Source organism: Musca autumnalis, unplaced genomic scaffold (genome assembly GCF_047663935.1).
Source record: "Musca autumnalis isolate F117 unplaced genomic scaffold, ASM4766393v1 scaffold_4, whole genome shotgun sequence".
NCBI classification, from domain to species: domain Eukaryota; kingdom Metazoa; phylum Arthropoda; class Insecta; order Diptera; family Muscidae; genus Musca; species Musca autumnalis.
The window spans coordinates 19,288,038-19,353,463 of record NW_027411977.1 but is presented as its reverse complement, the minus strand read 5'-3'; the positions used below and the strand labels follow the sequence as shown (position 1 = coordinate 19,353,463).

The window sequence follows — 65,426 nt, the reverse complement described above, 5'->3', positions numbered from 1 at the left end:
TATTTCAAGAAACGCTAGATGGAGGAAATATTGGAATAAAAATAAATGGATATATTGTGAATAATATAAGATATGCAGACGACAACACACTACTGGCTGAGAGCATATCAGGTCTACAGAAACTTATAGAAAAATTGGCACTCACAAGTGAAAAGTATGGGTTAAAAATTAATATGAAAAAAAACTAAATACATGATAGTAAGCAGAAAAAACGACCATCGCAACGTGAAGCTTACCATAAAGGAAACGGAAATCGAGAGGGTACACACATTTAAATATCTGGGAGTACTAATAAATGACCGTTGGGACTACTCAAAAGAAATTAACAGCCGGATAGAAATAGCGAGAGATGTTGTCACGACATAAATGTGACAACAAAAATAAGATTTATCAAGTGCTATGTTTGGTCAGTCCTCTTATATGCTTCCGAAGTCTGGACACTTAAAATGTCCGATCAAAGAAAATTGGCAGCTTTTGAAATGTGGACATTCCGACGAGTACTGAAAATACCCTGGACTTCAAAAATATCAAATGACGAAGTACTTAGACGGATGAATGTGAACCGACAGCTAATCTCAACAATAAAAAAGCGTAAAGTCTCATACCTTGGACACATACTTAGAAATAACAAATACAAGATTCTACAGACAATCCTTAAGGCAAAAATCGACAGAAAGCGCGGAAGAGGTAGAAAAGAAACAACCTGGCTCAAAAATATCCAGACATGGACCGGCTATAATGATGAATACACACTTTTACAAGCCGCTAAGAACAGGGAGCTGAACATCATTGTGTAACAACAAATAATTATAAATATATACTTAATATCATATATGTATCATTGAAATATTATTGTACGATCACCAATATCCGAATAACGGATGAGTAAATAAAGAAGAAGAAGAAGAAGTTTTGAGCCAAATTTTGTTAGCTTACGTCAAGTGGCTCGGCAAATAAAGAGTTTTTACCCAATATTTGGGTAAATACTCGAAATCGGGGTACCCTTATATGGAGGCTATAAGAAAACGTGGACCTACGTTGAGAAATGTTTGCGAGGATATTTAATACTCATTGAGGACTCATTCTGCCAAATTACAGCCAATTTAGTTGTAAAATGTGGCTAATAGGTGAAAAATACCTCAAATCGGGAGGTACGACTATATGGGGGCTATATCAAAACATGGACCCAGGGACTCCATTTTCAATACCTGTAATACTATTGATATAAGAAAGTTTGGAGCCAAATTTCGTCAACCTACGTCAAGTGGTTCGACAGTTAAAGAGTTTTTACCCAACACTTGGGTAAATACTCGGGTATTTACCCAAGTATTTACCCACTGGTTTAAAGTATTGTAAAACTATCCATTTTGAAACGATTTCATAACCTAAACCCAGAAATAGGGTCTAAGATGTTGGCGATTCAATATAGTAAATACCCAAATAAATACCCACAAATGGGTATTTACCCGGTATTTACCCAATTTACCGGGTATTTACCCATTGGGTATTTACCCACTGTCCATCTCTAGTTCCACCTGACATTCAAACTCGAGTACTAAGATCTGGAAGAACTACTATAACTATGTGAAAAATGTAAACAAAAATATTTTCATAAAATAAAATTTAGTTTTGTATTTGAAATTAAAAAGAACACTCATATCCATAATACATACATTTTTGTCGCCAAGTTCACGTCCGAACAGTGTCACAAAATGTGAAAACGCCTAAATTATGGCGGTAAAGGATTTTGGTTGCGTAAATTCTATATTGTCCATAGATGAAAGTTTAAACTCACACAGGTTGAGGTTATACCTCTGTCGGCAAAGCCGGCTGGCACTTTATTACTTGTTATTATACAAACCCATTATTTTAACAAGGGCATGTTGACTGAATTACTTGTTATGCTGTGGCCACTAGAAGTTAAAAATAAGCAAAAAATATATTTTTAGAACAGTTGAGTTGGAATTTGTTATCAATTTCAACACACTTCATATAGGATATATTAATTTTGTTTTTCCGTTTGTACCGCATTGAAATAATCATTTATAAAGTATATATGTATATTCTTGATCAGGGTAAAATTCTGACTCGATCTATGTATGTCCGTCCGTCTGTTGTAAGCACTCTAGCATCCACAAAAATGGAGATAGGACGCTGAAATTTTGGAAAGATGCGAATTTTGTGTGCATGTTGATGATGGGCTATATCGGTCCACGTTTTGGTATAGCCCCAATATAACGGTACCGGCCGTTTTCAGTAACATTTTCAAAAAGAATTAGCTATAATTCGACATTTAAGAGTTCTTAGCGATCAACAAACTTATACTCCAAAAATTATGGGCAAATATCCATGTTTTGGTATAGCCCTCAATAACGTTACCTCCCGATTTTCGGTACATTGAGGATTTTAGCTGCAATTTTTAACCGAACTAGCTCTAATTTGACATTTGAGGTTTTCAGTGGTCACGAAACGTCCCCACCAAAAATCGAACTAGCTGTAATGTGACATTTCAAGTTTTCAGTGGTCACGAAACTTCTTCACTAAAAATCGTCAACATAGGTCCATGTTTTGGTATTGCTTCCATATAGCATTACCTCCCTGTTTTCGGTATTTTAAGGGTCTTAGCTACACTGTTTAACGGAACTAACCGTAATTTTAGTTTTGAGGTCCCCAGCATTATAAAAATTTTCCACCAAAAATTCTAAAGGTAGGTCCACACTTTGATATAGCCCCGTAGTACCTTTCATCTGGCAGAACACATTTTTAGATGAAATTGGTTAATTTAGACATTTGGGGTATCCGTGGTCGAAAAATTTGTCAAGCTAAAATTGTGAAAGGAAACTAATTATTCCATTTTAATTAAGGCTATTTTATGGTGGGTACAACGATTTTTTACTTGTTTTTAAAACGTTGTAAGATCGGTCAAATAGGAGTTCAGCAGTTCACAAATCACATCAGGAAGTGAACCTGACACCAAGATCGTAAGGTGGAATACAGGAAAGGTAAATAGTTCCAGAAATATCACCCCAACATAATGAATTACTTCTTTTACTCTAGGGTCTTGGACTTCTTGTTCATGAATATAATAACATATACTCGTAATTGATTATCTAACGTTTTAAACCTGTCCGAATGATAGTCTGCTCAATGTCTTCAAACAGCGTCGAGTGTTTGATACTATCCAAGACTTTTGGTAAGTCAGGCGGCAGCATCACTGTTCTATCGCACTGTTTGCCGTGGTTGAGTCCTCGATTAATATTTGTGGAGATGGCACCATTTGGTGAGGAATCTCAACGTACAAAATTTGAACTTTTTCAAGTAAAATGTACAAAAAATGTTTAAAAATGTAGTTGGACACACACCATTGTGCCGTCGTTACCCACTAATTAATAATGAGTAATGTAAATTGTTTTGTCTTGTAAAATTTTAAAGATTTATTTGTTTGCTGGGTTGTGTGAATAAACACGGTTCATAATAACCAGCCATTAAGAGAAAATGAGAAAACATTTTCGTCACGAAAATAAATAAAGTAAGATTTTTTTTTGTGAAAAGCGCTGCAAAAACGTCAACACTTCTGATTTTCAAGTTCAAGGCTACAATAATAAAAAATAACACCAACAAGGAGACTAACGAACCAACTTAAATCTGGTTAAAGCAATAAGACAAAGTCACAAAAACAGATAACAAATATTGTAGGTGGTAGGCAGCATCGCTCATACACACTACACCGTTACAACTGAAATTGCTACTTCAAGTAATGCAACAATGGAATTGTCGTCGTGTTTAGTTCTACCTTTTGATATAGCCCCCACATTCGTAAGGGGATCACCAATTTTACTTATTTCAACGATTTTAATTGATTTGTATTTGACATTTTGACATCTTAGTTGAAAATATTCAGAGTGTCGTCCGGGCCCGTGGCCCATGTTAAGCGAATGTTTTGCACGGTGTCATAGATTCATGCTCTATAGGAATTTAGGCGGCTTCCAAAACTACTACTACGCTGACGCTCCTCAGCTGCGATAGATGGGGGATGTTCTCCGACGATCTCATTTGCACGATAGTTGTTTATGGCATCTGCGACTGCATCTGTGTGGATGCTGTTTAAATCTGCTTGATAGGCTTGTTGACCTTGAGGTTATCTCTTGTAACGTTGTAACGTTGAACCTCAAAAGTTTTTGATAATTAGAGGGCCACCAAGTCTGTCCTATCGCCAGTCTTGTTCTGGTTGAGCCCTCGATTAATATGTGTGGATGCAGCGCTATTGTCGTGCTGTCCTTATTTTTGAACCCATGCTGATTATCGGCAACTGTATGACACTGAAGCCAAGTGCGAAAAACGCCGACATCCTTGGCTGGCTTCAGTAGCGAAACCAACCTGCCCATTTTCCAGACTTCCGGCTCGATGTGGGTGACTAGCGACAGTTTGAGAACTTTGGTGGGATACTAAATTCTCTCCGTTTCAGCATTACTATGGCTATACTATCAGGCCCCAACGCTTTGGATGATTTATATATTCCTGCTCCAAAGTTGCAACTTTGAAGATGATTTAGTCACTAGTTTCGCACAGGCCCACCGGCCAACCTGTTATCTTCGAGTGTCAGCTCACTGACTCTAGGGATTGACGGGGAAGCTATTCACGCTCATTTGCTAATTTGGTCTCACTTCGGATTGTCGACCAACAGGTATATGGGGAGCGGTTGTAGCAGTGATGATGTCTCGGGAAGTCATTTCTGCTACCCGAAAATCAAAAGGGTTGGGTTGATCTCCGAAGCGGTGATTAGTGAACTCTCTGAAATAAGTCCAATTAGCCTCCCCATTTTAAGCGATAAAATCGGGCGGTCTGTTGATTGAGACACTTGGGTCCTTCAAAAAGCGAACTAATTTTAAGCATAAAACTTGGAGTACAGACATTTCTCGGCGGCATGTATACGTTTAGCAAGTCTACCTCGGCAATCCCAATCCTGACGGCTAACCCCATATTAGAACCAGGCTCAGTGTAATAGGTATGTATAAGTAATAAGTAGAAACTTTCTGAAATATAAGGTTCTTCTATAGACGATTTCTGAAGGAAAGGGTGTTTTACATAAACCTTTTCTGAAAAAAGAGTGCTTCAATAGACTCTTCCTGAAATAAAGGGTGCTTCTATAGACCCTTCCAGAAATAAATGGTACTTCTATAGACCCGTCTAGAAATAAAGGGCGCTTCTATAGACCCTTACAGAAATAAAGGGCGCTTCTATTGACCCTTGCTGAAAGACCGTTCCAGAAATAAATGGTGCTTCTATTGACCCTTTCCGAAAGATCCTTTTGAAAGAAAGGGTGCTTCTATAGACCCGTCCTTAAAGAAAGGGCGTTTCTATAGACCCTCTCTGAAAGAATTGGATCTTCTATAGACCCTTTCTGATAGAAAGGGCGCTTCTATTGACCCTTCCTGAAATAAGGGGTGCTTCTATAGACCCTTCCTCAAATAAAGGGTGCTTCTATAGACCCTTCCTGAAATAAAGGGTGCTTCTATATACCCTTCCTCAAATAAAGGGTGATTCTATAGACCCATCCTGAAATATAGGGTGCTTCTATAGACCCTTCCTGAAATAAAGGGTGCTTCTATAGACCCTTCCTGAAATAAAGGGTGCTTCTATGGACCCTTCCTAAAATAAAGGGTGCTTCTATAGACCCTTTCTGAAATAAAGGGTGCTTCTATAGACCCTTTCTGAAATAAAGGGTGCTTCTATAGACCCTTCTTGAAATAAAGGGTGCTTCAATAGACCCTTCCTCAAATAGACCCTTCCTCTCTGAAAGACAGGGTGCTTCTATAGAACTTTTCTTAAAGAAAGGGTGCTTCTGAAAGAAAGGATGCTTCTATAAAACTTTTCTTAAAGAAACTGTGTTTCTATAGATTCTATCTGAAAGAAAGGGTGCTTCTATAGAACTTTTCTTAAGGAAAGCGTGCTTCTATAGATCCTCTCTCAAAGAAATGGTGCTTCTATAGATCCTCTCTCAAAGAAAGGGTGCTTCTTTTCTTAAGGAAAGGGTACTTCTTTTCTTAAAGAAAGGGTACTTCTATAGACCCTTTCTGAAAGAAAGAATGCTTTTATAGACCCTTTCGGAAAGAAAGGATGCTTCTATAGAATTTTTCTTAAAGAAAGGATGCTTCTATAGAACTTTTCTTAAAGTAAGGGTGCTTCTATAAATTCTATTTAAAAAAAAAGGCTTCTACAGATCCTCTCTGAAAGAAAGGGTGCTTCTATAGAACTTTTCTCAAAGAAAGGGTGCTTCTATAGACCCTTTCTTAAAGAAAGGGTGCTTTTATAGACCCTTTCTGAATGAAAGGATGCTTCTATAGACCCATTCCGAAAGAAAGGGTGCTTCTATAGACCCTTTCCGAAAGAAAGGGTGCTTCTATAGACCCATTCCGAAAGAAAGGGTGCTTCTATAGACCCATTCCGAAAGAAAGGGTGCTTCTATAGACCCTTTCCGAAAGAAAGGGTGCTTCTATAGACCCTTTCCGAAAGAAAGGGTGCTTCTATAGACCCTTTCCGAAAGAAAGGGTGCTTCTATAGACCCTTTCCGAAAGAAAGGGTGCTTCTATAGACCCTTTCCGAAAGAAATGGCGCTTCTATAGATCCTCTCTGAAAGAGAGGGTGCTTCTGAAAGAAAGGATGCTTCTATAAAACTTTTCTTAAAGAAACTGTGTTTCTATAGATTCTATCTGAAAGAAAGGGTGCTTCTATAGATCCTCTCTCAAAGAAAGGGTGCTTCTATAGACCCTTACCGAAAGAAAGGGTGCTTTTATAGACCCTTACCGAAAGAAAGGGTGCTTTTATAGACCCTTTCCGAAAGAAAGGGTGTTTCTGCAGACCTTTTCTGAATGAAAGGGTGCTTCTATAGAAATTTTCTTATAGAAAGGGTGCTTCTATAGAAATTTTCTTATAGAAAGGGTGCTTCTAAAGATCCTATCGTAAAAAGAAAGGGTGCTTCTAAAGATCCTATCGTAAAAAGAAAGGGTGCTTCTAAAGATCCTATCTTAAAGAAAGGGCGCTTATAAAGATCCTATCTTAAAGAAAGGGAGCTTATAAAGATCCTATCTTAAAGAAAGTGCGCTTCTATAGATCTTATCTTAAAGAAAGGGCGCTTCTATAGATCCTATCTTAAAGAAAGGGCACATCTGTAGATCCTTTCTGAAAGAAAGGGTTGTTTCTTTAGAATTTTTCTTAAAGAAAGGGTGATTCTATAGATTCTTTCTGAAAGAAATGGGGCTTCTACAGATCCTCTCTGAAAGAAAGGGTGATTCTATAGAACTTTTATTAAAGAAAAGGTGCTTCGATAGACCCCTTCTTAAAGAAATGGTGATTCTATAGACCCTTTCTGAATAAAAGGGTGCTTCTATAGACCCTTTCTTAAAGAAACGGTGCTTCTATAGATCCTTTCTGAATGAAAGGGTGATTCTATAGACCCTTTCCGAAAGAAAGGGTGCTTCTATAGACCCTTTCTTAAAGAAACGGTGCTTCTATAGATCCTTTCTGAATGAAAGGGTGCTTCTATAGATCCTTTCTGAATGAAAGGGTGCTTCTATAGATCCTTTCTGAATGAAAGGGTGCTTCTATAGACCCTTTCAGAAGAAAGGGTGCTTTTTTAGACCTTTTCCGAAAGAAAGGGTGCTTCTATAGACCCTTTCCGAAAGAAAGGGTGCTTCTATAGACCCTTTCCAAAAGAAAGGGTGCTTATGCAGACCTTTTCTGAATGAAATGGTGCTTATGCAGACCTTTTCTGAATGAAATGGTGCTTCTATTGACATTTGCTTAAAGGAAGGGTGCTTCTATAGACCCTTCCTCAAATACCCTTCTGAAAGAAAGAGGGTGCTTCTATAGACCCTTTCTCAAAGACCCTTCTGAAAGAAAGAGGGTGCTTCTATAGACCCTTCCTGAAAAAATGGTGCTTCTATAGACCTTTCCTGATAAAAAGAGTGCTTCTGTAGACCCTTCCTGGACGAAGGACGCTTCTATTGAACTTTTTGAAAGAAGGGGTACTTCTTTAGACCTTTTCTGTAGTGGGATTCTGTAAATCATTTTTGCTGATATCGATTATTGTCGGTAAAATTTAAATGCTTATAATTTCGATAATTAACGAAAATTTTCGGTTAACGATGAATAAAAAGTAGTCGCTAGCCTCTACCGACACAAACAGTGATGCCAACTTGTCTTTATGTTTTTAGTCATAATTTCGCGATTTAATTTTACCGATTTTTGTCGGTAATAGCAAAAATGAGTTACAGAATCCCACTACTGAAAGCAAGACTGGTGCATAAGAAGGCTAATCCCCCACATCCACTTCTGGTCCGATCCTTCCAGATTTCGTTGTTGTAAAAATGTTTTTCCTGCACTACCACTATCATAAAATCCACTATTTCCTCGGTCCTGCATTTTCTTCTATCATAGCACGGACCAAAAGATTCCGAAGCAGGCATTTCCAGAATATGTTGCTCCCAACACAAAATATCAATACAAATACGACATATGTACTGATTTTAAAATGTAACTAAGTTTTAGTGAAAGGTTTCCATAGCACAATATTAACACTACATCTGCGTGGTGATTGTGACAAAAGTTCGAAACGTTTACATTTTTAAAATAGACTACCCACATTGCCCGAGTATAGGGTATTAACACACAAAAAAATACATTAAGTGATTCGTGCACGTGAGCATTAAACTGATGATGAAGAAATTTTTTGTTTGCCTCTTTGGTGTCACTTTAATTTGGTGTCCTTATTAAACGCCGTTGAGCAGACACGCAAAAAGAAAAACTGACCTGGCTTATAAATGGCTAAGATCTGCAAAAAGAAGTTGGCAAAAAAACCACATTAAGAACCATTAAAGTTTTAGGTTGCAGCCGTTGTTTCATTGAAAACAAAAAAGATTAACAGGACTTGTAAATGAGTGAGCGTTAGTGTGAGTGAGTGTGTTCAGGGTTGCTTTTTAAATTTCCATTTGTTTGTTTTTTCCTAATAGCATTTTTGAACAGCAACAAAAACAAATTTATAACACTTTATACTTTGCTTTAGTTTGCTTAAATCTACTACCTGGTGAACAGTCATAAAACACTTCCGTTTGGGTTAAGACATAGTCAACATAGTCTGCAATCTAAATAAACGTCACAACCAGCACCATCATTACATCACCGTTAATTTTGTAAATATTTTTGGAAAACTGTTATGAAAAGTGTGTCCTTTAATAATTAAAACCCATAATCGTTAAATCAACACAAACACGACATCGGAGAAGAGAGCAAGGATGGGGACGACGACGACAATGTCATCAGCCAAGTCACGTCATAATTTTGGTTTCATTAAAAAGTTAAAAGGTTTTAGTAAACTTTCACGCTTCGTTGAAAAACGTAATGTGAAAGTCGCTATTCATGTTAACAGGTAAGTAAACGGGGGAAGGGTCTGTTTAGTGGCTCCTGAGATTGACAAAATGTTCGCTTGTTTTCGTGGCACATTTCCTTGTTTGTTTTAATGCTTTCGTGGTTATGTTGACGAACTTTTTAATTAAAACAAATTATCGATAATTGTAATTTTGTATAAACAAACGCTAATGGACAGATGGTAACATCTGTTTTAATTCCAAGGACATCAAAAAAGGGTTATAATTTTAAATCGTGGAATGTTGGCAGGTGTGGGGAAAAGTAAATGGGAAATTAGTCTAAAAAAGTACAAACGATTCGGACAGCTTTGCCGTCCGCTTAGTATGGCATAGCTGTAAAAGAAAGGACAAGAGTGGTGGACATAAATGTATAAGGAACAGCTCCCAAATTAAAAAAAAAAATAGAATCTTTATATGTTCTAGAAAGTGGTTTATTGAAATCTGAGGTACATTTTTGTAGTTGACTGTATCCTTTATTTTTGGGCGGTTCGGTATCTGTGGACCAGAACAAAAGAAACAAGTAAAAAGTCGTTAAGTTCGGCCGGGCCGAACTTTTTATACCCTCCACCATAAAATAGTCTTAATTAAAATGGAATAATTAGGGTCCTTTCACAATTTTAGGTTGAAAAACTTTTCGACAATGGATAGACGCCTACTGCCTCCCACTATTGCTTAAATTACACTGTGAAAACAAATGTTGGGGCAGAGATATTTCCTTTTGGAGATGAAAGCCATTGGTGTGTGTATATTAAAAACCCCGAAGGAAAGATGCGCCGTGAGTCGAACTTCCGTGTTATGGCGTGATGAAGTTTTTGCAAGAGACCCTGTAAGCCATCATGAATTAGCATTATATCTTTGTTTGTCGTTTTTGTAGAGCTCTTAAGCAACAGTTAACAATGATATAACGCTAATTCCTGATGGCCCACAGGGTCTCTAACAAAAATTTCATCACGCCTTAACGCGGAAGTTCGACTCACGGCGGATCTGTCCTTCGGGGTTCATAATATACTCACCAAGGCCTTTCTTCCCGAAGATGAATTTTCCCTGCCCCTGACTTTCACCTCCATTTTGTTGCACAGTGTTATCTAATCTAATCTAAAAAAATGTGTTCAGCTAGGTGAAAGGTACCACCTACGGGGCTATATCAAAGAGTCAACCTATCTTTAAATTTATTGGCGGAAAAGTTTTATAGCTGCAGGGAACTTCAAGAGTCAAAAATGGGCCCATGTTGACGAATTTTAGTGAAGAAATTTCGTGACCACTGAAAATTCCCGAAAATCGGAAGGTACAGTTATATGGGGGGATATACTAAAACATGGACCTATATTGACGATTATTTTTGAATAGACAAAATTGTAGCTAAAATTTTCAAAATACCGATCATTACAGCTAGTACGGTTAAAAATTGCAGCTAAAATTCTCAAAATACCGAAAATCGGGAGGTACCGATATATGGGGGCTATACCAACACATGGACCTATGTTGACGATGTTTGGTGGAGATGTTTAATGACCACTGAGAACCTCAAATGTCAAATTGCAGATAGTTCGGTTACAAATTGTGGCTAAAATTCTCAAAATACCGAAAATCGGGAGGTACCGTTATATGGGGGCTATACCAAAACATTTACCTATGTTGACGATTTTTCGTGGAGATGTTTTATGACCACTGAGAACCTCAAATATCAAATTGCAGCTAGTTCGGTTAAAAATTTTAAATAAAATGCTCAAAATACCGAAAATCGGGAGGTACGGTTATAAGGGGGCCATACCAAAACATGGCCCTATGTTGACGATGTTTGGTGGAGATTTTTCATGACCACTGAGAACCTCAAATCTCAAATTGCAGATAGTTCGGTTACAAATTGTGGCTAAAATTCTCAAAATACCGAAAATCGGGAGGAACCGTTATATGGGGGCTATACCATAACATGGACCTATGTTGACGATGTTTGGTGGAGATGTTTAGTGACCACTGAGAACCTCAAATGTCAAATTGCAGATAGTTCGGTTACAAATTGTGGCTAAAATTCTCAAAATACAGAAAATCGGGAGGTACCGTTATATGGGGGCTATACCAAAACATTGACCTATGTTGACGATGTTTGGTGGAGATATTTCATGACCACTGAGAACCTCAAGTGGCAAATTGCAGCTAGTTCGGTTAAAAATTGTAGCTAAAATTCTCAAAATACCGAAAATCGGGAGGTACCGATATATGGGGGCTATACCAAAACATGAACCTATGTTGACGATGTTTGGTGGAGATGTTTAATGACCACTGAGAACCTCAAATGTCAAATTGCAGATAGTTCGGTTACAAATTGTGGCTAAAATTCTCAAAATACCGAAAATCGGGAGGTACCGTTATATGAGGACTATACCAAAACATGGACCTATACCCATATCCTTCGGGATATAAGTTTATTGATCATTAGGAACCCTAAGTGCCAAATTATAGCTAATTCGGTCTGCAAATGTGGCGAAGAACGTCAAAATACCTCAAATCCGGAGGTACCGTTATATGGGGGCTATACCAAAGAGTGGACCAATATAGCCCATCTTCGAACTTGACCTGCCTATGGAAAAAAGACCCACGGGTGCAAAATTTCAGCACTCTATCTCAATTATTGCGGACGCTAGAGTGATTACAACAGACGGACAGACGGACATGGCTAGATCGTCTTAGAATTTTATCCTGATCAAGAATATATATACTTTATAGGGTCGCAAATGATTAGTTCGATGTGTTACAAACGGAATGACAAACTTAATATACCCTCCATACTATGGTGGAGGGTATAAGAAGGATAAAAATCTAATATTTTCAAAATTTTTTTTGGCAATTTTCGCATTTAAGAACCGTTCATAGACATTTCGAATATTCCAGAAAGTTGTTTGCTGATATGTGTGCTACATTATTGTTGTTAATTGTTTTTTTTAAATTTTGGACGGTTTAGTATCTATGGAGCGGATACCGAGAAAAGATGATAAAAATAGCATTTGTTTAGCTATTTTGGCAATTAAGAACCGTTTCTACAGAGTTCATATTAGAAAGTTGTTTATTGAGATCTAAGGAACATTTTTTAGTAGGTTGTTTGCTTCAATTTTGATCGGTTTGATATCTGCAGACCAAAATACGACAAAAAATATAATGGAAATTTGACCTTGACCTTGATGATGAAGGTAAATGGATTTTATGTGTTCACAATTATTATTCTTTAGGACAAAAGCCACAACCTTGCCTCCAAGAGTAATCCAAAATTCCAAGCGGTTTAGAAGATATGTGCCTGGCAATATGATCGCTTTTGACATCAAAGCTTTAGGTATTTGGGGGCAATAACCGCGAAAGTTGAAATGATAGGGAAAAACGCCGGGACACGTGTCTTCTTATTTTTGGTCTTCTATCACGCTGCGGTGTCAAAATATGGTTAATAATTTTCGTGTCGCATAGTGAAATTGTAGCTAAAATCTTCAAAAATACAGAAAATCTGAAGGTACCGTTATATGAGAGCTATACCAAAACATGGACCTATATTGACGATTTTTGATGGAGAAGTTTCGTGGCCACTAATAACCTCAAATGTCAAATTATAAGTATTTCTGTTAAAAATTGTAACTAAAACCCTCAAAACACCGAAAATCGGGAGGTACCGTTATATGGGAGCTATACCAAAATATGGACCTATATTGACGATTTTTGGTGAATATGTTTCGTGGCCATAATGAACCACATATGACAATTTACAGGTTGTTCGGTTAAAAATTGTAGCTAAACCCCTCAAGATACCGAAAATCGGGATGTACCGTTATATGGGAGCTATACCAAACCATGGTCCTATGTTGACGATTTGTAGTGAAGAAGTTTCGTAACCACTGAGAACCACAAATGTCACGTTGCAGCTAGTTCGGTTTAAAATTATAGCTAAGACCCTCAAAATACCGAAAATCCGGAGATACTGTTATGTGGAAGCTAGTTCGATTTTTGGTGGAGAATTTTCATGACCACAGAGAACCTCAAGTGTCAAGATACAGCTAGTTCGGTTAAAAATTGTATATGGGAGCTATACCAAAACATGGGTGACGTAGGGGATAGAAGATACCCAGGAACAGTCCTGACCGGCTTGAACATGGCAAAGCCCAGGATTTATCTTGGTCCTCTTTCATTTCAAGTGGACACTAACCTCCCCGTTGAACGGGCGTTTGGGCGTCGGGTTCGCAACCCTCCTCCAGAAAATACAGCCTACTATGAAAAAACGAAAGAAAAGAAAGAAACAAAACCCTCTAAAGTTGACGAACACCGCCAACGTTTTAAGTCCATGATCTGCGAATCTGCACCTGGAATGTTCGAACTCTTTATAGAGAAGGTGCAGTTTACTCATTGGCAGATGTACTTGAAAAATACAATGTCGACGGGAAATACAATGGAACGGGAAAGGCGTCACAACAACACCTAAAGGTGACGCACTGTATTATAGCTGCCATGACACAAAGCATGAGTTTGGTTGCGGATTTGTAGTTGGTCGGAGGTTAAAACATCTGGTATTCAGCTTCATCCCAGGGAAAAAGACTCGCTGCAATTCGATTAAGAGCAAAATTCTTCAACATCAGTTTTATTTGCGCTCATGCTCTCACTGAAGACAAGGACGAAGAGATATATTTTACGAGCGCTTAGAAGAAACTTATGAAAGTTGCCCTGCCCGTGACATTAAAATTATACTAGGCGATTTTAATGCCAAAATTGGAAAGGACAATATCTTTGGCCCAACAGTCAAGAATTTCAGTCTCCACAGTGAAACATCTGACAATGGTATGGGGCTGATAGACTTTGCAGCTGCAAGAAACATGGTAGTTAGCAGTACCAGATTTAAGCATCTCGATATTCATAAGGGCACCTAGCTGTCTACAGATCAATGAACAAGATATCAAATTGATCACGTTGTGATAGATGGAAGACATGCATCAAGCGTGTTGGATGTACGATCGTTCCGAGGTGCAAACATAGACTCGGACCACTACCTTGTTGCAGCAAAGGTACGTACCAGATTAAACGTTGCAAACAACGTGCGAAAAGACACAACACGGAAGTTGGACATCGGCAAACTGCAATCACAACAGATACACACAGCATATTCCACTCAACTGACCCACCTGCTTAATCAAAGCACTTCTCGTCCCGATAACATATCAGGACAATGGTAAAACATTGCCCACACCATGCAAACAGCCGCAAAATCAGTACTTGGATACCAGAGACCTCCACCAAGGAATCATGGTATGACCTGGAGTGTCGTGATGCTACCGAAGAGAAAAATGCAGCATATAGGGCTACTTTACAATCTGTAGCAACGCGTAGCGCACGAGAGAGGTATCGGGAGAAAAGGAGAGAGGAGAAACGTCTTTTCCGCAGGAAAAAGAGAGAGATGGAAAAGCGGGAGTGTGAACAAATCGAGATGTACAGGAGACAGAATGAAGTCCGAAAATTCTACCAAAGAGTGAAACACTGGCACATCCTCCTGTAGAGCAAGGTAATATGGTAACTGATACAGATAGTGTGCTAAGGATATGGAAAGAGCATTTTTCAAAACTGTTGGTATCCAGCGAAGACGACGAAGATACCACAGATCCAATCCCATAAGATGGTATTGAATGTATACCGCCCAGCCAAGATGAGGTTGAAACAGCAATAAAACTGCTCAAGAATAATAAGGCAGCAGGAGCCGATGGCTTAGCAGCCGAGCTGTTCAAATTCCCGCAAAGCTCATTCGGCTTTGTAGAATGAATTTAACTGACATGAGATCCTCAGTTAAAATAGGAAAGAACCTCTCCGAAGAATTTTGTATCAAAAGAGGTTTCAGGCAAGGAGACAGCCTCTCGTGTGATCTCTTCAACATCCTGCTGGAGAAGGTTATTCGAGAGGCAAACGTCAAAAGAAGTGGCACAATCTACACCAATAGCCACATGTTACTTGCTTATGCTGATGATATAGATATCATGGGACGATCAGTAAAAGAAGTAACATATACCTTTATGAAGGTTTAAGGAGAATCTGCTAAAGTGGGTCTGTCGGTAAACGGTGGGAAGACTAAGTTGATGGTGTCGACGCGTAATGCGTCCATAGAGATCGGGCCAACTGTTGACGTTGGTTCCTATAATTTTGAGGTAGTAAAATACTTCGTCTACCTCGGCACCGCCGTAAACGCAACAAACGACATCAGTTGTGAAATAAAAAGAAGAATTGTATTGGCTAACATATGCTACTTTGGCTTAAGTAAGCAGTCTAAAAACAAAGCCACATCTCATCAAACAAAAATAACGCTTTACAAAACACTGATACTACCAGTGTAGATAAGGCGGTGCTTGGAGTGTTTGAGAGAAAAATTCTTCGAAAGATCTACAGACCTATCTGCGTTGACGGTGAATATCGACTTCGTATGAACCACGAGCTGTATCTGTTATACAACGACATCAATATTGTTGAACGTATCGAGATGCAGCGATTGCGTTGCCTAGGCCAAATAATAAGAATGAGCGATGATGAACCCGCTAAAAAGGCGTATAAATTCTGACCACATGGCGGTGCACGCAGAATTGGCAGGCCAAAGAATAGATGGCGCAAAGAAGTGGATGAAGAGATGACAAGGCGCGGTATTCCAGAAAGAGAAGCAATAAACAGAGAGAAATGGAGATCTTTTCTTAGTTCGGCCTATAGAACATATTTCTATAATGGGCCAGCTAAGTAAGTAAGTATACGAAAATTACTAAATGGTACTCAATTTGGTATGTTCCTGAAAGTTGTTTACTGATATCCTTGCTACATTATTGTAGATGATTGTTTTCTTGAATATTGAACGGTGGACCAGAACCAGAGGAAACTGAATAAAAATCCAAATTTTTTTGCTATTATGAGCTTTAAGAACCGTTTGTACAGAGTTCGTATGTATTAAAAAGATGTTTATTTAGATCAAAGGTACATTTTGGTTGGTTATTTGCTTCAAATTTGATCGAGAAAAAAGATGTAAAAAGAAATTACATCTTGACGATTCTGGCCTAGAAGATGAAGTTTACGTGTTCACAACTTTTTTCTTTTTGAGAAGTGATACAACTTTGCCTCTGAGATTAGTTCAAATTTCCTAATAGTGTGGAATATATAATCCTGACAAAATGACCCCTTTTGGCATCAAAAAGCCTCAAAAGTTGGTATTTTTTTGGTCTTCTATCACGCTGCGGTGTCAGAATATGGTTAATAATTTTCGTGTTACATTGTGTTATACCCAAATATACGAAAAGTACTATTTTTTTAACAAATACAAAAAACGTACAAATTCTGACATTTTGTACGGGGGTCACTAATGGCTGAATCGGTATTGGAAATACCTACTATATAGCTACAAAAAGTAGTAAAAGGTACATAAATTGCACTTCGGTTTATTTACTTACAAGAACAGAAAGCCCTTAATTTAAATGCCTCCAAAAATGGGGCTCGCTGTTGATGTGTAATGGTGAGACATGTCTGATTTTTTTTATTTTTTTTTTTTTTTGAAAATCGAACTAAAGTTGTACGAATAGTACTTAAATAAAATTAAATATTGATTAAAATTGATATTAATACAACAATTTCAAATTCAAATTCATATTTATTGAGTCTTTTTTTTAACAAGTAACAAATTATAGAATTATAATAAAACGTAAGCTTAAAACTATTTTGTATTGTTTTAATTAATACAACAACATTTTCAGTGTTCGGCATTTCTATATTAAAATATGTTTATATGTTTTTTACATCCTCACCGCATACGAACTAGCGGGCACTTTTCTAGTAAATAAATATTTATGTTTGTTAAAATTGCCTTCAAAATATAACGATATAATTGAAAACAAACAAAAGGTGTAACCACAAAGCTCAAACGATTACAAATTATAGTTTCTTGGTGTTCGAACAACTTGTAACGTATGAACTAGTAAAAACATTGAAGTACAACAAGTATCTCAAATGCATACATCGACCATTCGCTTCAATGACCGTTTGTATAAAAATTTAAGAGCTCCAAAATCATAGGAAGAAGATTTTTCATTGTATATATTATTTGATATATCATTTGTTTGTCAATAACTCATATTTGTTATACCAACTGCAATTTATAATAACTTTATTTTATTCTGTTTATTTCGTTTCTTTATTATTAGACCGGAACCCGAATATAACAAGGACATACGAAAATGTTTGGAAGACTGTACTGAATTCAAACAAATACACCGTAAGTGTTAAAAAATCTTAACTATCAAGTTATAAATTAATACAATTCAACAAAAACAAGTGAGCAAATGCTATAGTCGGAACGGGGCCGCATTGGAAATAAAATTTCCAAAATTAGAAATAGGAATATCTGAACGTCTTTGTCCATATTTCAAGTATTTGACCACCTTGGTAGCACAATTCATTCACAGGCTTCGCTTTTGGAATACCCCTACTGGAAGATCGGAGATATTTTTATATTTGAACATTCCGACGCCTGAATATTATTTAACCATCACCAAAATCAATAGGTTTTTTCCTCTCTGGAACCATCATCAGCCTTTAAAATTTCTGACGATCCAAAGCTCTACTCTTGAAGCTACTTTAAATGGAAGGTGCTTACACCTGGGAAGTTTTGCGGATTCTGAAACTACAATGTTCCTAGATGAGAAAAACCAAAAAAAAAAAAAACAAAAAAATCGCCGGAGCGCTTTTAAAATAAATCGCGATTCAAGTTATGGTTTTTTTTTAAGTTATTACGATTTTGCTTTGAAACCGCAAGTCCTATCCGAAGAAGACTAAATACAATGTTGTAGCTATGAAAATTCTCTCCAAGACTGACCTTCAAGGTATTTTCGTTGGTTTCAATGTTTTTTAAAATATAGAAGTTCAAATTGGGACAATGCACTGACTGTATCGTCTCCTTATAAAATAGTGTCATGACTACAATTTCCCAACTTAAACTTATATATCTCAAAAATGATACAACCTAGGAAAAAGATACGAAAGCCAATCTTGTGGAGAATTTTCGCAGCTACAACATTTTTTTAGTCCCCTGCGCATAGGACTTGCGGTTTTCAAGCAAAATCCTGAAGACTTGAGAAAAAAATCTGAATGATTGATCTGAACTTCTATATCTTAAAAACGGTAAAATCTACAAAAATATTATGCACGTCAATCTTGTACAGAATTTTCACTGCTACAACATTTTATTTAGTCCCATTTCGATAGGACTGGTTTCCAAGCAAAATCGCGAAAACCTAAAAAAAACCTAAATATGTGAACTTTGACGGCGATTTATTTAAAAATTCCTCCAGCGATTTTTTCTTGTTTTTGGTATTTTTATCACCTATGAACATTGCTGTTTCAAAATCCGCAAAAACTTCCCAGGTGTGAGCGGTTTTCACTTAAAGTTAGTTAATGCACACCATTTATGACATTGCTTTATAAGGTAGCGATAAAGTCAATGCATTGCCACAATTTGAACTTGTATATCTCGATAACGGTAAAACCCACGAAATTATCATAAATGACAATCTTGTAGAGCAACAACGTAGCAACAACATTTTCTTAAGTCCCATTTCGACAGGACTTGCGGTTTCCAATCAAAATCGAAAACCCTAAAAATGTCAACTTGAATCGCGATTTATTTAAAAAGCGCACCGACGATTTTTTTGTATTTTGATTTTTCTCATCTATGAACATCGTAGTTTCAGAATCCGCAAAAACTCCCCAGGTGCAAGCACCTGCCATTTAAAGTTGTTTCAAGAGCACCGTCTTTTCCTTCCATTGACAGGCTTTGATTTTGTAATAACCCACTAGAAGCGGAAATTTCTGCTACAAATCCTAGGGTTGTGTGTTCAACGTTCACAGTCGGTACGCGAGCTTTTTGTTGGCAACATGAGCTTTGTTCTTTTACTTTTTAATGGTAAAAGTGGTAAAAGAGAAAACTGCCAAAATTGCTCTCTCATGACCTGTTTTACCAGGAAAGTAAAGGGACGGAAAATGGTAGATCAGGTAACAAAGTCAAAATAAAACAGAAAAATTTAATTTTATTTTGCATTTCAATGTTTTTAATTTTGTTTTGTCATGTAGCAAAATTAGTTCTACCATTTTTTACCCGAAGAAATTTGTATAATAGCCTGTGGTACAAGATAACGCCATTCTCTCTCTGTCTTAAAAATTCCTTCCAGTTTTACGACTTTTTGGGGTTAAAGAACGCTTTGCAAGTTAAAAGTGGTAACCTCAGGCAGGTAAAGAACAAATAGTGGTGCATTTTAATGCTTGTACGTGTGACCGAGTGTGTAGTGCATTCGGCTACAAATCAGAAGTTCGCATGATCAAATCCAGCAGAGAGCGAAATGAAATAACATGAAAAGACGAATTGTGTTGAAATTGAAAACAAAGTCCACCTCAACTGTTCTAAAAATATTATTTTTTAGCTCATTTTTTCAACTTTTAGTAGCCACAGAATAACTATTTATTCTAGTGGTCATAGAATAACTCGTAAATCAATGCAACATGCCCTTGTTAAAGTAAGGGTTATTAGGGGGATTTGTATATATTTAGACTACCAGAAAGTACTATAAAACCCCATTATTTAGTAAGGATTTTTTTTTTGCTTGGATAGTCGTTAAAAATCGACTTCGTCTCCGGACAATGGCAGTAGGTTCTTATACCCTACACCACACTGTGGTAAGGTGTATTATGTCTTTGTGCATTTGTATGTAACATGCAAAAAAAACGAGATGGACCCATAGTTCCTTCTAGGCACATACATATGTACATAAATTCACCTTCTGAGTCGATTTAGATTTTGATATAGCTCCATATATATTTCTCATATTTGCTGCACCAAACCCGCTATATATGTTTGATTTCGATGAAATATGGAATGTGTGACTGAGTTCGGTCTAAAAATAATCGTACCAAATTATATCGAAATCGGTTCAGATTTGGATAAAGCTCTCATATATATTTAAGGTCGATTTGACGTATTTGCTGTAGCAAACAGGCTATATATGTCCGATTTTGATGAAATTAGGAATGTGTGACTGAATTTGGTCTAGAAATTAATGTGCCAATTCATATTGAGATCGGTTCAGATTTGGATATAGGTCCCATATATATTTTTGGCCGATTTCTTATATTTGCAGCACCTAACACGCTATATATGTTTGATTTAGATGAAATATAGAATGTGTGACTGAATTCGGTCTAAAAATAAATGTGTCAAATTATATCGAAACCGGTTCAGATTTTGATGTAGCTCCAATATATATTTTCTGCCGATTTGACGTATTTGCTGCACCAAACATTTCTGATGAAATTAAGAATGTGTGACTGAATTCGATCTAGAAATAAATGTACCAAATCATATTGAAATCTGTTCAGATTTGGATATAGGTCCCATATATATTTTTGACCGACATCACATATTTGCTGCACCAAACACGCTATATATATATCCGATTTTTATAAAATTTGGTCTAGAAATAAATGTGCCAAATTATATCGAATTCGGTTCAGATTTACATATAGCTCCCATTTATTATCGGCCGATTTCACTTATTCCTGCACCAAATACGCTATATATATGTGACTGAATTTGGCCTAGAAATAAATGTGTCAAATTATATTGAAATCGGTTCAAATTTGGATATATGTCCCATATATATTTTCGGCCGATTTCACGTACATATTTGCTGCACCAAAAACGCTATACATATATGTTTGATTTCGATGAAATATGGAATTCGGTATAAAAGTAAATGTGCCAAATTATATCTAATTCGGTTGAGATTTGGATGTAGCTCTCATATATATTATCAGCCGATTTCACTATTTGCTACACTAAACACGCTATATCTGTCCAATTTTGATGGAATTTGGAAGGTGTGATGGAATTTGGTCCAGTAATAAGTGTACCATATTATATCGAAATCAGTTCAGATTTATTTATGTATATCTCCCTTATATTTTCTACATATTCACAGTGGTGTAGGGTATCTTATAGTCGACCCGCCCGACTTTGATCCTGTCCTTACTGTTTTTTATTGTTTCAATGACATGGGCTAAGATTTTATATATCTCTGTCGGCAATTCTTGTTTACTTGTTTTAATTTAAACATATTTAATATAAAATCCATACTATGGTGGAGGGTTAAAAACCATGAATTCCCAGCAAAATTAATTGGAAGTAGTGCAATGTAAACTAGTTTTTTCACAGCATGTTTAGATGCTGTTCTAACGGAGTGGTGAAAAAATGCACTCCATTCCCCAAATTTTATGCGCATTCGGATGCGATCCAACAAATGACATCCATTTCTCACATTTTAAATGCATCCGGATGCAGTTCAAACGGAGTCGTGTAAAAGGCAACCCAACGTCTTACATTTTAACCGTATTCGAATGAAATCCAAAGATTGACATACATTTCTCACATTTTAATTTTTGTACATTCCTACAAGCGCACGGGAGTGCTGTTGGAGAACATGTCGTAATCTTAACTGGCGATGGGAAGACAATATAGAAAAATATAAAAACGCCTTTAACATCCCAGCAAAATGTTCGCTGCCAAAGATGCCATTCAATCATGGTGCAAGTGATCTGGGATGTCATCTTTTTAGCATCTTCATCGATGAATTTTATATGAGCGTGGACACCAAAAGATGCTACTCATTTTAGGATCCAAAGCATGACATTTACACCATCATTTCTACTAATGCTTTGGCATGTAATTTCCAGCAATGCTTTGGCATGTAATTTTCACCAACCCTTTGGAATGACATTATCATTACGACGAGAGTTTTAACAACGTTGGTTGTGATTTCGAGTCTCCGACAACATCAAGCCTATTGTAAATAATTAATCTTATATATTTAGAAAAATGTGTATAAATAAAAATACAAAATTTATCTCTATTGGATCGAAGGAATGGGTTCAAATGCTGATAAAAAAATCGGATCTTGCACGACTACCTTTGCATGGGTTCAAATGCTGATGAAAAGATCAGATCTTTCACAGCTTCGTTTGAACCAATGCAAAAGATACCATGAAGTCACGTCATCGCATGGAACCCTTTCCTTCAAATTTTGCTGGGATATGAAGGAGAATCTTCATGATCTAGAAGAAGAGGTCCAGGATTACAAAAGAGAACCTCTAGATCAACAAGCATAAACAGCTAAAGTTTGAATGGGGTCCTCGGAGCCCATCCCCATCAATCACATCTGAAGAGCCTCTGCTGCCAAACCAAACAAACCAGAATAGTTTTGGATCAACTACGCTCGGGATGGTGCAGCCGTATAAACTTATATTGGGCAAGGATCGACGGCACTGTGCAAAACACCACCAAACCTACTCAACTTACTCTAGTGGATCTGGGGATGACTCAGAGCCATAGGTATATGTATGCACACACATATAACGCGATAGGTCGGTCTGTGGTAAGTTATGCGGCTCCAGTTTGGTCCCCGAGATTATGGGATACGAATTGAGGAGGCAAAGATTCTTCGAGTAAATCATCTTAATGAGATGCTTTCGTTGCAGTACTTGCTTGGGTGTTACCGTGAGAGCCATCCCAATCACCATCTACTGGCTAGGCCCGACACATTCAGGCATATTAGGAAGGATATTCATGCTCTAGAGAGGGAGGTCCAACAATATAGGAGAGAACCTCTAGATCAACAGGTAATCAAGCTGGTTTAAATAGTATTCACACGGATGCAGTTGCTAAGGCCATAAGCAAATATAGTGTGAATAAATTTCTCGGAGTAAATCCCCCATCTATGGTAACTGAGGAGCGTCAGCTGCCACGACAAACAAGAATAGTTTTGGCTCAACTACGCTCAGGATATTGCAGTCGCCTAAATTCTCATTGTGCGGAAATCGATCGCGCCGTGCAAGACATCTGCCCAGTATGCGGCATGGGCCCATACGACACAAAGCACCTTTTCAACTGCCCCGCCAAACCTACTCATATAACTCCAGTGGATCTGTGGCTACATCCCAACCAAGCAGCAATTTTCCTGGAATTGGATATAGACCCAGAGCCAGATTGAACAGAAGAACGAACATACAAACATAATAGTAAACACTGTTACAACAACAACAAACATATAATACAAAACACTATTACAACAACAACAGTTGCGACTGAATTTAATGAAGAAATGTCATAATTTGTGTTAATGTAATAAAGTTCGTAATATTTTTGTTTTACTCAAATAATAAATTCTTTTTATTAATTTCGGGGATATTTTGCAATGGCTTGCATTTTTATTGCATCTTTGAACTGAATACAAACACATTTCGAAGAGTGTCTTTAAACTCCATCCAAAGCACTGCATCAAAACACGTGCTTTGGATGCAAATTGGGCTGCATCCTATTCTACCCTAAAGGATTAGTTAAAATGCAATTCAAAAGTGATAGTTAAAATGCAGTGCCGAAAAGTTAGATACAATGCAGTGTCAAATGATTAGTTAAATGCAGTGATAATTGAGTGCATCTTTCAGTAGTCACGCTCTTGTAAAAATCATGAGTGAAAATTCACAATTTGATGCACTTCTAAATCACTTGTACAGTTGACTTAACTGCATCTTTGGAAGCAGACTTTTTGCTGGGTTGTCATAACAATGTCCATGTTAAACGTGTTCAATAACGTATGTAATTTAGATAAATAGGCGTCAGTAATAATTATGAACTTGCACACATAAGGTCGTGGGTTCGATTCCCCGTCCAGGCAACATCAAAACACTTTTCAACGGTGGCAAAATACCCCTCAGTAATGTTGGCGACATTTCCTGAGTATTTCAGCCATGTAAAACTTCTCTACAAAAGTGGTGTCTTAGACACGCCGTTCGGACTCGGCAATAAACTGTAGGTCCCATATCATTGAGCTAAAATGAATCGGGGTGCACTCATTGATATGAGAGAAGTCTCCCTTGTCCCTTATGGGATGTTTGTGGAACAATTATTATTATAAAAGAAAATATTAAAATTGTATATACATCATCTTATTATAAACTAATAAATTTATATTACTTTACAGATGGCATTCGTTATGCAACTAAATCGGATTTACTACACAATGGAAGTTTTCACGAAGCTATTGGTCCGGGTAAGGTTTCAATAAAATTTATTACATTCAATTTTGAAAGTAAGTAAAATATCAGTACATAAGAACAATTTTAAAGACTTATGATGAGGTATATTTATATTTAAAATAGCACTAAGCATTCAAAATATTTAAAACATTATCACAAATTAATTTCTAAATTGTTTTCCTAAGTTTATTTAATTTCGTTAGTTATGGCAAATTCTTTATTGTAATTATTTTCCTATGAATCTGAATTCATATCCTCCTTAACTAATTAGGTACATGTGGAAGCAGCATTTCGTTAATTAAGAGTTACAAAATGTGATTTTATGACATTTAAGGATGTTGTAATAATTTTGATTTACATAATCTTGAATAATTATGACACATTTAACCACAACATTCGTGTGCGTGTGGGCGTTGTTACACAGATGTTCACAAAGCAAGGCATTGAGTTTCCTGCAAATGTATGTACATATGTACATTAAGGTTTCGACTTTTTGATTTTTTTTCAAAAATGATTTTCTGTAACGGGAATGAATGAACTTTTGCCTATTAATGACTAAAATAATGTTTATTTTATTTAAATTTCGAAAAAGGTCACGCGCAAACCAGTTTGAAAAAAATTTTTCCTGACCCTTTGCCTATTATTGAGTACCAGGGACGTACGAAATGGTTTGGTCGACTAAAATTGCTGAGCTACTTTAACAAATTAATACGTTCCTTCTCTAAAATAATTTTTATTTTTGGAATTTTGAAAAGAAAACTTAGATTGAATACTATTTTTGAGAAAAACTTCCAGTAAAATCTGAATTACTTCTATATCTCATGTTATTTCATAATCAAATAATAAACGCTCGAGGAATTCTGTAATGAATATAAAGGTCTTGAGGCTTTAAACTCATTCTGTATTCAAAAAATGACGAGTTTAGTATTGTGCGGATTGGAAGTGCATGAAAAGACATATGTATATCAAGTACCAAGAAGGTCTATATGCGACAACATCTTCGGATACCACCCTAACAAAATTTCATATAAGGGCGTACTGCTAGCGGTCTTGTTTACAACGATATTCTATTTTTCGTGGGTAAGTCCATGCTTCCTGACATAACGGTTCAAAAGCTCTAAATCTTACCATGACCAACTAAAATGACGGCTTGACCAGGGTTTCGGAGTCGGAGTCCACGAGTTTTTCAAAAATCATTATTTGTTTTAAAGGAGAGCTTAAAAACATATAAGCAAACGGTATACCATACAAATTCAGAGAACGATTCACAGGATATTTACTTTCATTTGAAGTCTACTTTTTTCATATATATTTTGATTACAAATTGCATGTCCAGAAAATTTTGGGTCCAGTTGATCCTTTATTTTTGTTGCAAGCAAAATTTATGTTCTATGACAATAGAATTATAATTGGACATTTAATGTCTTTTATATAAGTCTTCTGTCAGAAGATCTACTGGTCTTCCCACAAAAGTCTACTCTTGATCTTCTGATCTTGTCTTTTGTTAGATGTCATCCTTGTCTTTTATTAAAGGACCTATTGGACTCCTATGAAGGACATTGAGGTGATATTTTATTGGACTTTTTAACTGTGAATCATGAATTGCTCATAATGTTTACTGCATTTAGTCCTTATGATTTGTATTGTCCCGATATTTACACATAGGCTTGTGCCAGACTATGAACATTTTCATGAAAATGTTTTGAGCTTATGGTCATGAAGGGAGAAAGCTTCTCCTTCACCTCCTCTCTCTCTCTCTCTCCTAAAAGTTAAAATATGTTCATGTTATATTTTCAATGTCTGGCGCAAGAGTTATTTTCTCACAAAGAAAAGTTCGTCCCAGAATATTCTCGTGCTTGTACTTTGTTGCTATTTTCCAATGTAAGATTCAGTAGAAACAATATAAATGTGAATTATACTTTATATATATGTTCTGTAGCTAAGTATTATATTCGAACGGATGTCTATTCTAAAGAATATGTTCGGAAAAACCAATAGATTAGCCTATATGGACCCAAATATTAACATTAATATTAATGTTTAGCGGTATAGAAATTTACAGTCGGAGTCGACCCGGAGTCGGAGCCGGAGTCGTGAAAAAAATTGGTCTGGAGTCGGAGTCGACCCAAAAATACCTCGACTCCAAAACCCTGGGCTTGACACCATAATTATCAAAAGGAATGACTTCCAAAATTAGGTCCACTTTCAAAATGGACCATTCTTTTAGGTATCTTCTCCACAAAAGTGCAAAACTTTTGCGCTCTTATTGAAGTCAAATTTATGAGCTCAATCGTGAAGTTTTATACCCAAATGTTTCGATATTTTTGTCGGAAAGTTTTACGTCCAAAAAAGGTCATGCAATTCTGAAACACCCTGACTACAAAATTTTTAGGACAAAGATGTTGGTTATGAAGCCCGTATTCGATCTGTCTATAGATTAAAGTCTCACCTCACACAGGCTGAGGGTATATCTAAGTCGGCAAACCCGACTGATACTTTTTAACTTGTTTTCGAGAAAACGAAAGATATGAATTTTCATAAGTTTGCCTCCGCTATGCCGACAGAAGTCATAGTCCTTGGAAAGTTTTAAATGTCATCGAGTTCATAAGCATCTAATCGTACAATTAAGATTGAAATAAGGCGGAACAACAACCATTGGGATATCAGTTGATGGAGTTTTTCGACTTAACCCATTTTGTCAGGACTTAGCTAAAATTTTGCTGAGACCCAATGTGGATTTCGTAGTCTCAAACAGTACAGCGAGTAGAATTCGGAGTCTATGAGTCATAGTTGGTATCGCCCGACTCCTGATAAAATTTTTTTTCTGTTTTTTCAAAATGCCTCTACTGAAATTATATACTTTGTGTCAATATTCCATATAAAATCAACTAAAAACCCTTTAAAATATCTTTATGTAACGCTACAACTGTTTTTAATTTCATAATTTTTGGTCAAGGTGGCCCCCCCGAAATGAAATCCTGCGTACGTCCCTGTTGAGTGCGATAACTTTTATTTCACTTAAATACTGAAAAACGTCCCACACAAACCACCTTTGATATGATATATGAAATAAAAAGTGTGTACGATATATGTAATGATATGATGATAAATTTACTACTTGGACCATTTGCAAAGAGCTAGCCAGATATAGTGCTAAATGTCTGTGCAAGATCTAGTATGATTTTAAGTGTTTTAGTGCTTATTATACTCATGAAATTTTGTTGTTGTTTTATGTCAAACTCCTAAGAAATAAGCTGAAACTCTTTGAACTTTAGATAAAGATAAAACAGAACTCGTAGACAATATAGAAAAAAATAAGTTCGGCCTGGCCGAACTTGTTATACCCTCCACCACGAGTTGTATTGAAGTAAAATGGAACAATTAGTTTCCTTTCGTTTATGAAGAAGACTAAATACCGAATTTCAGAAAGTTCGGTAAAACAATGTGGCTAACCTTCAAAATACCGAAATTCGGGAGGTACCATTCCATGGGGGTCATATCAAAACGTCGATCTATACCTACAAATTTCTGGCGGAAAGTTTTTAGACTCAAAGAAGACTAAATACCAAATTTCCGATATTTCGGTAAACCCTTCAGAATACCGAAAATAAGGAGTTACGCTTCTACGGAGGGGTATAGGAACCCGCGGACCTATACTAATAATTCTCTTCTGGAATATTTTATAACCCCATGGAAGGCTAAATACAAATTTCAGTCTTTCGGAGGGATATTGACCTCACAACCTTCAGAATTACGAAAATCACGAGGTACCGTTCTATTGGTGTTATATCGAAACGTGGACCTACATATATCGATGAATTTCATTGAGAAAGGCTTTTACCTCCAACAAAGACTAAATATCAAATTTAAGCCATTTCTGTGGGTTGCTGTGGCCACATCCTTTAAAATACAGAAAATCGGGAGGAACCGTTCTATGGGGGCTATAAGAAGGCGTGAAACTATACCGACAAATTGCAGGGAAAAAGTTTTATACCCAAAACGATGATTAAGTACCAAATTTCAGTCATTTCGGTGTGATAATGAGGCTACAACCTTCAAAATGCGAAATATCGGGTGGTACCGTTTTATGGGTGCTTTATGAATTTCATATGGAACGTTTAATACCCCAAATGAAGACCAAATACCAAATTTCAGCAAATTCTGAAGATTATTGAGGCCATAACCTTCAAAATACCGGAAATAAAGACAAAATACCAAATAAAGACCAAACACCAAATTTTACCCTTTTCGGTGTGATAATGAGGCCACACCCTCAAAATACCGGAAATAGGAAGGTACCGTTCTATGTGGGCTATACTAAGACGTGGACCTGTACCGACAAGTTTTTGGTGGGAAGTTGTATACCCCTAACGAAGACTTAATGACAAATTTCAGCCATTTAATGAGGAATATTGAGGCCACTATATCGACACTATACCGACAAATTGCATATGGAACCAAATGACCAAAAGACCAAATACCAAATTTCAGCCATTTCAAAATACCGAAAATCGGGAGGTACCGTTCTATGGGGGCTATGTGAAGGCTTGGACCTATACCGACAAATTTCTGGGGGAAAGTTTTTTACCCCCAACGAAGACATGTGCGTGAAGATAAAATCGATTTTGACTAGCGGAGACAAAAACCACATTGGTGGTGGTATAACAGTATAACAGTTGTATAGCAGATTCGTACGAAGGTAAAAACGATTTTGAAAAACGATTTTCAAGAATATATGTATGTTTTAGAATATTGCTCGGTATATAAAAAAAAGATGAATGCATGCATAGCACTAAGTATTTCATTGTGGAAATTTTGAGAAAATCGGAAATTTTTGAAAAAAAAATATTATTACACAAGAAAGTTAAACAAATCGACCGATGATGAAAAGCCTCCATATATGGGATGGACCTATTGAGGGGCCTCCTAGGCGAAATCTGTGGGGGGTAGAACATTTTGGCGTATGCAGCTAACTAGAGCATTGGCTTGGCTATCAGAATATGCTGATATCCAATGGATTCATTGTAGAAAGTTAAACAAAATCGACCAATTATGAAAGGCCTTCATATATGGGATGGACCCATTGAGGGGCCTCCTAGGCGAAATCTGTGGGGGGTAGGAATATTTGGCGTATGCAGCTATTTAGAGCATTAGGTTGGCTACCAGAAAGTGCTGATAACTAATCATTTGATTGTAGAAAGTTAAACAAAATCGACCGATTACGAAATGCCTTCATATATGGGATGGACCCATTGAGGGGCCTCCTAGGCGAAATCTGTGGGGGGTAGGAATATTTGGCGTATGCAGCTATTTAGAGGATTGGGTCGGCTACTAGAAAGTGCTGATAGCTAATCATTTGATTGTAGAAAGTTAAACAAAATCGACCGATTATGAAATGCCTTCATATATGGGATGGACCCATTGAGGGGCCTCCTAGGCGAAATCTGTGGGGGGTAGGAATATTTGGCGTATGCAGCTATTTAGAGGATTGGGTCGGCTACTAGAAAGTGCTGATAGCTAATCATTTGATTGTAGAAAGTTAAACAAAATCGACCGATTATGAAAGTCCTTCATATATGGGATGGACCCATTGAGGGGCCTCCTAGGCGAAATCTGTGGGGGGTAGGAATATTTGGCGTATGCAGCTATTTAGAGCATTAGGTTGGCTACCAGAAAGTGCTGTTAACTAATCATTTGATTATAGAAAGTTAAACAAAATCGACCGATTACGAAATGCCTTTATATATGGGATGGACCCATTGAGGGGCCTCCTAGGCGAAATCTGTGGGGGTAGGAATATTTGGCGTATGCAGCTATTTAGAGGATTGGGTCGGCTACTAGAAAGTGCTGATAGCTAATCATTTGATTGTAGAAAGTTAAACAAAATCGACCGATTACGAAATGCCTTCATATATGGGATGGACCCATTGAGGGGGCTCCTAGGCGAAATGTGTGGGGGGTAGGAATATTTGGCGTATGCAGCTATTTAGAGGATTGGGTCGGATACTAGAAAGTGCTGATAGCTAATCATTTGATTGTAGAAAGTTAAACAAAATCGACCGATTATGAAATGCCTTCATATATGGGATGGACCCATTGAGGGGCCTCCTAGGCGAAATCTGTGGGGGGTAGGAATATTTGGCGTATGCAGCTATTTAGAGGATTGGGTCGGCTACTAGAAAGTGCTGATAGCTAATCATTTGATTGTAGAAAGTTAAACAAAATCGACCGATTACGAAATGCCTTCATATATGGGATGGACCCATTGAGGGGCCTCCTAGGCGAAATCTGTGGGGGGTAGGAATATTTGGCGTATGCAGCTATTTAGAGGATTGGGTCGGCTACTAGAAAGTGCTGATAGCTAATCATTTGATTGTAGAAAGTTAAACAAAATCGACCGATTATGAAAGTCCTTCATATATGGGATGGACCCATTGAGGGGCCTCCTAGGCGAAATCTGTGGGGGTAGGAATATTTGGCGTATGCAGCTATTTAGAGCATTAGGTTGGCTACCAGAAAGTGCTGTTAACTAATCATTTGATTGTAGAAAGTTAAACAAAATCGACCGATTACGAAATGCCTTCATATATGGGATGTACCCATTGAGGGGCCTCCTAGGCGAAATCTGTGGGGGGTAGGAATATTTGGCGTATGCAGCTATTTAGAGGATTGGGTCGGCTACTAGAAAGTGCTGATAGCTAATCATTTGATTGTAGAAAGTTAAACAAAATCGACCGATTACGAAATGCCTTCATATATGGGATGGACCCATTGAGGGGCCTCCTAGGCGAAATCTGTGGGGGGTAGGAATATTTGGCGTATGCAGCTATTTAGAGGATTGGGTCGGCTACTAGAAAGTGCTGATAGCTAATCAGTTGATTGTAGAAAGTTAAACAAAATCGACCGATTATGAAATGCCTTCATATATGGGATGGACCCATTGAGGGGCCTCCTAGGCGAAATCTGTGGGGGGTAGGAATATTTGGCGTATGCAGCTATTTAGAGGATTGGGTCGGCTACTAGAAAGTGCTGATAGCTAATCATTTGATTGTAGAAAGTTAAACAAAATCGACCGATTACGAAATGCCTTCATATATGGGATGTACCCATTGAGGGGCCTCCTAGGCGAAATCTGTGGGGGGTAGGAATATTTGGCGTATGCAGCTATTTAGAGGATTGGGTCGGCTACTAGAAAGTGCTGATAGCTAATCATTTGATTGTAGAAAGTTAAACAAAATCGACCGATTATGAAATGCCTTCATATATGGGATGGATCCATTGAGGGGCCTCCTAGGCGAAATCTGTGGGGGGTAGGAATATTTGGCGTATGCAGCTATTTAGAGGATTGGGTCGGCTACTAGAAAGTGCTGATAGCTAATCATTTGATTGTAGAAAGTTAAACAAAATCGACCGATTACGAAATGCCTTCATATATGGGATGTACCCATTGAGGGGCCTCCTAGGCGAAATCTGTGGGGGGTAGGAATATTTGGCGTATGCAGCTATTTAGAGGATTGGGTCGGCTACTAGAAAGTGCTGATAGCTAATCATTTGATTGTAGAAAGTTAAACAAAATCGACCGATTATGAAATGCCTTCATATATGGGATGGATCCATTGAGGGGCCTCCTAGGCGAAATCTGTGGGGGGTAGGAATATTTGGCGTATGCAGCTATTTAGAGCATTAGGTTGGCTACCAGAAAGTGCTGTTAACTAATCATTTGATTGTAGAAAGTTAAACAAAATCGACCGATTACGAAATGCCTTCATATATGGGATGTACCCATTGAGGGGCCTCCTAGGCGAAATCTGTGGGGGGTAGGAATATTTGGCGTATGCAGCTATTTAGAGGATTGGGTCGGCTACTAGAAAGTGCTGATAGCTAATCATTTGATTGTAGAAAGTTAAACAAAATCGACCGATTACGAAATGCCTTCATATATGGGATGGACCCATTGAGGGGCCTCCTAGGCGAAATCTGTGGGGGGTAGGAATATTTGGCGTATGCAGCTATTTAGAGGATTGGGTCGGCTACTAGAAAGTGCTGATAGCTAATCATTTGATTGTAGAAAGTTAAACAAAATCGACCGATTATGAAAGTCCTTCATATATGGGATGGACCCATTGAGGGGCCTCCTAGGCGAAATCTGTGGGGGGTAGGAATATTTGGCGTATGCAGCTATTTAGAGGATTGGGTCGGCTACTAGAAAGTGCTGATAGCTAATCATTTGATTGTAGAAAGTTAAACAAAATCGACCGATTATGAAATGCCTTCATATATGGGATGGACCCATTGAGGGGCCTCCTACCGGTCGATTTTGTTTAACTTTCTACAATCAAATGATTAGCTATCAGCACTTTCTAGTAGCCGACCCAATCCTCTAAATAGCTGCATACGCCAAATATTCCTACCCCCCACAGATTTCGCCTAGGAGGCCCCTCAATGGGTCCATCCCATATATGAAGGCATTTCGTAATCGGTCGATTTTGTTTAACTTTCTACAATCAAATGATTAGTTATCAGCACTTTCTGGTAGCCAACCTAATGCTCTAAATAGCTGCATACGCCAAATATTCCTACCCCCCACAGATTTCGCCTAGGAGGCCCCTCAATGGGTCCATCCCATATATGAAGGACTTTCATAATCGGTCGATTTTGTTTAACTTTCTACAATGAATCCATTGGATATCAGCATATTCTGATAGCCAAGCCAATGCTCTAGTTAGCTGCATACGCCAAAATGTTCTACCCCCCACAGATTTCGGCTAGGAGGCCCCTCAATAGGTCCATCCCATATATGGAGGCTTTTCATCATCGGTCGATTTGTTTAACTTTCTTGTGTAATAATATTTTTTTTTTCAAAAATTTCCGATTTTCTCAAAATTTCCACAATGAAATACTTAGTGCTATGCATGCATTAATCTTTTTTTTATATACCGAGCAATATTCTAAAACATACATATATTCTTGAAAATCGTTTTTCAAAATCGTTTTTACCTTCGTACGAATCTGCTATACAACTGTTATACTGTTATACCACCACCAATGTGGTTTTTGTCTCCGCTAGTCAAAATCGATTTTATCTTCACGCACATAACGAAGACTAAGTATCAAATTTCAGCCATTTCGGTGGGATAATGAGGCTAAAAGCTTTAAAATACCTAAAATCGGTTGGGACCGTTTTATGGAGGCTATATCAAAACGTGGACCGATATAGCCCATTTGCAATACCAAACATCCTACAAGTAATAGAAACTTCTATACCAAATTACAAAGCTCTATCTTAAAGATTGCGAGCTTTATCTTGATTTCAACAGACGGACATGGTTATATCGACTTTATATAGAATTTAACCTTGATCAAGAATATGTATACTTTATAGGGTCTCCGATGAAAATTTCGATGTGTTACAGACGGAATGAAAAATTTAATTATACCCTCCATATTATGGTGGAGGGTATAAAAATGCATTTTTTGAGTTATGCGACTCTTTGAGTAAATGAGCAATATACATATTTAAAATAAGACAATAATAGGCTTCATATAAGGATTTCATTACTGCCTTGTTTGGAATAATTTAAATTAGGAATTCGTTTTAAATATGATTTGCTACTCAAGTTTAAGTTATTGTACCAGTTAAAGTCACACAATATTTGTAACACATACATACATCCAGGGACGTACGCAGGATTTCATTTCGGGGGGGGGCACAACTTGACCAAAAATTATGAAATTAAAAAATGTTGTGTAGCGTTACATAAAGCTATTTTAAAGGACTTTTAGTAAATTTTATATGAAATATTGATACAAAGTATATAATTTCAATAGAGAGAGTTTACAATATTGTAGATATAACTTTGAAATTTGGAACAGAGTATAATAAATTACGAGTAGTCTTTATATTTCAAAGATTTTCAGTATTTCTTTCTCTTTAAAGTACATATCCATATATCCCACATTAACTTCAGTCCCATTAAAAAAGATTTGTCTTATTTTTGCCTTATTAAGTTATCAATTTAACACATTTTTACCACGAGGACTGATTCTGATAAGAAGATCTATCTAAAAACCTATTAATGTTATTTGTATACCATTAATTAATTGAAATAAATATCTCAAAAAAAAAAAAAAAAGAATAAATCGAATCCGCGAGTGCAGATTGGGCTTGTACCGAACTATTGTTAGAAAATAATATTCTTTTATGTCATAAAAACACCAAAACTTTACTATTTTACCAGAAGTGATAGAGTCCATGCAAGCCAACTAAAAAATTCAGAAAATTACATTTATGGTCTGTTCCAGTACTGCAAGAATCTACTCATTTTTAGTAGTAAAAATGTGTAGATTCTTTCTTACAGGTTCTGGAACAGGCATTTAGAAAAAAGAGAAAACATTTTTATCAGGAGTCGAGCGAAATCAACTACGACTCATAGACTCCGAATTCTACTCGCAGTACTGTTTGAGACTACGAAATCACCATTCTGTCTCGGCAAAATTTTAGTCCTGACAAAATAGGTTAAGTCGAAAAACTCCATCAGTAGTGCGATTGTCTAACATATTTTTTGAGTTACCGACAAAAATCGGTAAAATTTCAACGCAAAATTATATATGAAAAGTTTGGAAGTGGACCTAATTTTGGAAGTCATTCCTTTTGATAGTTATATTGTCAAGCCGTTATTTTAGTTGGTCATGGTAAGATTTAGAGCTGTTGAACAGTTATGTCAGGAAGCATGGACTTACCACGAAAAATAGAACATCGATGTAACCAAGACCGCAAGCAGTAGCATTGGTCAAAATGTCCAATGGATTCTCGAACAGCCCATAAATTGCACTTACATATGTTGAAATTTTGTGAGGGAGGTATCCGAAGATGTTATCGAATATAAACCCTCTTGGTACTCGGTGAAATCGGATATTGAAATTTTGTGTGCGAGGTACCTGAAGGAGTGAACCGATATAATCCATACTCGAGCCTAATGTATGTCTCGAAGAAATCGATTTAGACCTTCGAGAGTTATTGTGCGCACCATTTTAGCGAAATACGAGTATTTTGTAGTCTTGTGGGAAAAAGGAATGGACCAATATGACTTAAAGTCCGTTAGCTTATAGGCCGAAATTACAGCAGATTTTAATACCATTTAACCAATATTTGAGCATTAATTTCGTACTTTGTTAATGGTAGTAAAAAAATTCTGGTGGGTATGCTACTTATAGCAGATATTAGCACTTTATGACGCACAACAATAAATTTTTCTCCATTAAATAAAAAATAAAAAATTAAGGTAGTAAAACAAATTTCTAATTGGTTTTAGAGATATACTCCACGGAAAACACTTGATATATCGTACACTTTGTCCAGTAAACATGTCATTTCATGCACTTCCAATCCGCACAATAATAAACTCGTCATTTTTTGAATACAGAATGAGTTTAAAGCCTCAAGACCTTTACTCGTACAGTTGTAAACCCCTATTTTGAAGACCTTGAGGAAAACTATTTGAATCAAGGGATAGAATTGCTAGAAAAGCGTTGGACTAAGTGTATTGAAGTTTCAGGAGATTATATTGAAAAATAAAAATATTTTTGAAAAACTAACTATTCTCTTTCATTGATAGGCTAAGAAGTTTCCGAGCCGACCTCGTATATTCATTATAGAATTCCTTGACCCTTTATTTTTTGATAATGAAATTACATGAGATAAAGAAGTAATTCAGATTTTACTGGAAGTTTTTCTCAAAAAGAGTATACAAACAAAAAAAAATTAAATATTTCTTAGACGACTTGTTCATACAGTACATTTTTAGTACATAACCTTCAGAACAAATTTTTTTTCAAAGTTCCAAAAATAAAAATTATTTTAGAGAAAACACGTAATAATTTGTTAAAGTAGCTCAAAAAATTGTAGTCGACCAAACCATTTCGGGGGGGGCCCGGGCCCCCAGTGCCCCCCCCCCTGCGTACGACCCTGCATACATCCATAAACAATTCAATTAGAACAAACAATTTTCCGGAAAATTCCGTGAATTTTTGTCTGTTATACAAACAACAGTTGATCGTTGTATCTTTCCACATCTCTTCCTCAACTTATGTGATGTTTTTTTTTCTTCTTCTTATGTATTCCAACCAGTTCTTGTTATGGCCCAATGTTTTTGCCTTATGCCCGTTCGTGGTGTACGCAGTAAAACAGTTAAAGGTCTGTCATTTCGTTGGCTCAGCTTTCGCACCAGCTACTGTCTCGTCTACATGGTCCTAACCGTTGCCGATACATTGCTAACATTGAATTTGGTCAGACACGCTGAACTGGATGTGCGAAACATTGGTGAGTAGAATAAATTGTCGCCAACAGACATCGCAAAATAAGAAACAAGAAGAAGCAAGGCGCAATTGATTGGAGGTTTTTGTTTTTTGTGTACTTTTTATGTCCTTCTGTTTTTGTATGTTATTTTGTCTTCTTTTTTTGCAGAACCATTGGTTTTTCACACCACCATTCTGTTGGCTTCCATTGGCTTTTTACGATTAGCCTCGAAGTGGCCAAAACTGATGAGACGTTGGCAACAAGTGGAAAGACAATTACCAGCATATCACAGTTGGCAAGAACGTGAAGAATTGTCCAAGCGAATTAAAGCAGTGACATTTGTTCTGATCACAATGTCGTTGAGTAAGAGTTGTGAGGGGCTTAGTTTAAATGTGCAATACATGTTCAAAACAAACTTATGACAATATGTTTTTATATTTGAATTTTTGTAATTTAAGTTTTGTATTGGTTACTTTATAATTTGCATTTTATATTTTGTATATTATATTTTATATTTAATTTTTATGTTTTATATTTTATTTTGTATTTTTTGTATTATATGTTTTATATATCATACTTTATATTTAATTTTTATATTTTATTTTTTTTTTTGTTTTATATTTTATATGTTATATTTTACGTTTTTTTATTTTACATTTTATATATTATATTTTATATTTCATGTTTTATATTATACTAGCATGTGCCCACTTCTTCGTTAGCGAAAAGATCACATTAATAGAAAATGGGATGCAAACATACTTTTTATTTACCCCGTTCATATTTGGAAAATTTATTAAGGAAAATATGAAAAATTTGTTCAAATTATAAAATTCGATTCCTAACATACCTAAAACTAGTGGTACATAATAATACTTTTCGTACAATTATGGGTTTCTGTAGGACGATTCGAATTCAAATTCGTTCGTATTAATACCAAACATATCAACAGTGACACTCACACAAAATTTCAGAATCCCAATTGCATCCTTTCACCCTAGCTTTATCCTTTCATCCAAGTTGTACCAAATTTAGTACCATTTATAACATTCCGTACGATTACACTATGCAACACTGAAAATGCAAACAACTTCTGATATGCATTTTTTGAAAGTACATATTTAGACTATAAAAACCCTAGTAGGGTTTTGTCCTGTCAGATCCAGTTCGGATTTTATGGCCTCATCTATACCGGGCTAAATCTACACTTTTTTGCATTTATCAGGCCTCTATCTCAGAAACGAATAGGAATTTTACCTTGGTGTCTTTAGCAATATTGTAGCCCTAAATTAGTAGAACTTATCTTTTGAAAGAACCACATAAGAAAAACTCCATCTAGGGCATCAAAATCTATAAAATATAGAAAATTTTACATAATTGCTGAAATTCTGGTCAGTATCGGCTAAATTATTGGGAGTTGAACCAAGTAACCTCTTGCAAAAATCTTCCAAATAAAGTTCTCAGCAATTCTTCAGAACATTCCGAAACTCTAAAATGCTTACTTCATGTTATTTCAGCGGTATTTTGCATCATATATTTTACTACACGTATTTCAAACACAGTTCACACCAACAGTTTATTCTCCCATTTCGGATTTCACTACATTATTGACATTTTTATTAAATCGTCGTTGAATAATGTACTGAAAACAACGGTATAGAGGCATTTTACAACAATGACATGTTCTGAAGAGTTGTGTATTACATTCCAGGGAATATTTTTCCAAAAGAAGATATTCAGAAAAAATTAACGGTTTTGGAGACACGGTGCGAAATGTATAAAAATTGTGGCATTTTTGCATATATTTTGAAATTTGATGCAATAAATGTAGTTTTTCGAGTTCATTATTTATCCAAATATTTTATTCTTGTCCTTACCTACAAATTTGCTTAAGAGGTCAGAAGAAGATTCGCATTGGTTTCAGAGATATAGCCCCGAATTTCTTTAAAAACTCAATACTTAACCATGTTTAGATGGGGCCATAAAATCCGAGCTGGATCTGACACAACAAAACCCAACTATGGTTTCCTGCCGTTTGGGTCTGTACTTTCAAAAAAACCTCAGTTCGAATTGTTTGCACAAGATCACCTTAAAAATGTTGCACAGTGTTATAATACTTATACTTCTTAAACGATCTCATTATCTCAACATCACTCACAAATAGCTACCATATTACCAAATTTCGGAATTCCCGATATATCCCATTCCACGCTTATAGTTCCCATTTTCTCCTCATATTAGCCTCACTTATCACCTGTGACCCAGTTCTATCCCTTCATCTAATACCAAAATTATTCCAAATGTTGTACCACTAAGCATTTTTTGTACATTATAGTATGGATTTACACAATTTCAGAATTCCAGAAAGACCCAATACCAAATTTTGTACAATGTATTAATTGGGTCCCTTTATGGTACAAATTTTTATAACCACCTCCATATCTCAACCCCACACACTAACGTTGTATTGGGTGTACCATTTAGTACCTTTCGTAATAATATATTACATATTTCAAAAACTTTCTCTGCAACCAATACAAAATATAGTACCATTTAGTACCTTTCCTACACATAAGTACGAATTTCCAAATGACCAGCTCTATCCATTCACCCAAATTCAAATTGTTCGAAATTTAGTACCCTTTAGTACGAATTTCCAAAACTCCCTCCATATCCCAATTCATTTTCAATTCATTTCATTTCATTTTTCATTTTATTATAAATATCAATACATAGGAAGCCTTATAAGGCCAATTAATAATGCATTGTACAGAAAATTCTACGATAAAGCTGTAATTAAATAACTAAATAATCCATATATTTCATAAGAATTTATATAAACTCATTTTATATATTAGGCTCCGCTGCCAGATGAACATTGCTAAAAATAAAAGACAATATGATGGTCCTATGGCAGCTAGCTAGCTCAAAATGTGAAAAAACTTCTTATCAATTTATTGGGATCAAACGACCATTACTGTAACCTAAGAGTTTGTCTCTGAACGAGTTATATGAGTACGAAAATAATTTAAGAGGGGTAGGCAAATAATTCCAAAAACGATAAACTCGAACAAAGAATGATTTTTCATAGATAACCGAATGAACCAAAGGGATATCGATTTGAATATTGCGAGTCGAGTTGATGAATGAAAATTCATTAACAAGAACTGCGGGAGAAGACGTTTTCAAAATTTTATAGAATTGTAGAACCAAGCGGAGGTTAATATAATCACGAAATGAACACCCCAGAAAAGTATATGCACATTGCAATACACGGGTATGCTCATGCAATTTAACACCAAACACATAGCGTATAACTTATCTGAAAATTCTTTCTATTCTATCAATACAATATGACCATGTTCCAGAATAAATTTCAATTCCATAATTCATAAGGGACATTAATAGGGAATGAGCTAAATGGCATCTCACATGCCTCGGAGTACATACCCTTAAGCTTGCAATAAATTTTCCAGTTGTCATTCGTACGACTTCGTAGATAATTTGCATATGCTTTATCTCTATTTCTCCTTGCTTGAATTGTCAGAGTCGAGTTCATCCATTTATTATAATCAGCATCAAATCTTCTGGCTCTTGACATTGGAACTAAAGAATGCAATTCATCAACAACTCCGTTGAGCAAATTTAATTGAAAGTTAACATCACTTGACCCCAACAACGGGGAAATATTGATGTTACTGAAACATTCATATAGATCATCAAAACACACTCTTCCATAATCTTTGAAGGTTACCCAGTCCTGTTGTACAACAAAATCAAACTCCAACGAAATAAAAATAAAGCAATGGTGAGATGAAAAAAGGGAAAATTTAACTGTCCCTTTACTGCAAGACGATATGGTTCGTTCAACAAAAAATAATCAATTAAAGAAGTACTGTTATTTGGTAAATGAATATGAGTTGGTAAACAATTATGAGCACACTGAAGGCCACACCTGGAAACAAGTGATCTGAAATATATTGACTTCAAGGGATCAAAAAGATTAAAATTGAAATCTCCAATAATTACAATGTTTGAAAATCGGTCAAATATATCACAATGCATATCCTCAAATGAGTCAACAGAACCGGTTGGTAAATATACAACACCCACAACCACAGAAGATTCATTACCAAAACTTTCAACAAATAGCGGTTCACAGATTCCATATTTAGTCCCTTTGAACATAACTTTATATTTTAGGTTTTTTGAAATATAAAGACATACACCTCCTCCTCTTTTAGGATTACCGTTTGCAGAATTATTTTGGTTATTAGGCCGATCATTTCTCACTAAATTGTAATTATGTAAATTTAAGGAACTAGAATAAATGCCCGGCTTAAACCACGTTTCTGATACTCCAATTACATCAAGGCCACAGTCATCAAATGTTTTTTTAAACTCTTCAAGCTTTGCATTTGAATTAGAGGGGCAAAGGCTCTGTGCATTTATGTGACCAACATGTAAATTTTTCGAGAAAGGAGACATATAATCTTTTAGTAATTGACTACCACTAGCTACAGGACCAAGGTTGCTGTCAATAGACATGATACTGTAAGCAATGTTCAAACGTATGGGGGAGCCGAGAAATAATTACAATTAAGTTTATGTAAATCAATAAAGACATTTTTAAGTATCTATTCATCCTCATTAAACCTTAAAAAATCCTCTCAATTGAAAGTTAAATTGGATAAATACATAGGGTGATATCAAAAATACTGTTTAATAGACCATTTGAAAATAATACATAGGGTGAGATCAAAAATACTGTTTAATAGAACAATTAAAAAAAATAAATATATAAAGTTAAAGATTTGCATTAAAGGAATCAACAAACTCGATAACACTAAAAGTCTCCTTTTCATTATTTAACATTACAATCTTTGCTTTAAGTAATTCTCTATTTATAATGCTAAATACCTTTATTTTATTTTCTTTCGTCAGTTTTTTGCATGCTTTAAGTAGCTTATTGGCAAGAGTAGAATAATTGTCATTTAAGTAGATACGGCTCATATCATCACCACCAAGAACATCAAAAACAGTAGGAGGTTTGGACTTGAAATGGGCTGACATAAGTTTGTCTCGTTTGTTGATATCTCGGAACTTCATCAGGATTGCATGACGATTCCTGAAGTACATAACATTGGTAATATCTTCAGGTACAAAGTCCACCTTCAAATGGGCAAATAAAAACACTACAATATCATTCAGACTCTGCAACTTGTCAGCAATCCCAGTTACGATGATGTCACATCTATTTAATCGATGCTGCAAGGCATGATTCTGTAGTTCGAGATCCAAAAATTTACTTTTGTACGACTTGTCATTAGATGCTATTAGACTCTCACATTTGTTAACGCCACTTTTCATTTCTTCTACGCCTTTAGAAAGCTCTAATCGTATTTCGTTTGCAAAACTTTCAAACATTGTCTTCATTTCGACATGTTCTTTTCTGGTATCATCAGCATGACTACGTAGACTTTAAGACTTTAAGAGACCTTAAGAGAAGAAAATTCGTTTCTCATTTCAAGTTTGAAGGCTAAATCTGAATTGTCTGGCGGATTAGCCACGCAACGTACACAAGTGTATGCAAGATTACGATTTTTGTCTAATGTTGTAAAAAGAGTTTTTGATACATTATCGCAATCAACATGAATCCAAAAATTGCACGATTTACACAATAAGCATTTGGTTCCACTTGTTGCTTGCTTACAAACTCCACAAGGATGAGATGTTGTAGACATTTTTATTAAATTTAGAGAAAAAAAAACAATTTGCGGGATATGTGATCAATAACGTCAAAGCCAAGGTTAAATTGCAAATGACGGCGTTTAAAAGATGGTAGACAATATGTCGGCGTCATGGATCAACTGTTGCTGCAACTGTGTTGTTGTTGTTTTTCCTTTCTTGCTGAATATTCCCTTCTTGTATTTAACAGCAACAACAATGACAATAAACGAGAAAAAGTCTTTTAATAATTTTAACTTATAACTCGTAGATAAATGAAAAACTTCATATATCTGATGATAAGCACAAAATTAATAGTATTTTGAGCACTGCACGGTTTGATATTAAACAGTTTTTTATTGATTTTAATGACTTTCAACCGAAAAGGTGTTTAAGCACGTTTTGCTCCACATAGCGTTGCCAGACTTTTTTGATTCTACACTCCAACAGTAATCTTAAATCCATTCTCTTTTCCAACAGTAATCTTAGTTCAAGTTTTAAGGATTTCACCTATATCTGTTCAATCAAATCCAATTTGTACCAAATTTAGTACCATTTAGTACTTACAGTATACATAAGTATGAATTTCCAAAACTAACTCCATACATCTAGCCTGTACTCCAACAGCGCTATTGTACCAAATTTAGTACAATTTAGTACACATAAATACTAATTTCGAAACCTACCTCCATATGTAAATTCTGTAGAGTATTCATAATGCAAAATTTTAGGATTCCAGCTTTATCCGTTGACGCAAATCCAATTTGTACCAAATTTAGTACCAATTAATACTTTTCGTATACATACGAACGAATTTCCAAAACTACATCCATACATCTATCTTACACTCCATCAACAATCTTAGTTCCAAATTTAAGGTTTCCCGCTCTATCCGTTCAACCAAATCAAATTTGTATCAAATTTAGTACCCCTTAGTATTTTTCGTACACATAACAACGAGGTTCAAAAACTACTTCCATACATATATCCTACACTACAACAGCAATCTTAATTCCAAATTTCAAGTTTCCAGCTCTATTCGTTCATTCAAATGTAAGCTGTACCAAATTTAGTACCATTTAGTACATAAGTAAAAATTTCCGAAGACATTTCCTTATATCATTGCCACTCTCCAACCTTGATTCCCATACCAAATTTCAAGATTCTAGCTATATCCGTTCAATATATACAATTTGTACTAAATTTAGTAACTTTTAGTACACTCATAGGTCGAATTTTCAAAACCCCTTTCGTAAATCTTTCTAACTCTTCATCAGTGATCCTCATTCCAAATTTCACAATTTTAACTCTTTCCGTTTGCCTAATACAAAGGGTACCATATTTAGTACATTTTAGTACTTTTCTAGTGGCTAGACTGAACTCCCGGCTTAGAAAGATCGCAATAATACAACTTTTCGTATACATAAGAATGAATTCCCAAAACTACCTCATTCCTAGACTCCAACAATAATCTTAATTCGAAATTCCAGGATCCTATCTTTATCCGTTCAACCAAATCCAAATTGTACCAAATTTAGTACCAATTAGTACTTTTCATACACATAAGTATGAATTTCCAAAACAACCTCGATCCTACACTCCAACAATAACTTTAATTCGAAATTTCAGGATTCCATCTTTATCCGTTCACCCAAATCCAAATTGTACTAAATTTAGTACCATTTTGTAGTTTTCGTACACTTAAGTACGAATTTCCAACCTATTTATACATCCCAATCCTATACTCCAACAGTAATCTTTTTTCCAAATTTCAGGATTCCAAATTGTACCAAATTTAGTACCATTTAGTACTTTCCGTATCCATATGTATGACTTTCCAAAACTACCGCCATATCTCAAACCTACACTCCAACAGTAATCTTAATTCCAAAGTCTATCCGTTCATCCAAATCGAATTTGTACCAAATTTAGTACCATTTAGTACTTTTCGTACACATTTTCAAAACCACCTCTTATATCAGCCCTACTTCCCTTTCTTGATTCTCATTTCAAATTTGAAGATTCCAGCTCTATCCGTTCACATAACACAAAATAGTACCAAGTTTAGTACATTTTAGTACTGGTCGTACACTTCTATTTCGAATTTCTAAAAACCCTGTGGTACATCTATCCTACACTCTATTAGTGACTCTCGTTCCAAATTTCAAAATATAGATAGATAGATAGATAGATAGATAGATAGATAGATAGATAGATAGATAGATAGATAGATAGATAGATAGATAGATAGATAGATAGATAGATAGATAGATAGAAAGATAGATAGAAAGATAGATAGATAGATAGATAGATAGATAGATAGATAGATAGATAGATAGATAGATAGATAGATAGATAGATAGATAGATAGATAGATAGATAGATAGATAGATAGATAGATAGATAGATAGATAGATAGATAGATAGATAGATAGATAGATAGATAGATAGATAGATAGATAGATAGATAGATAGATAGATAGATAGATAGATAGATAGATAGATACATAGGTAGATAGATAGATCGATAGATAGATAGATAGATAGATAGATAGATAGATAGATAGATAGATAGATAGATAGATAGATAGATAGATAGATAGATAGATAGATAGATAGATAGATAGATAGATAGATAGATAGATAGATAGATAGATAGATAGATAGATAGATAGATAGATAGATAGATAGATAGATAGATAGATAGATACATAGGTAGATAGATAGATCGATAGATAGATAGATAGATAGATAGATAGATAGATAGATAGATAGATAGATAGATAGATAGATAGATAGATAGATAGATAGATAGATAGATAGATAGATAGATAGATAGATAGATAGATAGATAGATAGATAAATAGATAGATATTATATGTTTTATATTTTTACATTTTATCTTTTTCATTATATATATTTTATCTTTTACACATATATATTTTAATTTTGTTCTTCACTTAAGCTGAACATTTACTGAGCACCATATCGGCCATACACTTCGCCAATTACTGTCCAGCCGCCGATGATCCGATAGAATCGTTTTTTGTCAGTGTTTCGGATCAAATATTTATTGTTTTCAACTATTCGCCATGGTTGGCATGGTTGGGGAAAATTTTAAATGTCCTCTTGACATTTGGTTGGACTTATATGGATGTTTTTGTATTAAATATTGGCATTGGTCTGTCGTCCATGTTCAAAAGGATCAAAATACAAATGGAACGGCATAAAGACCAGGTGGGTATTAATTTATTTGCTGAAAATAATTAACAAGAGAAATACTTTCATGACAATGGCGATTTATTTTCACACACAACTATAAGTGTTTTTTTACAAAATAACCTAAGTCGTTTTAACAATATGCAAAAATTAATAATATATGTATAACATTAATTAAAAAAAAGAAATAGTAAAATAAGAGACAGGTAAAAAGAAAAAATGCAACTTTAAAAAATAGTTATTTCTAACCAAATTGACATACGCTAATTTACCATGCACCACACATTTTTCTTTTCGATTAACTAATTCTTGTTTCATTTTTTTTAAGGTTATGCCCGAATCATTTTGGTGTGAAGTTAGACATCAGTACATGCTCATATGTGATCTTATCGAAGAGGTGGATGATGCTGTTTCGGGTATTATAATGCTTTCGTTTGCCAATAATTTGTATTTTGTCTGCATTCAGTGCTTAAAGAGCATTAAGTAAGTTTTATGGAGAATTTATTGTTTTTTTTTTTCTTAGCTTAAGACCAATGAGGGAATCCTATCGATGTGTTTATTTTATATTTATTATTATTTTTTGTTTAATATTATCATAAAGTTCAAGCCATTAAGGTGTTGGAAACACGATTTTACAAGATATTTGTTTAGCCTTTTAGATAATATGAACAAAATATTGGGCTGTGTAGTGTTTAGGAAAAACTTGTCTTGTATCAACACAAGTTGTGGAGAAACGTTATAGTGAACGGTATAATTTTGTCATTCTGTGTGTAACACATGGAACCATTCATCAAAGACCCTAAAAGTGGATATGGGGTTTCTGAGTGAAATCGGACACAAGATGAGGTTTTTGATTTCCTTTCTTTTTTGCTGTGGTGATGCTGCTCATCAGCAAAACATTTTAGTATATTTTCAGATTTTTATACCCTCCACCATAGGATGGGGGTATATTAAGTTTGTCACTACGTTTGTAACTACTCGAAATAATCATTGTAGACTCCACAAAGTATATATATTCTTGATCAGCGTGCAATTCTACATCGATATAGCCATGTCCGTCCGTCTGTCCGTCTGTCCGTCTGTCCGTCTGTGGAAATCACTCTAGCGTCCGAACGGATTGACGTAGGTTGATGAAATTTTGGGAAAATATGTTATATTTACGTAGGACTTTTGGTATTGAAAGCGGGCTATGTAGGTCCACGCTTTCGTATAGCCCCCATACAAAATGACGCGTGACGCGTCGTCGTTTTAAGGAATTTTTTAGATATTTGGCCCATTTTACCACCGAATTGGTTGTAATTTGGTACTTTGTATCTCCAGAGGCCAAAAAATATTCCTACCAAAGTTGGGTTATATAGGTCCACGTTTTGGTATAGCCCCCATATAAGGCCCCATATAAAGTACGCGTCATTTTAATATATTTTGAATGTATTAGACCCATTTGACAACAGAATTGGTTGTAATTTGGTATTTTGTGTCTTCAGAGGCCAGAAAACATTCCTACCAAAGTTGGGTTATATAAGTCCACGTTTTGGTATAGTACCCACATAAGACCCCTTATAAAGTACGCGTCATTTTAATAGATTTTGAATGTATTAGACCCATTTGACCAATGAATCGGTTGTAACTTTGTATTTTGTGTTTCCAGAGGCTAAGAAACATTTCTACCATAAAATGTTTATATAGGTCCACGTGTTGATATAGCCCCCATAATACAATATCTCCCGATTTTCGATATTTTGAACGTTTTACCCTCATTATTACGCCGATATGGCTGAAATTTGGTACTTAGTCTTCTTTAGGCGTATAAAACTTTCCTCCAGAAATTTGTAGGTATAGGTCCACGCCATCATATAGCCCCCATAGAACGGTACCTTCCGAATTTCGGTATTTTGAAGGTTGTGGTCACATTAATCCACCGAAATGGCTGAAATTTGTGGTGGAGGGTATAAAAAGTTCGGCCCGACCGAACTTAACGCTTTTCTTACTTGTTTACTAACGGTTCTAGAGATATCGCGCATTGAAAAAGTCAAATTCTGTAAAAACTATTTACAAAGAAGCATCTTTAGTATTGGTCCAAATAGAAAAATATTTTTATTTTATTTTTTGTTTTTTATCAGTTATCTAATAAAAAATAGAAACTAATTTGCACAGTGGGCTTGGATGCAATTTTCGCGATATAAAATTTTTATCAATGATAGTACTCTTCGATTTTCTTGATTTTATTTGTATTTAACTACGATTCAGGCCCAATTTGGTAGTGGGATTCGAATGATTAACATTTTTTCTTATTTTTTTAAATTTGTCAACACAATTTTTTCTTTATAGCAGTGTGAACGATTTGTTATTTTACCAAAAAAATTGTTTTGTACTTTTATTTAGGAATTTATCTTAAACATCTTAAAAAGTTAGTAACTTTTCAATTTTGACGATCAAAAAACTACATCTTGTCTGTGTTGGTCACGGCTAATGGAACCAATTCTTTTTATGCTGTTTTTAATCAGATTAATTCGAAGGTGTGTTTTTATTCCCGCATAATCGAGTTTATTACGAATAATAAAGGCAGTGGAAAAAACACTAACAATTCTTTTCTATACTGGTTAATGGAGATTCCCGGATAATCGAGGTTCGACTGTATATAAATGAGTATCCGAGATGAATAATCTACCAAATATTAAAGTGATACTTTCACTAGAAATTGATTATTTAAATACGAAAGAGGAATTGAATTTAAGATATGAAATGGCCAAAGTTATCGCGGAAACAAAAAAACTTAATTCAGTAATACCCACTAATGCTGGTATGATAATTGCTAAACCATTCTTAAAATCCCAAAATGAAGAAGTTTTTAAGATGTTCATAGTAAATTCCTAAATAATTTAGATTTTTTTTATTGAAAAATTTTAAAAAATTAAGTAAAAACAGTAATCATTCGAATCCAATAACCAAATAGGACTTTAAATTTTGAAATTAATCGTAGTTTAATTATAAAAAAATCAAGAAAATCAAAAAGTACAAGCATTGATAAAAACTGATTTTAAATATTAAATCGCGAAAATTGCTTCCAAACCTACTGTGCACATTTTTTTCTATTTAGTATTGGATGGTTGATAAGAAAATAAAAAATAAAGAATAAAGATTTTTTTCTATTTGGATCAATATTAAAGAAGTTATGAGTATTTCTTTGCATATAGTTTTTACAGATTTCGGCTTTTTCAAGGCGTGTTATCTCTGCAGCTCTTAGTAAAAAAATTGGAAATTATTCTTAAATGTTTTTCTGATGAGCAGCATCACCACAGTAAAAAAATGAAATCAAAAACCTCATTTTGAAAATGCTTTCACTCAGAAATCCCCATATATTCTTGATCAGTATCTTTGTCGATAAAACGATGTCCGTTTTTCTGTCTGCTGAAATCAAGATGCAGCTAGCAATATAAAGGGTGATTCATTTAGAGGTTTCTACTTTCTTTATAGAAAAAATATATTTACTTAGCTGGCCCATTATAGATCATTTGTTCCATAGACCGAACTAAGAAAATATTTCCAAATCTCTCTGTTTAGTGGTTCGCTTTCTGGAATACCGCGCCTTTTCATCTCATCATCCACTTGTTCGCGCCATCTATTCTTTGGCCTGCCAATTCTACGTGCACCGCCATGCGGTCCGAATTTATACGCCTTTTTTAGCGGGTTCATTATCGCTTATTCTTATGATATGGCCTAGTCAACGCAATCGCTGCATCTCGATACGTTTAACTATATTGATGTCGTTATATAGCAGATACAGCTTGTGGTTCATACGACGTCGATATTCATCGTCAACACAGAGCGGACCGTAGATCTTTCGAAGAATTTTTCTCTCAAACACGCCAAGCAGTGCCATATTTGCATATAGCAACCAACTTCAACAGTTGATGCGATTTCAATGGACGCATTGTGCGTCGACTCCATCAGCTTGGTCTTCTCGCCGTTTACCGCCATACCCACTTTAGCAGATTCTCCTTCGACCTTCATAAAGGTATCAGTTACTTCTTTTACTGGTCGTCCCATGATGTCTGTAACATCAGCATAAGCAAGTAACATGTGGCTATTGGTGTAGATTGTGCCACTTCTTTTGACGTTTGCCTCTCGTATAACCTTTTTAGCAGGATGTTGAAAATATCACACGAAATTCTGTCTCCTCGCTTGAAACCTCTTTTGGTACAAAACTCTTCGGATATGGTCTTTCCTATTTTAACTGAAGATCTTGTGTCAGTTGGAGTGATTTTACAAAGCCGAATGAGCTTTGCGGGGATACAGAATTCAGACATGGCTTGGAATACCTTTGAACGTAGCGGGCTGTCGAAGGCTGCTTTATAATCGACAAAAAGGTGGTAGATGTCGATCTGCATCTCTTGGGTATTCTCCAGGATTTGCCGCAGGGTAAATATCTGGTCAATGGTGGACTTGCCATATTTAAAGCCGCATAGGTATGGTCAAATCATTCCAGATTACCTTGCTTATCTCTACAGGATAATGTGCCAGTTCCAAAGTCATCAGTTTGATGTTTCACTCTTTGGTAGAATTTTCGGACCTCATTCTGTTTCCTGTACATCTCGATTTGTTCACACTCCCGCTTTTCCATCTCCTCTTTTTCCTGCGTGCGCTACGCATTGCTACTGATTGTAAGTAGCCCTTTATGTCGCATTTTTCTCTTCGGTAGCAGCACGACACTCCTGGTCATACTATGGATTCCTTCGTGGTGGTCTCTGGTATCCAAGTACTGATTTTGCTGCTGTTTGCATGGAGTGGGCAATGTTTTGCCATTGTTCTTATATGTTTTCGGGACGAAGAGTGCTTTAATTAAGCGATTGGGCCAGTTGAGTGGAATATGCTGTGGCTATCTGTTTTGATTGCAGCTTACCGATGTCCAACTTCCGTGTTGTGTCTGTTCGCACTTTGTTTGCTACGTACCTTTGCTGCAGCAAGGTAGTGGTCCGAGTATATGTTTGCACCTCGGAACGATCGTACATCCAACACGCTTGATGCATGTCTTCCATCTATCACAACGTGATCAATTTGATTTCTTGTTCTTTGATCTGGCTATAGCCAGGTGCCCTTATGAATATCGTGATGCTTAAATCTGGTACTGCTAACTACCATGTTTCTTGCAGCTGCATAGTCTATCAGCCTCATAGCATTGTCAGATGTTTTAGTGTGGAGACTGAATTTCGCGACTGTAGGGCCTAAGATATTCTCCTTTCCAATTTTGGCATTAAAATCGCCTAGTATAATTCCAATGTCATGGGCAGGGCAACGGTCATAAGTTTTTTCTAAGCGCTCGTAAAATATATCTTTGGTCTGTTCGTCCTTCAGTGGGAGCATGAGCGCAAATAAAGTTGATGTTAAAGAATTTTGCTTTTAATCGAATTGCAGTGAGTCTTTCATTCACTGTGGGAAGCTGGAGACCAGATGTTTTAACCTCCGACCAACTACAAATCCGCCACCAAACTCATGGTCTGTGTCATGGCAGCTATAATACAGTGCGTCACCTTTAGGTGTTGTTGTGACGCATTTCTCAATCCATCGCATTTCCTGTATGGCAGTAATGTCGGTCTTGTATTTTTCAAATACATCTGCCAATGCGAAGACTGCACCTTCTCTATAAAGAGTGCGAACATTCCAGGCGCAGATTCGCAGATCATGGTCCTTGAAACGTTTGCGGGGTTCGTCAACTTTAGAGGGAGTTGTTTTTCTTTTCTCTCGTTTTTCATAGTAGGCTGCTTTTTTCTAGTGGAGGGCTACTAACCCGACGCCCAATCCAAGTTTTTAACCTTCTTATGGGAGAACGCGCGGCACATTTTAGCTCACTACCTTTAACGGGTGTTAAAGGCAGCTACCCCAGGTGACACCACGGGGAGGTCAGTGTCCACTTGAGATGAGAGAGGGACCAAGATAAATCCTGGACTTGGCCATGTTAAAGCCGGACAGGACCGTTCCTTGGTATCTTTGTCGTACAATTTTGACTTTACATATTCTCACAGGAAAAAGTCCAACGGAGTGATATGAGACGATCTTGGTGGCGAAACGACTGGTCCAAAACGTCCTCACCGAAGTGTTCTTTCAATAAATTCATTAACTGATGCAATGTGTGGAAGTGGCGCCGTTTTGTTAAAACCAAATGTCGCCGAGAATACAAGCTTTAATTTCAGACATCAAATAGTCGGTTATCACGGCGCCATTGACGATGAAGTCCTAACCGGCATCATCTTAAAGAAATAGGGTCCGACGATTCCACTGACCCACAAACCATTGTTGTTAATGGATGCAGTGGCAGCTCTTGAATCTCTTTAGGTTGCTCTTCTTCCCAAATGTGGCAATTTTTCTGCTTTAAATACTTTTAAAGTCAGAAATGTGCCTTATCACTGAACAAAATTAGACACGAAACACACTCCCCACCTAACGCAAATTTTCGTAAAAAAGTTGAACGATTTGTAAACGTTTAAGCTTTTCCATGATAAAATGGTACACAGTACTAAACAAAAATAACATGAACACGTCACACGTGATCTGTCAAAAAATGCTGTAAGAAGTGCCTCGTTTTGGATCACCCGTAATAAAATAGAAATTTATAATTTGGTACAGAAGTTAATAATCGGACCACGTTTTCATATGCACAGCCCTCATAGATCGGTACCACCAGATTTTCGATATTTTGATTTGATTGATTTTAGTCACATAATCCAACCAAAATTGCTGAAATTTGGTTTCGGTTTAATTTTTACCTCTTTTTACGTTGAATTACTAACCCTTAATCTAATCCGTATTATTATTTTATACAGCACAATGCCATCAATTGCCCATGCCATCTACTTTTATTTCTCCTTTATGTTTCTGCTGGTCCGTACATTGGCCGTAATGTTGTATTTGGCCGAAGTCAACGATCGTTCACGAGATCCACTGGAAATTATCAAAAGTGTACCCACTGAGGCGTACTACAGTGTAATAGAACGCTTTGTTATCGAAATAAATGCAATGTCGGTGACGATGACTGGATTGCGATACTTTGATATTACCAGGAAATTGGTTTTGACGGTAAGTTGAGTGACATACATATATGGGTGAAATTTCTCGCTGTCTCTGTCACACGTTTGTGATGACATAATCATTAGAAATTATTTAATTAATAACCTGAACGAACAGCCATAAAATTGAATAATAAATGTAACCAAATATGGAATTAAACAAAACAACAACGATTTACGTTTCAGTCCAGACTTACATATGTGTCTCTTCTCTTATCTTTCTTTCTTCACTTTAGGTAGCTGGAACAATTGTCACTTATGAACTGGTTTTAATACAAAATCATGAGGATCAAAATCTATGGCACTGTGGCAACGAATAACCAATCCACAAATAAGAAAAACCAACCGCCAACATTCCATCTCTGCCATCAACTCCAAATGATGATGATAAAGGAGCGAAACCATTTCGTATGCATACCGCACGGTTGCTGTGAACAAATGAGTGCTGCTGTTGTTATGTTCCATTTATTAATTCAAAATTAAAAATGTGAATTTTTGAAATTATGATTTGTTTTTGTTGCTATTGTTGTAATTCCCTACTCTCTTACATCCACTTTGATATTTGAAAGGAAATACAAAATGCGTTAAAAATCCATTACTGACAGTTTTCTTTTGTAAAGTGGTATTTTCGAAATGGCACAGAAAACTCTCGCTGTGGGTAACAACGCAATATCGGAAGAAATTGTGCATTAGAAGCCATCACTTCCTTTGACCATAAATCAACGTCAAAAAATATCAAAATCATGGTGTATTTTTCTCTCATTGACATTGTTGGCAAAAGTTACCTTGTGTGTTGTCACATGTGTAACGCTTTCTGTGTGGTTTGCTCGAACAGTGGGAATTATTTGGCAGATTCAAATTTCGAGTACTGTGGTGAGCTTGACAATATCAAAGGCATTTGGTAAGTTGAGCGCCACCAACACTTTCCTACACTCCTACCATTCACTTTAGTCGTTTACGCCATACACCTTCACTTTGTATGCGATGGGGAGGGGAGTAGACAAATACCTCTACAGCTAAACAACATCGGTCCACTCCTTCGGGTACCATCTCCCTTGCAAAAGTTGTCTTATTTTCGCTAGATTTAGTGTAAGGGGATGGGGGTCTCGCATCATTTTAAGAGGTTTAGGGACGTACGCATGGTAGTTTTCAGGTGCAACGTGACAACGAGCGAAAACTACTACCAAGAAACTCAATCCCCGGCAGCGGGTTGTATCGTACCGCATTGAGCCGTAACCATACAACATCAGCGTTCAGGCCAGCGGCCATATCCCGGAATGATTGCTCCAAATTCTTTTGGTACTTGCCGGGACGGAGGAAAACCCAGGACCAATATATTTTTGCTCGGTTTGCCACTTCCGCATTTTCACCCATATACAACCTTCGGTGAGATGCAATAGATGTCAGGAGTGGGTGCATCTTAGGGGTTGCTCTGGACTCGTCCATGTGAGGGACTACAACAGGGACCATGTTGCTGCATGATGAGTGAATACAGTCCCCAGTGAGTCGTCGTCAGATTATGAAACTCCCCCACAGTTCTCTCGACAACAAAAGCGCGCAGCAGCGTTTAACACCAGCCGTTGTTGTTCCAATACCAGAAAATGCCTCCTCTTTGCAATTTAATTGCAAAGGACTCCGAAAGAAGATCAAGGTCGTGGCGGTGCAAAAACCAAGCTGAAAGACAACCACAGCTTAGATCGTTGTGATGACTACAACGTAATAAGGAAGGATCGCACCAAAAGTGGAGGTGGGGAATTGGCTTTCCTTTTGCACCAGTCTGTTCAATACAGACCTATCTCGCTGGAACCTGACTCTAACGACCCGTACATGGAATGTATGGGGGTAACAGTCAAGTGTGGACCTGCCGAGATAGAGTTACTGAACGTATACATCCCGCCGAGAAATAGCTGTATCTCAGATTACGATGCTGACATTAGCCCGCTTTTGGAAGGTCATAATCGTCTGGTCCTGGAGGACTTTAATGTGCATCATGAGATGCGGCATTCGGCCCTCAGATTGAAAGCTCTACGTTATGTACGGTCAATGAGGACGGCCCTACCAGAATTAGAGGGAAGTGTCACAGTTCCCCAGACATAACCTTCGTGTCACCTGGTCTGACAAATGACGTTACCTGGCAACCCGTCATTTCCCTTAGATCATACATCTCCAAATAATTGTCTCCAGCCGCAACCGCTCGTCATATCATTGCTGGTCGAATACTGGAAGTAAGACAAAACATTCCAGCCAAGGCGACGGGATTAGCAAATGAGCGTGATGAGCTTCGTCGAGCCAACCCCAATGACAGGAGTCAGGGAGCTGACACTAAAAGTTAACAGGCTGATCGGCGAGCATAAGCGGAACAAGTGGTTAAATCATTTGAAGAGTTGCAACATTGGAGCCGGTATATGTGAATTGTGGAAGGAACGCAGCACTTGGGGTGCAGATCAAGAAACCTTGTTAACCACATATAACGCGATAGGTCGCTCTGTGGCAAGCTATGTGGCTCCAGTTTGGTCCCCGAGATTATGTGATACGAATTGCAAAAATATTCAAACCTCTCAGAATGCCGCCCTGAGAACAACAACAGGGTGCCTCCTCAAGTTTTCAGTGGACCATCTACATAAGGAGGCAAAGATTCTTCCAGTACAAAAACCGTGTAAGCCATCCCAATCACCATCTGGTGGGTAGGCCCGACACATTCAGGCACATCAGGAAGGATGTCCTCGCTCTGGAGGGAGATGTCCAACGATACAGAAGAGAACCCCTAGATCAAAAAGCATATCAAGCAGGTTTAAATAGCATTCAAGCGGATGCAGTTGCTAAGGTCATAAGCAAATATAGCGTGAATAAAGTCCTCGGAGTACACTCCCATCGATCGCAGCTGAGTACCGACAGCTGCCACGACAAACCAGAGTAGTTTTGGCTGCAGTCACCTAAATTCTTATTGGGCGGAAATCGATCGCGCTGTTCAAGACATCTGCCCATTATGCGGCCCGCACGACACAAAACACCTTTTCAACTGCCCCGCCAAACCTACTCTAACTCCAGTGGATCTGCGGCTACATCCCATCGAAGCAGCCATTTTCCTGGAACTGGAGATAGACCCAGAGCCAAATTGAACGGAAGAACGAACATACAAACATAACACTGTTATAACAACAACCAAGAAACTCCTTACAGTCATACGAGAACATATTACCTGACAGTAGTGATATAACAGGCCACATAATGGTGTACTTCACTCCAGTGTATTTTAGCAACCATCGTCGTCAGTGCATCACATTCGCCCCATTCTTCAGATCCCTCAAGTATTACAGAAATATATGCTGAGGGGGAGTTGGCTACTGCAGGGAGTTAGCTACACGTGTTTGGGACTAAAGGCTGTTCTAAATCCGCCAACGTACACCTCGGCCACCACAATAAGTTGTGGTGGCTAATACATTCGGCACTGGACCTTCGGGTTTATAGTTCTAGGGGGCATTTGTGTCAGCTGTTCATCTCCGCATTGGACCTTTCGGTATACAGTTATACAGGATCTTCGGTTCAGCTGTTCAATTCGGCACTGGACCTTCGGGTTAACAGTTCTACGGGGCCTTCGTGTCAGTTGTTGAACTCGGCATTGGACCTTAGGGTTTGTAGTTCTACAGGACCTCGTGTCAGTTGTTTAGTAGTACATGGTAGAAACTAGACCGTAGCCTTAGACTAACAACCGAGTGACGAACCCATCGTGTCCACATCCGAATGCCGTATCCATTGCATCCCCGAACATCAACACCCGGACACCGAATTCATAGTGTTCCCGAACATCAAAAGTCAAACGCCGAATTCATAGTGTTCCCGAACATCAAAAGCCAAATACCGGATCTATCGGATATATCGCCGAATCCATCATGTTCCCGAACCTTATCACCCGGAAGCCGAATCCACCTAGTTCCTGATTATCTGCGAACCGTCTTCAAACCACAAGCGAAACCGCCCGGTTCCCGATATCTAGCAAACCCTTCAACAACCACTGATTACGACGAGCCATCCGAGCAAATGTAACCACTGTCAGAACACGCCTAGTATCAGTTACCAGATGTCTTTCATCATCTCTGTAGTAGAATGTGCCTGCACCATTCTCTGATGATCTGTCATTTGCTATTGAATATATTTCGCTCCATGATTTTCCGGTGGATTCTAACTGCTTCACAACCCTTTTTATACCCTCCACCATAATATGGAGGGTATTATTAAATTTGTCATTCCGTTTGTAACACATCGAAATATTCATCGGAGACCCTATAAAGTATATATATTCTTGATGAGGGTAAAATTCTAAGTTGATCTAACCATGTCCGTCTGTCCGTCCGTCTGTTGAAATCAAGATACAGCTAGGAATTTTTAAGATAGAGCTTTGTAATTTAGCATAGAAGTTTCTATTACTCCTAGAATGTTTGATATTGCACAAGGGCTATATCGGTCCACGTTTTGATATAGCCCCTATAGAACGGTACCACCCGATTTTTGGTATTTTGAAGGTTTTAGCCTCATTATCACACCGAAATGGCTGGAATTTGGTACTTAGTCTTCGTTTGGAGCATACAATTTTCCCCCTGAAGTTTGTCGCTATAGATCCACGCCTTCATGTAGCCCCTATAGGACGGTACCTCCCGATGTTCGGTATTTTGAAGCTTGTGGCCACAATAATCCACCGAAGTTACGGAAATTTGGTATTTAGTCTTCATTTGGGGTATAAAACTTTACATATAATTTGTCGGTATAGGTCCATGCCTTCATATAGTCCTCTGTAGAACGGAAACTCCGGTTTATTGGGTTTTTTGAAGGTTGTGACCACAATAATCCACCGAAATTACTGAAATTTGGTATTCAGTTTTCATTTTGGGTATAAAGCTTTCCATATATAGATTATCGGTATAGGTTCATGCCTTCATGTAGCCCCCGTAGAACGGTACCTCCTGTTTTTTGGGTTTTTTGAAGGTTGTGTCCGCAATAATCCACCGAAATTTCTGAAATCTGGTATTTAGTTTTCGTTTGGGGTATAAAACATTCCATATGAAATTTGTCGGTATAGGTCCACGCCTTTATATAGGCCCCATAGAACGGTACCTTCCGATTTTCGGTATTTTGGAGGTTTCGGCGACAATAATCCTAGGAAATGGCTAAATATTTGTATTTAGTCTTCATTTGGGGTATAAAACTGTCCACATTAAATTTGACGGTATAGTTCCACGCCTGCATTTAGCCCACACAGAGCGATACCTCCCAATTTTCGGTATTTTGAATGCTTTCCAGCATGTGGTTAAGTTGAGCTGAGTAGGCTTGTGCTATCTGTTGTATATGCAGCTTCTCGACATCCAGCATCCGTTCTGAGTTAAATCGTACATTTGTCGCAACATAAAGACGATGTTCGCACCTCGATTCTATAGGACATCACAACATGATCAATCTGGTTTAATGTTTTTCCATATAGGGATAACCACATGGCGTTGTGTATGCCAATGTGTTGGAATTTGGAACCCCTGCAAAATCGATCAGCCTCATTCCGTTGTCGGATATTACCTCATGAATGCTAAACTTGCCGACCGTGGGCCAATGATATTTTCTCTCCCAATTTTAGCATTAAGATCTTTCAGGACGATCTTAATATCATGACCAGGTCAGCCGTCATATGCACGCTCCAGGCGCTCGTACAACATATCCTTGTTTTGTTCCTCTTCTCTTCGGACGGGGCATGGGCGCAGATAATACTGATGTTAGCTTTTATATGGATTGTGTCAATTCTCTTATCGACCGGAGTGAATATGGATGCGTGATTTTTAGGCCTCCGATTTACCATAAATCGAAGACCTACTAATGTTTCGTTTCGCTCTTCCTGTACGGCGATAATATCAGCTGCGTTCTTATACAGTACAACCACCAGTGCGCAAACCAAATCCACAGGTGTAGATTTGGCCATTAAACGTTTGCGGGGGTCGCACATTGTTACATTGGTTTCAGTACGCATATTTAAAAACAAAGTCACCTCTCTGGATGTCATTGCATGGTTCTTGTTGTGTACGTGGATGCGACAATAAGTGACCCAATCGTTTTGTCTACCAAAAACCCATAATAAATAGTAATTAATATTTTCTCAAAATCCTCCGGATATTAACACATTTTAATTCTATATATCTTCCACTGTGCCACATTTCTTTTCGCAAAGAGAAACTATAGCATTTTACCTACTCGATATTGGGCTACTTTGTCAAATAAGGGAAAATGCAATGAACTGCTTGTCAGTCAACACAAGTGGAAACCGACTGCATTGGCTCGATGTAATGTTTTTACAACTTGCAACTTGTTTCTGTGTTTTGTAGTTTCATTGTTAATTCACTTGCTTTTGAGCCTTGTCAACCTGATGTAATCCATGATATGTGCGTACATACACACAATGACTTTTGTTCACACATTGCCATCCGCAACAGCATCAACATGGCTCATTGTCTTAGTAATGTCACATCATTATTTTTGATGTTAAAAGTTCCTGGCATAGTTTGAATTTGTGACAAATGAAAACAATGTATTTCAAAAAAAAAAAAAATGGTCAAGTACACTAATGGAGACCAATGCATCCAGCTCTACATTAGTTGTAGAAATATCTTTTAGCTGAAATTAGTCGATTTGTGTGAATTCCGCTAATCTGCTTTTCTTGGTTTTGTTTGGTTTTCTTTCTGTCCTGAGAAAACAAACAAACTTGTTAAATATTTGATATTGTTAGGGAAACTAGACAACGCAGGTAGTGCCTTAATAACAATGTTGCGGAAAATCGTTTAATGGTGTTTGTATAACAATTTCCACAAACAGCATTTTTAGCGGTATTTGCAAGCAACTTATAAACGTTTTCTAGTGTTTTAAATAACAATATTGATTTGTTAATTTAATTTAACATTGTGTTGGAGCCTGGGAATTAAGGGGTTATGACCGCTTTCAAATTTTACAAAATCGAAATTGGCTGATTGTAGAATAGTATATGTTCCAAAAAATTTCGAGTCGATCGGGCAAAAATTGACATATGATAATAATGATGATAATCTGAAGTTTTAAACGCGATTTTCTCTAAATGGCATTTCTGAAAGCGGTGTCCACTGTAGCTCGAAGCGGATCTTCATATGTTTTCGTGGAATTATTTATACATATAAAAATCATGTCCTTATGCGAGAGACTTTAAAAAATTTGACGGTTTTTTGGCGAAAATTATAATTTTTATACCCTCCACCGTTATGTGGAGGGTATAATCAAATTTGTCACTCTGTTTGTAATACTCGTACATCGAAATATTTTCTGCGGATTCTTGATCAGGGTAAAACTCTAAGTCGATATAACCATGTCCGTCCGTCTGTTGAAATCAAGATACAGTTAGCAATTTTTCTATTACTCCTGGGATGTTTGGTATTGCAAATGGGCTATATCGGTCCACGTTTTGGTATAGCCCCCATAGAACGGTACCACCCGATTTTCTGTATATTAAAGGTTTTAGCTTCATTATCACACAGAAATAGCTGAAATTTGGTACTTATATCCCACTGAAATGACTGAAATTCGTTATTTAGTCTTTCATGGGGTTAAGAGGTACGCTTCTATGGGGGATATAGGAAGGCGTGGCTATATCGCCCATAGAAGCGCACCTCTAGATTTTTTTAGCCACATTATCTTACCGAAATATCCGAAGTCTGGTATTTTGTCTTGTTTGTGCCTAAAAATTTTCCGCCAGAAATTTGTCAGTGTAGCTCGACATTTCGATATAGCAAAAGGTACCTCCCGAATTTTGGTATTTTGAAGGTTAGCCATATTATTTTACCGAAATTGCTGAAATTTTGTATTCAGTCGTCTTCATAAAAGAAAGGAAACTAGTTGTTCCATTTTACTTCAATACAACTCGTGGTGGAGGGTATAACAAGTTCGGCCCGGCTGAACTTAACGCCTTCTTACTTGTTTTGTGTTACATTTGAAATTTTGATTTTGACTGTTCACTACTTTTTTAAAAATCACCCTAAAAAAAACAGGTAAAAAAGTATCAGGTGTCTTTGCCCACAGAGATATACCCTCAGACTGTGTGAATTGAAACCCTTTTTCCCAAAAAAAACGCATGTATTTAGGAGGTTTTCAGAATTTTGGGCGTATCAACTTGCCGACAACTTGAGCATTTCAATTTGGAATTGGATTTAAGCTCAAAAAATTTTTGGGGAGGTACCTAAAGAGGTAGGACATAGCCCATTTGGGAGTCATTCCTCTCGATAGATATCGCGCCCACCAGGACCATTATGTCAGCGAGCATGGTCTTGCCAACGAAAAACATATTATAGCTGTAAACAGGGCCACTAAGAGTAACTACGGTAAAAATTTCCAAAGGCTTCTCAAACAGAACTTTAACCGCACTTAAACAAAAATGCTGAACATTTGTGTGGGTGGTACACAAGGAAGTGCCACACAAAAACTTGTACCATCGTAATAGGAGCCTGTAGTGCAACCTGTTGCAAGAAAAATCAAAACCATTAGAAAGGAGGTCATAAACTGTACTTTTCTGAAAACACAAAAACACACGCGTCCGCTATCATGCTTATGACACAACTGCCAACTTTTGAGAGATGATAGGTCTTTGTTAAACTCACAATTTTGCCTTTAACGGATTTTTTCTAGCAGTTGTAGTTTTTGAGAAAATCAGCGCTGGCGAACCCGCCTCATGTTATCATACACCAGAGCAAAGATTGGAAGTTGGAAAAAAAAACAACTAAGATAGTAGCCGATGTTGTCTACATACGAACAGTTATTAAGAAAAAAAAAAGATGAAAAGAAAAGGATAATAATGGCCAAGAGAGCAAGTTCGGATATAGACCGTATCAGTCCATTCTTTCGGTTATCTTCTACCCAAAATTTCACAAACTTTCGCACAAGTGCACTTTAAATCAGCTTTGTATCGTTTTTTATTGTATAAGGTAGTTTTCGCGGTCCCTTTTAAAATGTAAAATTTTTTGCGGGTACAAATCCAACTCCAACCAACGGTGCGCCTGAACTAACTTTAAATGAAAGGAGATTACACCTGGGAGGTTTTTGCGGATTCTGAAACTACAATGTCCATAGATGAGAATAATCAAAAAATCATCCTAAAATTCCTTCCAAACGTATATCAAGATCCAAGGACTTATGTATATCAAGACCCATATCGGACAACACCTTTAGGTACCTCTAGCATAAATATTCAACATTTTCGCTTAAAGGCTGTTTGTGGATAGTTTTGAAATGTTTACCGAAGGTACTCCTATTGGCAAGACATTATTCTGCCACTGAGTTGTGCTGACATTTGCATACCATAGCTTGCCACAGACCGCTCTATTTTATACATTGTAAGAGATCAACGAAATTTCTTTTTCTGTACCCAAAGTGATGCCTGCCAGCGACAAGAAGGCCACTTTTTCACTTTTGATCTGGTCACAAAGAGCTGTGGCTTGCCAAGATGACTTAAACGTGGAACGTTACATACACTTTTTGGAGTAGTTTGTGGTCGGAATCAGGACACTATCGGGGAAATGTTCAAGGGGAAATGTGACAGTGGATTCAGTGGTGGATATTTTCATATTCTTCAGATAGAAGAAGAACACTAATTCAGCTATGTAAACATTAAAATTATCACATATGACTCCAAACATAGGGACCCCAACAATAGGACCCAACGCCAAGATTGTACAATCATTCGCACACTTTACGTTCTCTATGCCATCTGGAGGATGTGGAATTCCATAGAGGTAGAGGTTAAACAGTTTACTCTCTCTTTCACTCTACTGGACTTCGACTTCTTATTTCTGAATTCCACAAATGACTGGCGTCCACACATATAGTTAATTATTCAACCTTTCAAACACGGTCGGTGTGAAGTCTTCCCAGCAAAAAAGTCATCCCAAATCCATGGGTTTTGTAAGGGATTTTTAGCAGCCGTAACTACTCACAAACCCCCTTTATTCCCCATTATTTTTACAAGGACATGTCGTACTCAGTTTACAGTTATTTTATGACCACTAGAATAACTAGTTATTCTTTGGCCACTAGAAGTTGAAAAGTAAGGTGAAAAAATTCTACTTTTAGAACAGTTTATGTAGAGAATTTGTTTTTAATTTCATAGCACTTCTTACTTTTATTTTACTTTATTTTATTTCGCTGTCTGCCCGAACTGAACCCATGAACCCTCTGATTTCTGGCCGAAGAAACTACACACTGTGCCACGCACACGTATATTAAGAGTTGCTTAAGAACTTAAATGTGCAGTGTACATGTGCACCACGAACTGTAATTTTTTAATTAAAAAACACTCGCGTGCCGACGGTGAGCGGTGGCTTCAGTGCCGGGTCTACTCCACCAACATTCCAAGCTTTTGGTACGATATGGGTGGTTAACGATGGATTGAGGACACCTGCCATATACTCAACTCCGGGTTCATCTAGTTGCTTAAGCATTACGACTGAAATTCCATGTGGGCCCAATGCTTTGGATAATTTCGCGTTTCGAATGACATCATGTTGCAGATGCAGATATTCATGGTAAATTATAGTTTTACTTCCTAGGCTGAGATGGCTCTTATACGGAGCAACACACTACTCCTCTTTGCTTCATCACTTTAGAGGTGCTCTTTAAATTGCCGTTTAAAATAACACACGCAACTCTTCGGATCTGTGACGCCGTTGAAAATAACAGCCTTTCGATCATCCTTCACACCCTGATTCGAAAGTGATTTAACCGTTGCCTTCAATTTACTTAATCCTGTAACAACATCCCGCTAAATTGTTAGTACCGTCACTTCTGCTGGATAAATTATGTTTACCCTTTACCAATTGGTTTTTCTATGGTCGAAAAAGTACGGTGGTTAGAGGATAAGAAGTTGGGTGGTCTATTGAAAGAGACGATCATAGGAAAGTGGTCTGATCCAAGGGTAGCCAGGGCATGTCATTTATCAGAATGGTTGACACAATGTTAATGTCTAGCGAGCTGTGGCAATCTCCACTTATCCTCGTAGGAGTGTCTTCGTTCACCGTGCAAAATGTGGAACTATTAATTTGCTCGGGCATCTCTGTACCCATCTGACCAATACCAAGGACTGAATGCAAAAGCTCATGTTGACCGTTGAAGTCCCCTAGCACAAGACTGTTATTGCCTTCCAAAAATGAATTAAAGCAGAGAACAACTATTCAGCGGCGGTATATGGATATTAAGCAAACAACTTCATACCTTACGAATACCCCCATACATTCCATGTCACTGGAGCTAAGCCCAAGTGTGATAGGTCTGTAATATACATACTTCTTCCACTTTATATATGCTAACGAGGATATATAAACTTTCATACGGGCAAAATGTGCCTCATCGAATAAACAGTTTTGTTTGGACAAAGTCCGTTTCAGACAATTTGGAGTTGATTTAGCCATGTCCATCTGTATGGCTGGATGGAGCGCGCGATAACTCTCGAACGGATTTACCAATTTGGTATAAAATTTGGCTTTCGCAATACTTTGTCCAAACTTTGTTTAAGTTCGAAGTCGGGCCATATCGGCCCACTCCCTCGGGTACCTTTCCCACAAAAGTTCAATCTTTTTCGCAAAATTTATGCGCACGATAATTCTCGAAGGGACTAACCAATTTGGTCCATACTTTGCACATCGTAATATCTTTACCACACATAGTTAAAGTTCGAGTATGGACGAAATCAGTCCACTCCTTCCGGTACCCCCCACACAAAATTTCGGAAAAGTGCAGTTTAAACCAATTCTCGAATCTTTTTGATTTTTGTTGTAGCAACTTGTATTCGCTGCCCCCATTTTCAGGGCAAGTCCATACTTCCTGCTATACGCTATGGCACCATGTGTTGTGGAGGGATTGCGCGGTAACTCTCGAACGAATAAACCGATTGGATCCAAAATTTGGCAATCGTAATATTTTGCCCAAATTTAAATCAACTTCGATATAATGGTGCGCACGACAACTCCCGAACCGAATACTGCGTTGGTCCACACTTTTGCATATCGTAATATTTCTTCGAATATTAGATGAGATTCGAAGATGTTGTTTATAGGTCCACTCTTTTCGGTACCCAACAACAGTTCGAAAGAATTCGCTAAAATGGTAAGTACAATATCTGATAAACGGAGCAACCGATTTGGACCAAACTTTGCATCTCGAAATATTTTGTCCAACCTTAGTTTTTGTACAAAATTGGGTCCTATAGGTTCATTCCTTAGGGTACCACCCACAAAAATGTTCAACATTTTTGTTTAAGTGCGGTTAATGGTCTGTGCGAGATTCCTTTTTTTATTATTACCTTGTTTACAGCGATATGATGTTCTTCGTGGTCAAATCCATGTTTCCTGATATAATGGACCTATCGAGAGGAATGACTCCCAAACTAAGACACACTTTCAAAATGGACTATTAATGTCCATTTGTTTTAGGTGCCTCACCCGCAAAACTTTTGAGATTTTATCCAAATCATTGTCGGCAAGTTCATACGCACACAATTCTGAAGACCCCCTAAATACATACGTTTTTTCGTAAAAAGGT

At 37.0% G+C, this 65,426-nt stretch overlaps 1 protein-coding gene across 1 annotated transcript; it reads left to right on the top strand.

Moving 5' to 3' along the window:
* The first annotated feature begins 9,061 nt into the window (after positions 1 to 9,061).
* Positions 9,062 to 53,439, top strand: Gr5a (Gustatory receptor 5a). The gene is made up of 9 exons (XM_073982870.1): positions 9,062 to 9,424; positions 17,609 to 17,679; positions 24,488 to 24,556; positions 36,670 to 36,861; positions 37,006 to 37,200; positions 45,530 to 45,801; positions 46,112 to 46,266; positions 52,602 to 52,854; positions 53,081 to 53,439. The coding sequence occupies exons 1-9, from the start codon at positions 9,291 to 9,293 to the stop codon at positions 53,162 to 53,164; spliced, it is 1,425 nt and encodes a 474-aa protein (XP_073838971.1). The 5' UTR covers positions 9,062 to 9,290; the 3' UTR covers positions 53,165 to 53,439.
* Positions 53,440 to 65,426: the final 11,987 nt, after the last annotated feature.

Excerpts from the sequence above, each read along its gene's own strand:
- Gr5a (XM_073982870.1), top strand. The coding sequence starts at position 9,291 with ATGGGGACGACGACGACAATGTCATCAGCCAAGTCACGTCATAATTTT. Across the intron at positions 36,862-37,005 it reads ACTGGATGTGCGAAACATTG|AACCATTGGTTTTTCACACC; the intron begins GTGAGTAGAATA and ends CTTTTTTTGCAG. Across the intron at positions 52,855-53,080 it reads CCAGGAAATTGGTTTTGACG|GTAGCTGGAACAATTGTCAC; the intron begins GTAAGTTGAGTG and ends TCTTCACTTTAG.